The following is a 72089-nucleotide window of genomic DNA, read 5'->3' on the forward strand; positions in this document are numbered from 1 at the left end:
ATTGTGTTTGCTTTACTAGGTACCTGTCCTGGAGCTTTGAGATCTTACCTGATTGCTCCCACCTCAATTGCTCCAAATCCCCACCACCCCTGCCCCAGGGAATGTGGGGAAGATTCATTACCCGAATCCCCAAATGTGAGGACTGTAAATAGTTACCATCTTAGAAGGCACAGCACATTTCTCTGCCACATTTGGGCAACACAAATGTGACGAAGGAGGATTTTCCTTCTTGTATTGAAACCAAAAATATCATTTCAACTTGTGTGTGTTTGTGGGGGGGGGTAGGCAGTCCTTTAGTGGCATCTAGTGCACACTAAGTTGGTTTGGAAGGTTTGGACACTGCAATTGGCACCTGCAATTCATGACAAGGTCGAGCAGACCATTGTCAAAAGCCCAGCACATTCAAGCTCCCTGCAATGATTTGATAACATTGTGTTGGGTCCATGGAGGTTCCAGAATTTAAGATTATTTCTTCTGAAATTCCTAACCCCTGGAGACATTGTGCTGAGGATCTGTTATAAATCGGGGTATTTGAATGTGTGTGACTTTTGTTTTAAAGAGATGCCCTTTAAGGCTCCAGAGAACTCAATCCAACTGGATTTCGGGATGTGCTTATCTGACCTCACTGCTCAAACAATTGTGATGAAAATCTAAATCTCTGTTCATTTAAACAAAACAAAAATCCTTTTGTGCTATGCCCTTTCAGCCTTATGAATATGACAGAAACTTCAAAAGTGTTCAAGGAATAGTTGACCTGCTTAAAAGGGATGATTAAGGAATTTCTAGTACAAATGAAAACAACACACCTGCAGATCTTTGTAGTACTGAGAGAAACAAGGACCAGCAAAGGAAACCCCACCTAGGTTCCATCTGAATCTTTTCAGGTGGCTTATGCAGAGGTGCAGAGGTTGCTGTCAGGACACATCTGACCCGCCTGCCTGTTAGAGCACAGCTGATACCCTCCAGCTTCCATCACCTCCCATCTTGAGTCAGGTTTCCCCATGGTCCTTTTCTTCTCCAAGAGGCCCTCATTATGTACCCCTAAAAGTTGTAAGGTTTGCCAACAGGGAGCACAGGTGGAGAGTTACTCATTTCCTAAAATGCTGACAGGTGTCTGCAGTCCTCATCTTTGGAGATAGCTTACTGCTGAAGTTAAACTACAATATTGAGATTGATAAAGATTGAAAGATATGGGAGAGAGAGACTGAGCTGGTTCATGTAACAGCTGCAACCATTCCCAAATGTTTTTCTGCATAATCATGCAAGAAATTCATCATGCATTTCCTATTAAATATTCATGCAACTTGCTCCATAGGAGGGCTGTGGTATTTATTAATTCCCTGGTGTCAGTAGGTTTTGGTACATCTACTGCCAGCAATAAATGTGTCATGCCTAGCAAATTCAATTCTTGGCAGAAAATATTAGAATATAATACTTGCTTACAGGATATTGCGATCTTTAATTATGCCTAAATGATTTTCAAGAGTATCTTAAAATAAGCAACTGATTCCTTTTGCTCTGGGTTGAAAGGAAAGGTCAGAGGGGTGGGAGCTGATGGGTCCAGAGAAGCGCTTCACTAAATCGCTCCATCTTTGTGAGGGCTGAGCCATTTCTACCACATGCTAATGATTACCATAAAAAGTAGTCAGCCCTCAGGATTGTTATCCCGGAGAGTCCTCTGTTCTCCCATGCAATGGAAAGTTCCTTATCCTAAGATATTATGAACGTCAAGAATGAAAGAGAAAAGTAATTACTAAAAATTGTCCCCCGCATCTGTACATTGTAATTATGTTCCTAAGCTGCCAAAATGAATCTTGGTTTAGTCCATTTGGGCTGCTATAATAAAACATTATAAACCAGAGAACTTGTAAACAAGAAATTTCTCACTGCTCTGAAAGTGAGGCAGTCTGGTGAGGACCTGCTTTCTGATTCATAAATGAAGTTCGTTCATTTTGCACACAGCCCTATCATGGGGCTTCTGTTCTCATGACGCGTGTATCTACCAACTCCCTAAGACCCTACTTCCTGATAGCACCACCATGGGCATACACTCTCATTATATAGATTTTGGGAGACTATAAGCATCCAGACAGTAGCAGGGTTGACAACCTGCCTTTCTGAATGCTTTAACATGGATGAATGCAGGATAAATTGACATGTTTTCCAGCCATACTTTTATATGAATCATTCTTTACGATGTTCACAAAATATGAGATTAAAGGAAATACAGTGGAATTAGAAGAAATAGGCACCATTCTTAAAAATTCTGAAAGTTTAGTTGGCAAAGAAAGACATTTATTTATTTTTATATGCTTATATATTATTTATATATTCATATATAATTAATTTTATAGTTATACATCATATATAAATAATATGTTTATATTAAGTATTTTATTAATGTTTGTGTAAGATATTATAAATACATTTTGTAAAATATATAAATTTTGTATATTTTACATTTACATGTAATTTATAAATATAATATTTATATCTAATATATTGTTTATGTTGTTCATTTACTTGTATATAACATAAATTATTCATGATTTTATATATATAAATACATATTTATATAAGAAGAGAGCCCTCACGAGTGAGTGTGTGTGCCCTTATGAAAGACACATATGAGACCCCATATCAGGACAAAGTGAAAAGGCTTCATTTATGAAGCAGAAAGCAGGTCCACTTATTGTATCATCAGAGAAACCAAGACAAACTAGGTAATGTAGAACTGTCTATATTTATAATGAGACTCATATTTATCTTTATAAAATACTTGACTATTTTGTTTCTCATTACAACCCTTTCAGATAAAAGAAGGTAATATTAATTTTTTTCAAGTGGGGAAGGTTGGATGGTGGTCCGTCCTCCGCAGCATGCTAATGAACAGCTTGCTTATATCTAGATGTTCTGATTCTTGAATAACTGAGGCAGAAAATAACTCAAAGACGTCCCCATGAAAAGATGCATCCTCCTGCAGCTTCCTTTATGCTCCAGAGCAAGGGTCTCCCAACTCATTTTATGAAGCAATGTGGATGTTCACTTCTTTTTCTGTCACAGTAGTTTACAGCAGTCCACTTTCCAGCCAGAAATAGAAAAGCCAGACGACTCAAGCAAAACGAACAGTTTAAGACAAGGGAGAGGTGCAGAGCCATTAAGACCGAGAAGGGGGAAAATACTTGACAGGGAAGAAGATATTGGTCAAAGATAGATATTTCAACATGCGCAATATAATAACATGCATCTGGCTTGTTTCGCTTTTTAATTTTTTTCTTGGGATATTAATAACTCTGGGCATGAGAAAAAGAGACGAGTAAGCTGGAATTTGGCCCCTGAAGTAAGAGTTGCTGCTAGGGAACAGAAAATCCAGGCAAAGAGCTTTCTAGTGGTAGGGAAGATGGCAGGGTTGCAAGGTAAAGGTAGGTAGAAAAGAGTGTGTGATATACGGTCAGAAACACATAAAATCTCAGCTAGGCAGAAAGTCTTCATCATCCAGAGAGGATGCTGAGCAGTCTCATCCTGCTGAAACATGGCCACGGTCCTTGAGTCACTTCCATCTAATCTGACTAGGTTGATCAGTTACCCCTGTCTCTGTCTCAGATATGTATGTGCTTGTGTGCACGTGTGTGTATGTGTGTATGTGTGTGTGTGTATGTGTGTGTTTGTGTGTTGAACTCTTTCTGGGTGGAGTTAGTGTAACATGAAGCTAGTGCAGCATATGAGTATGCACATGTGAATTTACATGGGCATCTATACATATTCTAGTGTTCTATTTCAAAACCACTGGCTATGCTAAAATCTAGGATAATATGATCAAAGTTAAGAGGAAAAAGCAGGCAAAAGAAATGCATTTCCAGATGCTGATATTAGCGTAGAAGGACCTTTGGCAGGTGCCCATGATCCTAACTATTTAGGAAGCTGAAGGAGTGTCATTCTGATCCCAGGAGTTCCAGACCAGTCTGGGTGATATAGGAAGAGCTTGCCTCAAAAAAATAAAAGGGGAAAAATAAGGCAAGTTGAACTCTTTCATGAAAGATTTAGAACTCACTAATAGAAGAATTAGACTGAAAACCAGTTAAGAATTCAACAGATGGGTTTCAAAGCAAAATAGGTTATATGTCAGACAGAGAATAAAGTCCTGAAAATGTAAGCAATACACAGAAAACAGCAAAAAAGTAATTGTATTAAACAACAGAAAAAGGGGGGAAGGAGTCCAAGCAATGCCGAAGATGTACTGCATTAGTAAAATTGCCTTGAAGCTGACGAGCCTACAGATTCAAGTTAGATCTCAAACCCAAACAACCAAATAACAGGAAAAACAAGCAAAACAAAACATGTGTTAATCAGCTTTCTATGACTATTATAAAATCCCCAAGGAAAATGAAGGAGGAAGGGTCATTTGACACACAACTTCAGACGTCTCAGTGTGCAGTCATGTGTGCCCATTGCTCCTGGGCCTCGGATGAGGAGTAGCATGGAAAAACATTCTGCTCACCTTTTAGAGCTAGAAGCTGAGAGAGAACATGAAGAAGTGTGCAGGGCACCAGGGGATGTTTCAAGGACATGCCTCTAGTGGCCCAAGTCCTTCAATTAGGTCCTGACTCCTCCTGCCATGTTGCCCAGTAGTCCATTCAAGTGTGAACCTATCAATAGTCCAATTACTTCCCAAAGGCCTACTTCTGAACATCACTGCTTAGGGCACTGAGCCTTCACTAGGGAAGACTTGGGGCTGGGGGCATTCTGTATCCAAACCATGACTCTTTAATACATGAAAAACTGCTGTGGCCAAATGTGATTGTAATCCTACTTCCTGGGAAGCTGAGACAGGGGCATTACAAGTTCAAGTTCAGCCTAGCCTATATAATGAGTTCAGTTCCAGTCTTGGCTATGTAGAGAGGCTCTATCTTGAAAAACAAGCAACAACCAAATATCCAAACAACAACCGAAGAGAAGTTGTTGAGAAACAAAGAAAATGAAACAAAAATTTCAAAAGGTCCATTTTCTTGAAAGAAACCGCAGGGAAGGAATTATACTTGATTTTTCACCGAGCTGGAAGCTAGGAACGAAGAGAATGGCATCATTTTTTAAAGGGGTAGAGAAAAGGAAACACTAATGAACCTAGAATGTTATGCTTAGCAAAAACAGTCTCTAAGAATGATCTGAAACAGAGGGCTGGAGAGATGACTCAGCAGTTAAGAGCACTGGTTGCTTTTCAAAGCACTGGGGTTTGATTCCCAGCACCCATGTGGCAGCTCACAATGTTTGTAACTACAGTTTCAGGGAATCTGATGTCCTCTTCTGCCCTCCATGGGCACTGCACACATGTGATGCTCCAACATACATATTGGAAAAAATTAAGTCTTAAAAAGGAAAAAGAAGCTGATATATATAATACATAATATATTATATATATTATATGTTATATGCTTTCTATATATAACATATAATATAATATAATATAATATATATTATATAAAGTTTTATATATATATAAAATTCTTTATGGAAGAACCATATATATATATAAATATGGAACCATATATATGGAAGAACAAACAGCATTTTCAAAACCAAAAGAAAACCAAATAAAAATAATAAATATAGTACTTCATTCATAAGAAAAAATTAATTCAGGTAGAAAGAAACCCATGAGCAAATGCACCACAGCAGAGTGAGAAAGCATAAAATAGGGTGAAATAAGAAACAAACAGAAAGTATAAATAATGAATTCCAATTAAAAATAATAATCTTAAATGAAAACAATAAATTTTAGCATCAAAAATGGGAATTCAGACTGCGTTAGAAATAAAACTCTAATTAAAAGGTTGGCCTTAAACTAACGATGTGGAGAGATTAAGTTGAAAGGGTAGAAAAGATAATCAATGTGAACACTTGTCAACAGAAAGGTCTGTTTCAAACAAATGAGACTTGAAGTATTCAAATGAACAGGGAGATGTAGGAGAAGGATAAGTGTATCACAGGAAGATACCATAATTTTAGGTTTACAGCCACCCAATAATATAGTTTCAAAATATATAATGCAAAAAGTATTGGAAGTAAAAGATGAAAGAGAAAAATCCATAATCATAGTAGGCACTTTAACTCATCATTAGCAGGTGGTAGAGAGGATACAGCAGTCAGTAGGGTTATACAGACAGTCTGAACGATAGAATTGCCCACACGAGCCGATTTATATTTATAGTACAATGCTTAGCAATGTCAAAATTTTAATTTCTTTCAGGTACGAATGGAACATTTGCTGAGACTGTCCATATGCTGGGTCATAAAGCAAGCTTCAATCAGTTTCAAAGATGCAGTCAATTCAGAATCTGTTCTTTGACTATGTGGTGGAGCTGAGCTTTAAATGAATTAACTTTACAATTTCTGACTTTTACAATTAATGTACGTCTGAGGTAAGTCATGTGCAGAAGCGAGGAAGTGTGCACTGAATGATGACGAGGGTTCTTCATTAAAACTTGTACTATCCACCTAAAATACAACAACACAAGACACAACAGTAGGAAAGAATACAGAAAACAAATCATCTTGGCACTCATTTTAAGGGACCATGAAAAGAACAGCCATCAGGCAGGAGAAAGGAACTGTCAAAATGGCATAAGCTATAAAAGAAAACTACTCAAAGTAAACAGAAGCAACAAAGTGAAAAATTGTTCTTTGAAAGGCTAATACAATCAAGAAATGCTTAGCAGGGCTAGATATGGAAAAGAGGGTTTGTGTATGTGTGTGTGTGTGTGTGTGTGTGTGTTGTTAGGCATGAAGAGCAGATGCTACTGTAGGCCATGTTTCTATTTAAGATGGGAAGAACAATATCAACTAACCAGACCACACAGAGCTCCAAGGGACTAAACCCCCAACCAAAGAGTACACATGGAGGGACCCATGGCAGTGGATATATGTGTAGCAGAGGATGGCCTTATCTGATATCAATGGGAGGGGAAGCCCTTGGTCCTGTGGAGGCTTAATTCCCCAGCATAGGAAAATGCTAGAGCAATGTGGGAGTGGGTGAGTGGGTGAGTGGGTGGAGGGGCACCCTCATAGAGGCAAAGGGGAGAGGGGGCATGGGTTTGTGGAAGAGTAACGAGGAAGGGGGATATCATTTGAAATGTAAATGAATAAAATGAAACAAAAAGCAAACAAACAAAAAGATACAATTCTGGGATCTTATAGACCACTTTATTCATTGAATTTGACAATTTAAAACAAATATACTTTTTTAAATTTGACACAATTCACAGTCACCTGAGAAGAAGGGTCAATTGAGAAAGTCTCAATTGAGAAGAGTCAATTGAGAAAATGTCCCCAATCATATGACCCTGTAGGTGGGACATTTTCTTGAGTAACAATTGATGTGGAAGAGTCCATCTCACTGTGGGTGGTGCCACTCCTGGGCACATAATCCCGAGTTATGTAAGAATGCAGCTGAGCAAATCAGACAGGAGCAAGCCAGTGAGCTGTGTTCCTCCATGGCTTCTGCTTCAAGGTTTGCCTCCTTGGTTCCTGCCTTGAGTTCCTGCCCTGAATTTATTTCACAATGGACTGTAAGCCATAATGCTAAACAAGGCCTTTCTTCCCTAGGTTGCACTTTGGTCACTGTCTTAGACACTATTCTGTTGCTGTGAAGAGACACCATGACCAAGGCAACTCTTTTGAAAGAAAGCATTCAGTTGAGATTTGCTGACAGATTCTGAGTCTTCGTCCATTATCATTGCAGGGAGCACACATGGCATTGGAGCAGTGCCTGAGAGATACATCCCAGCTTGCAGGTAGAGCAAGCGAGAGAGATAAAGGAGAGAGGGGAGAAAGGAAAGGAGAGGAGAGGAGAGGAGAGGAGAGGAGAGGAGAGGAGAGGAGAGGAGAGGAGAGGAGAGGAGAGGAGAGGAGAGGAGAGGAGAGGAGAGGAGAGAGAGAGATGGCCTGACTTGGGCTTTTGAAACCTCAAAGCCCCCCTCCCTGGGATACACTTCCTCCAAAAAGGCCACACCTACTAATATTTCTAATCCTTTCAAATCGTGCCTCTTCCTGGTAACTAAGCGTCTTAGAAACCAAACTAAGCTGTGCTATTCCTGAAGTTATCATTTTGGTTAAGAAGAACCTTTTCATTTTATAATAAATTGAACCCACTGTTTGAAAGCTTTCCATGAAGATAACTTTAAGACTCCATTGCTAAGTTATTCCACACTTTTGAGGAGGAAGCAATACCAACATCAATCTCTATAAATTCTTCCAGCACACAAAGAAGGGGCACTGCTCCGCATGTTGCATGGAGCCTATGTAACCCTCCAAAAGAGTTGTAGGATCAGAAAACTAAAGCTAATTTTCTTCATGAATTTAGTAGCAAACCCCCTCAACTCCTCAGTAAATCACATTGAGCGACACACATAAAGAATAGTACCCTAGAAGCAAGTAGAGGTTCTTGCGAGAATATAGGTTCTAAAGAAAAGATTCAGAGAACCCAATAGAAAATAGATACATTTATGAAGGTACTGCATCTAATTTGCTGCAAATCTATGGAAAAACTCTTAATTTCATTGAACTATAGGGGATGCAGATTCAAGCCATAAAGACAGCTATGCACCCAGATGAGGCTGTGGGGAAACTGGGTATGAAGGTGAAGGTGGGTTATGACTGTCTTCCAGGATCACTTTAACATTTCTATTAAGGCTGATTGGGAAATCCTGGCTTCATTTGTTATAGAAATCTACTTATATGTTTGCCAAAAAAAAAAAAAAAAAAAGAATGATGTCCAAGATTGTGCTTCATAGCATACAATTTACAATGGCATCAGAGAAATACACTAAATGTCCATCAAAAGTAAGCTGGGTAAATTAATCTCTGCTGTGGCTTAAAATGGCACAACGTATTGCATAAATGAACGCGGATGAATCTCAGAAGCCTAATGTTGAGCTAGAGCTTTCAAGGGGAAGAGTGCTCTTCCCACAGCACACACATTCATTCATGTAAATTTCAAACAAGCAAAACTGCTAATTGTCATTAGGGGTAATGAAACGGACAATTAGCCACTGAGATGACCAGGCTGCGGTCAACTTTTGCTTCTTGGTCTGGTGCTGAATACATGGGTGCATTCATTTTGTACACTTGAGACTTGTCCTCCTCACTATACTTGGCACAAGGTTTACTTTAAAGGACTTTAAGGAGGATCTGAAGAGATGACTTCATTGGGAAAGAATGTGTGGAGAGAATGTGAAGACCCAAGGTTGCCTCCCATCAACCCCATAAAAGCTTCATTTAGTGATTGATGGGCATGCGCAACTGTATTGGAGACAAGGGAGAGGCAGAAGAATCCATGGAATCTCACTTGTCAGTCAGCCTCCTTGGTCAGGTAAGCTCCCCGTTCTGTGAGACACCATGTCCCAGAAATTAAGGAGAAGAGTAATAGCTGAAGATGCCGGACATGGACTTCTGGCTTCAACACTTACATGCACACAAGCGGCTTTTGGGAATGTGCTTGCTAAGCTGCTGTATAGGAGAATCTGCCAGTAAGAACTGGCAATGAACAGCAAAAGTTCTTCCTACAGCAAGACTTCCCATGCAGTTAGCAAATCAAAGGATGAGGGCACAGGAGGCTGAAAGAGAGGACTCCTGAAGATTGGAAGATTACTGTGATTTGGAAACCAGGGCTTGACCAAGTGTCTCTGGGTAAAATTTAAAACTCTGCCAAAAGCTGCAGTAAGCATTGTGTCCCATACACAATTATTGGAGCTGATTGACCATTAGAGAGAGATGCCCCTGGGGCGGCCTGAGGAGGTTAAACCCACTGATGGGTGGGAGAGAGGCAGATAATCTTAAATGAGATCTTGATATCAATTATTGTTTATCTCCATCCACCGTACAGCAGACAGGTCGCATTCTCCTGAGGTGACAGTAGGCCAATCTGTTTGCTTCCTTAGTTTGTCTTTCCAACTTCTCCTGGGTTTTGTTTGTTTGTTTGTTGTTGTTTTGTTCTATGCTATTCCAGGAAAGGCCAAAAAGGCTCCAAAGAAAAATATGAATTATTTTAAAAAATAAAATTTCATAATGTTTGAGAATTAAGTGGATGTTCACCATTAACATCTATCTATTCCCTTGATGAAAATTCCAATTACCTTTCCACATATGCGATTTAGGGATGTGTGTATTGATGTGTTTTCACATATGCTCTGCCAACAGGATATTTCTTCTCTAACCCTCCATTTGTTCTCAGTGGATCTAAGAGAGAAATTGGAGCTTGCTTGATTTCCTGGTCAATTTGAATTTTGCTTTCCTTAGCTAAATACCCTGAAAGTCATTATTAACTTCCCTGTGGCAACAAAGAATGACATTCATAAACTTGTTTTCTCATAGTAAATATAAATATAAGCTTATCTGAGTCCAGTACTGATGGTTGTGTGCTGTTAATATCTATTTATGTGACCCATGTTACATTAGAAGGATCAATTTAGAAATATAACCATCGATCAAAGGCAATCCCACTCAAGACAATTTATGGTTTTAGCTCTCAGACAATCGTGTATGTTCAGTTACATTAGCATTCTCAAAAATCTCTTTCGTTATATTGGCAAAGAAAACAGTGCAGTTCAACAACATGCATACCAGCTTATCACACAGAGATCTTATCTATATAAGACAATAAATTGTAGCTCAGAGCACAAAATCTAAAAACTTTCTTTGGTAAACAAACAGCATTACCAGAGCATGAAGTGCTAAACTAGTGTCTCGTTAAGCATTCCCATTGTCTCTGCAAGGATACAGGTGACCTCTCCATTTACACTTGGTACAAAGAGAACGAGCAGGTTGTTGGATCCAGGCCTCTGCTCTCCTTGTAGGGGATCTTAAGTGGTACTTGGGGAAGGCTGGAGGAGACAGGTTGGCCCCAGTTCTGTGTCTCTTACATTTCTATGCATCATCTCCCAGGGAGCGGGTTAGCTCTTCCTACACACCCTACCCATGAAAAGCTTGGGCTTGTGTGAGTGCAGGTCGGGTTTGCTTCAGAAGCTCCAGGTGTGTTTGAGAACCTGTAACGTTTGCCCCTCACTGCATTTCTGTCAGCAACACTAGTGCACACAGAAGCTTGAGATTGTTTCCTATGAGGACATCTAGTCAACCCTGACCTCAGATGAGGATGTTGAAGCTCAGAGATGAAAATGATGTTTGGAATGTCACCCAGATACTGAATTCCACGCAGTGACCAAGACCCAAATCTTATCCCTTCCAGGCCACCGTCTACTCCATCCCACACTGATGCTGCTGAGTGAACTTGTCCTTGTTCAGTAAGTGATATTCTCACTTAGAAGCACGTGGTCTCATAGATCCATGATTTCTCTAAACATTTTGACTTTTAAAAAACAATGGAAAAGAAACCTTCCAATGGATACAGAAGTATTCTGAAACCTAGCACCATTTACTCTAACTTTGATAATTCTAAGAATATAGTAAAGCTCAGAAAAACCAAGAAATTATTCTTTTGATCATGCTTAGAGGTGTGGTTGAGCTGTGAGTATTTTTCCACTCATCAAAAACAGATAAAAAGCAGTTTACCAGTCTATAGCCCAGTATCAGCTTTGTGTATAAGACAGCAATCCCGTCCTGCCTTCTGCTCTGGTTTCTTCCTGTTGCTGTGATAAGATGCTCTTATCAAAGATACCTTGTGGGAGGAAAGCGTTTAGTTGGCTTACACCTCCAGGTCACACTCCATTATTGAGGGAAATTGGAGCAGGATCTCAAGCAGGAACTTGAAGCAGAAACCATGTAAGAACACTGCTTGCAGACTTTCTCACTCACAGATTCTTGCTTAGCTACCTTTCTTCTGCAGCCTAGGACCACCTGGGCATGGGAAGCCATGGTGGGTTGGGCCCCCTGCATCAGTTAATAATTGGCCTTCATTCACAAGCCAGTCTGATTCAGCCAATCCCCCAACTGAGGCCTTCGCCTAAGATGACTGTGGTTTGTGTCAAGTTGATAACTAAAGCCAATTGGGCACCTTTATACAATTTTGTATTTGTACACAATGAACTTTTCTTTTTAAACCTAAAGCCTGGTTGGTCTAAGAGTTTAAATGTTAAGATAACTAAAATAATGGTGATCTCCTTAAGTTCAAAGACCACTCAGTTGACCAAGTAAATGGTGGCGGGGAGGCATGGTAGATGCTGGAGAAACACCCAAGACTGTGTATTACATAATTCATGGTTTCTTGATGTGTTCTCATTCAAGTCAATGTATGTAAACAGGGCCACTAAGGGCAAAGTAGGACATTTCTTTGCTTTTGAAAATCTTCTTCATAAAAGCTCTAGTAGCAGTATATGAACTCTACTCTTGCTGAACGCATATACATCGAATAACATACCAAGACAAACATTCCTCAGCCCCTCATAGCCCTTTGTGTCCTGCCTCCCCCGCTGCTTCTTGCACCTGGGGATCCCTCCCTCCATTTTATAAGGGAATGTCAGTGGGTCCAACCTTCTGGGGGGTCTCCTCAGCTGCTCCCATTTCAGCACAGCAACTGTCATGACCAGAGGGCAGCATTCCATAGCAGACACCTAGGCTTGATTGTCCCAAGCTCCTAGCCTCCCGCTCATGCTTAGCACAGGCTGCATCCGGCTGTCAGGGCTCTGGACGCCCACACTCTTGCCAGAGCTTGCACTTGGGGCACCACCTCTAACCCTAGGGTTGCACTTCTGAGATTTTTTTAACCTGTGGTGCAGAAATCCCCAGAAAGGAGGTTTGGGGTAAAGAACGGGGGTGTTAAATGCAGTAGGTCTGAAATGCAGCCTTACTGCTATGTAACCAAGGATGATCTTGAATTCTCCAGCCTCCTCTTCCTGCCTGCTGGGATGTGAACCATCATACCCAGTTTATGGAGTACTGAGGATCAAACTCATAGCTTTGCATATGCCAGGCAAGCACCCGTATCTGAGCTACATCCCTAGCCCCTGGACTCTGATGGTCTCACCAGCTCCCAAGCAGGAAGGAGTCAGAAAACCTCACAAGTCTGCCTGCTTTTTGCTTTCACCTTCCTTCCTGCCCTATTACTTTTTCCTCTTGTCCAATTCATTCGAAGGCTTGCTTTCTGTTACTGGAACAACTGAAAACCTCAAGGAATCAATGCTTTTCCCTGGTGAGAAACATGCATTCGACCCCTGGTTTCCTACCTTTCTAAGTTCACTTCTCTGTTGCTTCCATAAGCAGCTGTGGAAAGGGTAGCAGTCCTGAGAGGGGACGGATGAACAGTGAAGTGGGGATGGGAAGAAAGCTTTTGATGCTGAAAACTTACATCATGTTGCAATGATCATTTATGGCAATAGTTCTCAACCTGTGGGTCTTGACCCCCACAAAGGTCACATATCAGGTATCCTGCAGATCAGTTAGTTACATAATGATTCATAACAGTAACAAAATTACAATTGTGACATTGCAACAAAATAATTTTATGATTGGGGGTTCACCACAACCTATATTAAAGGGTCATAGCATTAGAAAGGTTAAGAACCATTGATTTATAGTATAGGTCTATGTACCAAGCACATATAATAATTTACTGCAACTTCAAATTCCTAAAACAGGCTAATGAATTCTTTTCTTTTATGAGCCTATCTTTCATCCTAAAAGTAGGTTATGAATGCCAGCACAGTATTTCCGGTAGAAAATGTTGATTAGCTTTGTGTATAATTGAGCTGTTAATAGGCAGTCCTGCAGCTTTGGGAAATAAAACAAATATTGACAAAGCCCAGTGAAATAGCCTGGTGATTATCATATTCTTTCTCCCACAGACCAACTGGGGCCCTCCCATGGCAACCCTCAGGCACTTTGCCCTTGGGGAGAGATCTAATAATACACATAATCAGTTCTTACTTTCCAAGTTTAGGAAAAAAGTTCTCAGAAAAAAAGATCCATTTTGTTAATCAAAAGTATAAATAACCTTCCGCCACAATATTACTCATGTGCTCCAATGTTGTTTGCTTGTGAAGATGCCTACATCATAAGGTTTAAGCACATGGATAACATCCTAAATACTTGTTACCTAAAGCATCAATCTTTCAGTAATTCCTAGTTATATGGATCATTTAGAAGAATATCTTGCAGCTGTTTTTAATCTTATTCACCAGCCACCATCAGACTATCCTCCCTATAAGTTGGATGTACTCCTTGGATTTATGACCTACATGGGTCTACGTAGCAGTGCATGATGGGAAGTGGTGTTGTATGTTAGTGCAAATGAGCCTCATTATTAAATGTTAGGCTTAAAAAGAGGTGACATTAGAAGCAGTTTGTTTCTGTCCGTGACAATGATGCTATTGAATTACACTCTGTAGCTGCTTCAGCTCTTCCACTTCCATTTGGTCAGAGTGTTATAAACAAGCACAAAAGACAAGAGCAGAAATCCAAGCAGCCACCATGGAGGAATGATGGTTTCTAGCTTGCTTCCTGTCTCATGGTCAGCTTGCTTTCTTACGTAGCCCAGTCCAAGGATGGTGCATAAGGATGGTGCCACCTCTGGTGGCCTGAGACTTGACCTTGTGGGAGCATAGCTGTGGTCAACTGTACTTGGAAGCAGGCTCCAGCTAGTGGAAGCCATGGGAATTTGCTCTGCCAGCCCTGACTAGACCGACTGACCTTTCTTTTTTCCAGTGCCAAATTCCTGGTGTCCATTTCTCAGGTTTGGACCCAATGGCAGTTTTAGTTTTATGGATAGACAGATGTTTGAGGAAGTTTGATTATGGCCTATAGATGATAATTTCATCAGTCATATGAAGGGACTAGAATTTAAGAGAAGACTATTAGCAGACTGAGTTGTTTATGCCATTGAAAATGAAACTATATATTAAGGTCTTCCATTCATAGGGTAAACGGTTTCTCTATTATATGCATTAACTGAAATTGAGCCCAGCCCTTCAGACTGGAGTGTGATGGGAGGAATACATGTATTTATGGATAAACTGTAAGCTATGAAGTGGTGTAATACTGCTTTTGGCAACTTACAAGAGTCACTAGTAAAAACAAATTAAAGTTTACTTTTGTCTTTCCTGACCTACTCAATTAAATATCACCACAAGTTGCTTTAAAAAACAGATTATAGAGTCTAGAGAGATGGCTCAGTTGCTAAGAGCACTTGACTGCTCTTCCAGAGGACCCATGTTTGATTTGCAGCACCCCACGGTGGCTCACAACTATTTGTAACTCCTGTCCCAGGGAATTCAATGTCATTTTTTTCTGTTCTTTATGGCATACACATGATACACAGACTTAGGTGCAGACAAAATACCCATAAAATTAAAAATACTCATAAAATTAAAAACAAACAAGTAGGTAATAGTTCAAAGGGACTAGTAATCATCACAGAGTAATCATTTGACTTCTGTGGTCATGTATCACTGTACTTCTGTTTGAATGTAGGACAGTCAGCAACTGGGGAGAAACTGTAGACAATGGAACTAGAAACTCCTTAACATTTCTAACCTAAAGTCATGTTAGTTCCAGGCTTTAAAACAATGGCTGCCTCCTTTGGCTGCCTTCCTTTTCCCAAGCTAGTTTCTCACAGGGTATTTTCATCTGTTTGCAAAATGTATAAGCAAAACACACTTCAAGTCTACCAATATAACAGCAACTAATTACATACATAAATGAACGAATAATGCATTTCCCATAGAAAAGTCATGCTAGTAATAAACCATTAAATTTAGTAAGCATAGACCTGTGCTCAAGAGTAAGTTAGTGCTGTAGAGGGCACCGTGTGACAGACACTGTAAAGATACCATCCACAGCAGTGCTGGCTCCTTGGGTTTGTGTTTAGACCAACAAAAAGGTTGGAAACATGCTATAGTTCAGAAAGCCAGAAGATAGGCAGGACTAGACATCCCGTGCCTTGGGCAACCCAATTGTATACCCCTCTACCTCTCATTTGTCGCCACTTAGGTCATTGTGACCTTTTTTGTGAATTTTTCATTGTTTTTATGCACCAGTACCTGAAATATAAAATACGCATGAGATGCTTGGCTTGGATCTGTTCACACTAGTAAAAGGACACTTCTCAGAAGGACGGCATGTTTAAAATTGTGCTTGCGGGAGACTAAAAAACTCAACAGATCGGAAGGAAGTAGAGGTTTCTAACTGGAGAAACTGGTTTGAAATCTAGTGCATCAATTTGGATAGTATGAATTACAACTGTACCCTGGATAATTGATAGGAAACAGGGGCTGAGCATTAAACCTCATGTATGTTAAATATATCTCATTGCCTGAATTTGATCTTCAAGTCCAGTCCTCATTGAACGTGTAGGGCCATGTCCAGCCAGAGACTGTGAATACTCAACCTTCTACACCAGACCTGCGATCAACATCTCAGCTCCCATGCTTACAGAGAAGCATGCAGGATCATTGTGAAGGTCTCAGGATAGGCTCACACTCACACCTAGCACCTTTGGCACACTTCTGACATGCCTCCTAGACATTCCTGAGCTGATTCACACTTCTAGAATCTGGCTGTTCAGTATCTCTTTAATGCAGCCTTGTGTCTCATGTACATAAGGTAGGGCTGACCATCCTCTCCTCTGGGCACTTCTCAATCTCATTCAAACTTGGAGTTAGTACTTACAGAGTAGCACACTTGCATTTAAACTCTTCCCAATCCCCACTGTGATGACTCTTAGAATGTAGCTGGCAAACACACATTGAGTGCTAAAGAATCAAGCTAAAAACCAGCGTAGGCCCAATTGTCCTGGTGCATACTACAGTTCTCACGACCAACTTCCTGTCTCCATCCCTGGTCCTGAGTTTCTTTTGTGCTAACTGTTCAGTGACCCAATCTTTTTGAGACTTAATGTTGTCTTACAGCTCTTCTCCCCAATCCTTAATGGGACGTTATCTCTACACCAGTCTCAGTTTTGTCACGTCAATAAATCAACCATGACTCATTCCAACTTTTACTTGCTTAGGAAGAAAAGAGGCATCTAATTAATCAGACACCTGAAGACTAAACTCTTAGCTCATCTCCTGCACATCCTTATTGATAGCTGAGTTGATAACCTGGATAGTTCTGTGCCTCAGACCTCATATTTGTCAACAGGCCAAACTTCAGTCACCAGCAAGTATATCTGCATTACATTTTACTTATATAACCACCTACTAGCAGACATGGGTGATACCTTCTCTCCTCATTTGCTTGCTTACTGTAGGACCAGAGGTTATCTTGTAGAATTTTGGTATATACCAGACAGAGTACTGATTTGGGAACTGCTTGGATGTGGAGGAAAGACAGACATATATGAGGCAGGATTTGGGTGCTGATTGGCTAACAGGAAGATTTGGTACACAGAGTAGTAATAGAAGAATGATAGCACAGGAATAGGAATGTATTTTGGAAGGAAAATAAGTTCAGCCATGGAGACCTGGTAGCAAGAGGCCAAAGATCTGGGTCAGTGGGTAAGAGCACTGGCGAAGCTTCCAGAGATCCAGGTTTGATTCTTAGCACCAAACATCAACCTATAACAACCTACAATTCCAGTTCCAGAAGAAGTAAGGATCTCTTCAGGCCTTCAAGGGCACTAGGCACATTCAATGTGGATAGACATACATGCAGGCAAAACACCCATACACATATTATAAAGTAAGAATAATTAAAAAAAAAGAATTGATAGCAAGTATAGTTAGTCTTTGATGTACCCATGGATGACGTTAAAATATTGAGCAAGGCATGACATGATATTAATAAAGGAGCAGAGAGACTAGTGGCAGGCTACGTGAGCATTTACCTATTAGTTCAGGATTTAGCACATGGAGTCCAGGAAGCTGGTCAAAGGAGTGAAGGGAAGTTCAGAGGGGTCTGTGGCTTGAGCCAGAATCAATAAACCAGCACAAACCCCAATAAACTATCATGTGAATTTCAGCCTCCTTTCTTCTTGCTCTCTCCTCTAAGATTTAGAAGCATCCTTCCATGTGCCATGGGTCACTTCACCTTCTTTCATTCCCTGTGAAACCTTAGTTTGCTTTACAGTTTCTTTTAGACGCTAGTTAAAGAACTCCATTTTCCCATTGTTGCATTATTTCTTATGGCTTTGTAAGAGTTAGAGCAGTTCTCATTCCTTCAGTCTGGAAAAACTTCTCTCTCTTTCTCTCTAAGGCTTCTTTTAGCCTTACAAATAAGAAAGGACAGACTGCTATGGATTTATGCAAATTCAGTTTTTAACCTGTCAACCAAAGAATAGGGCATAGAGATTAGTTCTTAAGTTTTTTTTTTTTTTCAGCTTTTGAATTTTGAGTTGCAGAGAGAATGGTTTTTATTTTTCTTTTTGGAAGATTCGATATGGACATAAAGATGGAAAATTAATTGTTTAGCCTTGGGCATTAAAGGGATGGGAGGGGGTTTTTACTCACCTTGGTTAGAAAGGACAAACTTACTGCCTAAGGGCTTAACTCCATATTAGGAATTTCTGATTCAAATTGAAAACACAATAAATGTCAAATAGCCAAATTGTTAGCATTGTGTGTGTGTGTGGGGGGGGGGGACGAGGTTCACTCATTAGATAGGCAGACCATTAGCACAGCTAATGAGAAAACTTCTAGCAGGGGAAACAGGAATGTGGGAATCTAGTCACACTTCTGCAAATATGCTGGGGACTCAGAATAGGAGGCTTTGATTTTCCAAGATGACATCAGTTCTAGCTTTGTCCAAGGAGAAGTGCAAATTTGCTTTGCCTTTTACCTGGCTGTCAGGTATGTAGGAGGTCCCTGTGGCTTAGAATGCCCTCTTGAGCATGTAGCAGCAGTTCAGGCAGACTTGGGGTATTGTCTTTTGTTCCAGCTGGTTTAATGGGCATACTCTGCATCAGTAGCAGGGCTGTTTATCATTTAAGATGGGATTGGAGGGGGTTTCTGGTCTGCTCCAGAAAGACAGACTGCCACCTCAGAATCACTAGGTCTTGACTCTGTTTAAGATCGGTCAACTGATGGTATGAGCACCCACTCTAAGTTCTGGGAAATGGCAGGCTTTCTACTATTCCTGATAATTGCCTTCTGGTCCAGCTCCCTGCCACAGACCTTGCTGCAATCCCAGGAGGAAATCTTCTGGCATTGAACCCACTCTGGAAGAACCACCTCATCACTCTGCACACTCAGGGGGAAGGAGTGGAGCTCCTCAGTTCTTAGTGGTCGTCTTAAGAATGAAGAAGACATTTTGTCTGGCTGAAAGCTGGATAAAAAGAAGTAATAGTATCTATCTAACTAGTTTATTTACAGAGATAAGGGTAATAGATTTCTCAGAGTTTTGATATAATACTCTTTCATATATATACAGTTAAGGTTAATGTCATGAAAACAGCTGTCTATTCTCTACCTTCAACTGTGTCTGTTTTTTTTTTAACCTCACTCAGGAATATAAATATTTGTTTCACTCCATTGCCTTCTCAAGCTGAGGCATACACAGGTATGTTTTGCTGTCAAAATTCTTTATCAGGTAAAATATACTGAAATGTGTTTCTCTCTGCCTCTCTGCCTTTCTGTCTCTGCTCCTCTCTCTCTCTCTCTCTCTCTCTCTCTCTCTCTCTCTCTCTCTCTCTCTCTCTCTCTCTCGTGTGTGTGTGTGTGTGTGTGTGTGTGTGTGTGTGTGTGTGTGTGTGTGTTATCAGCCCTGTGTCATTTTCTCAGTAGCTGATTATTTCTAGGGCTTTTAATGCAGTTGAGTATATTTTTTTCTTAAAGAAAGGCTGTGTATATAACACAGAACTCTCTTCAACTCTTCAGCATTGTTTTCTTTGATGATTGCATTATCATTCTGTAAGCTATTAACCTAAGGCTTTTTTCCTGTCTCACGTATCCATTCATTCTCCAACTAATGCTTATATCATAATGGTGGTAATTCTTTATGTAAGTGTTTCAATTCATGTGTATTATCCAGGGTTGTCTAAAGGAACAAACCTTTTAGAATGTATATATGCCCCCCTCTCTCTGTCTCTCTTGCCCTCTACACACACACACACACACACACACACACACACACACACACACACACATACAGGATTTACTATACTGGCTTATAGGCTATGGTTTTGGTAGTCCAACAATGCTGTCTCCAGTTAGAATGGACAAGAATCTGGTAGATGTTCAGTCCTCCAAACTCAGCAGTTCCGATCTGGTGGTGGAGTGCCAGAGGATTCCTAGAGAGCTGTTGACGTTCAGTCTATATTGAAATCCCAAAGAAGAAGGTTTGAATGTCTTAGTATTAAGACAGTTTAACTTGCTGGTGAGAATAAAGTCAAGCAGGCAAAAAGCTTCCTTTTTTCATGCTCTTTTATGTGGGCTGCCCCCAAAAGATGTGGTACAGATTTAGGATTGGTCTTTCAAATGATTCAGTCAAGGAAATCTCTCATAAGTGTGCCCACCTACTTGTATGTTAGCTGATTCTAGATGTTGTCAAGTTGGCAAGCAAGATGAGCCATCACATCACATAAAACCTATTCTGTATACATAGACCACTGTTCCTTTTGGATATCCAATCTCCCCATGGTTTTACATCCCATGGAACAGATCAGTTGGGTTTAAATCTTGGATCTAATCTTTGATTTGTTGTGAAAGTCTGGACAAGGTATTTTATAGTTCCTTAGCTTCCTCAACTAGGAAGGGGTTGTCTGGATTGATAATAAAGTCTACCTCAATGGATTTAATAAGTAAATAGAAAGGACTTAACACTTATATCTCGGCACCAAGATAAACATTGAAAAGATGCTACTATTACTAGTATTTTCCAGTCTCTTCAATTTTTTTGTAGTAATTCACCATGTTTTCATTCCTCTTTTTCTCATCTTTCTGTTGCTGTCTGTATTACATTTCTGCTATCATTGACTAAATGTCTGAAGGACTTGAGAGCTAGAAGGTCAGAGCCTCCTTGCTAGGGAGGCTCAGGGCACGCCATGGAAAAGAGGAAGAGAGGATTGGAAGAGCCAGAGGTTCAGGGTGGGATGATAGTGTCTTCTATTTATGACAAAGGCACTGCACCCAGGAATTCTCAACAATAGTCCTGCATATTGCTTATTAGCTCCTTCTCCATTCAGAAAGGTTTCCCATTAGCAGTGAATCAGACTCCAATTCTGCAGCTAGATCCAAAATTCTCTGTTAATTGTTCCTGTTGTGTGGCCCTACCACTGCCCAGTGTATGAACTTTAACTCAGGTTAAGTCAATTAACTCTTAGTCCCTGAAAATGTGATGTCATTTCTAGTACCAGAGAATGCATGCTAAGGAAGTAGACTTGCTAAAAAAGACATTTAGTTGGTGGATGGAACATCTGTAGTGTGACAGACATGACACAGAAATCGTTATGACATAGTAATGCTGTATACCTTTTGTTTCCTTCTGGTTGTGTTCCATACTTTTTTGAATTAAGACAAAGGACTACACAGCACACTGTGCCCTCTTTAGAAAGAGAAGAGTGTTCCAGATTATATTTGCTTCAAGATAATATCTTCTGTATGTGACAGGGAAGCTGTGCCCAGGAAGTCTGCATAATGATAGCACCAGTTGACAGGCCAACACGAGTGGGGAATTCTCATAAGACTTCACCCCTGGAAGAAGATCTGCAGATGATTAGTGGTTGCTGAGAGAAAAAGAATCAGTCTTCTCCAGGGAAGCACCCCTGGTAGGCTAGCTAGTCCCAAGAGGTCAGGCTTAAACACATATAAGCAACACTAAATGATCTCGGTATGTTGTGTTTATAAAGTTAGATATATGTCTATACCATATATGGATTATATATTGTTACATGTTTATATTTGTTATTTATAACAAAGTAGTACATGTTATTTATAACAGGGTAGTACACACACACACACACATATATATATATAGACATAGCTATATAAAACAATTATAATTAAAGAATAAGAGGTCATGAATTTAAGAAAGAGGGAGAGGGACATGGAGGGAGGAGTTGGAGGGAGAAGAGGAAGAGAAAATGATTTAAATACCACACTAATATATGAAATTCTCAAAAAATAACCATGATAATTATATCCTGTTTTTGAGTAAATACTCTTTGAGTTTATATTGCTACATTCATATGAATACTGTTCACCATTAATAATTTGTTGTATTAGAGTTATAACTCCTTTCTTATTCAACTGTTAGTTTAGTAGTTAATAATTATCTCCTTTTAAAAATTGTTAGTGATTCAGCTTTTAATTAAAAATAAAAGCCTCTAAGCATAGATGGCCACACTAAATAAAATTTGGTTTGATCCTGACCATGCCTCCACTCCCAGAAGCCCCATCACGTCTGTTCTTATCTTCCCATCTTGGCTGGCAGCTGAGTTTCCTGACCGGTTATCATCATGGGAAATCCGTTCTCTTCCCTGAAGCTGGGCCCCATGTTTTCCTCTTTTCTTGGCTACTCGTTTATTTTTGTTTTTCTGTTATTTTGAGGACATCCTCTGCTAGCTTCCTGGGAAGGGACTCATGAGAATACACTTTTGAGACATCTTTTTTTAGCTTCAAACTTCAGTGGAGTCTTGGATGGCTGTAGGGCTCTATTTTAGAAAGATTGTTCATCAATAATTTGAGCCCGTTTCCTTAGCTTCTGGCTGACTACTGTCACTAGTCAGTTCCGTGAGTTGTTGGCATCATCGTGCATGGCTTTTCTCTGTCTTTGTAACTAAGGTTTTGGAAACATTTAACTTTTGGGAGCGGTGGGAGATAATAGACTGGATTCAAACCTTCTAGTTTTACTTGGGAAATCTCACTGTCAGATTATTTCTGAGACATTGCATTACGTCATTTTGGAGAATTAGGGTTTGCACGAACCACAGCGAAGCATTCTGGGATCACCAGCTACTGGTTATCTAGTGTTTTAACCTCACGTGATTTACCTTGCCAGTGCACCCTGTTTCATTTTCTCAGCATGTTCAACACAGAATAAGCATGGCTTTAAATCTTTTTAAAATTATTTTATTTTACTATTCTGAGAACACGTTTATCATTACTAATTTTTAAGCATAATTTTGGGGATTGAATTTATATACCTACGTTTATCTGCTTGATTGTCCAATTCAGTATTTGAAAAACATTCGTCTCAGTTTGCAATCACTGTACTTCATTTTCTCGTCTTCAAGCAAAGCCAGGTTGTTAGCCGACCTCCATCATTCCTCTCTGCCTCTGTCATACGCCTTGGTACTCTGCTTTCCAGTTTACAAATCTGCATCTGTGGACGCTCCGTGTGCCTGCAATGATACAATATGCATAATTATACCATCATTACGCTCATGTCCTTGCCTTCAGGGTTCACGCATGCTGTAGTTACCTGTACCTAACTCTTTTTTATTAGCAAATTATGCTAAATTTCAAATGTTACAAATACATGTTTCTCTTTTCATCTAGGTATGTCCAACATTTAGAATATTGCCCAGTAGCTGCTTGTATATTACAGGTTAGTTTGTTAAATAATTGGACAGACCTAGGACAAGTTTAAAAAATCTATCTTCAAAATCATATTTAAAATTTGCTGTGTAGCATGTATATGTGTGGGTGTGGATGGAGATAAAGCAACTCAACAGAACCAGCTCGGTTTTCCCACCTTGAATGTAGATTCTGGGCCTGAACTCAGGTCATCAGGCTGGTGTTGCAGTTGCTTTTTTTCCACTAGACAATCCTAGCAGCCACGACAGACAATCTTACTTTCAACATGCTTATCTAGCTATGGCCAGAATTCTTGTTTTAGAAAAGTGTGATGGTGGTTTGGACAAAAAAAAAAAAAAAAAAAAAAAAAAAAAAGACAGGGTTGTTTGGTTTTCTGGAGTCTAACTTCTTGAGTTCTTTATATATATTGGATATTAGCCCTCTATCTGATGTAGGATTGGTGAAGATCTTTTCCCAATTTGTTGGTTGCCGATTTGTCCTCTTGATGGTGTTCTTTGCCTTACAGAAACTTTGTAATTTTATGAGGTCCCATTTGTCAATTCTTGCTCTTAGAGCATACGCTATTGGTGTTCTGTTCAGAAACTTTCTCCCTGTACCGATGTCCTCAAGGGTCTACCCCAGTTTCTCACTAATAAGTGGATATTAACCTAGAAAACTGGAATGCCCAAAACATAATCCGCACATCAAATGAGGTACAAGAAGAAAGGAAGAGTGGCCCCTTGTTCTGGAAAGACTCAGTGAAACAGTATTCAGCAAAACCAGAACGGGGAAGTGGGAAGGGGTGGGTGGGAGGACAGGGGGAGAGAAGGGGGCTTGCGGGACTTTCGGGGAGTGGGGGGCTAGAAAAGGGGAAATCATTTGAAATGTAAATAAAAATATATCGAATAAAAAAAAGACAGAAAAAGAAAAAAATTAAAAAATTCTAAGTATAGATTGTTCTTAATTCCTCCTCATGGTAACATAATATGTACCACCATCTTCCTTGTAACTTAGATATTCATTGGGATTTTATGGTTTGTGACTTGAGTGCTTTGTCAGGTTCACAAACACTACCAAAAGTGAGATTTGACCAAAGAAGACTTTTCAGCTTGGTTCTGAAATCTCTGTATTGATAGCCATGGTGAGAAACACTGATGCAATCATTTAGTTCTTGTGGAAAACGTTCTAAGTTTGCACAAAATCTTCTCTTCCCTCTGCAATCACCAGCTACCTCCCCTTTCAACTCTTCTCATGGTTTTCAGCCAAATGGGATTGAACCAAGATGGAGCCACAGGCATTGCTTCCCGTGCTTGCTAGAAGATCTAATGCTTGTGGAGTTTTTTTGACTCTAGTTCCTTGCCCTTGGTATTTTGGACGTGGGGATTTAGGTAAAGGTACCCAAACTGTACATTTTGAGACTGCCCCCCCCCCCTACTCAAACTTTGCACATTCAAGAGAAGCAGTTACATAATGGGCTAGGAAACCCTCTGATGTCAGTAGCTCGAGATGCTTTAAGAATTAAATTTTAAAAAGAAAGAATTGAATAAATGAGCACCTCACATTTATCATTCCATGATTCCAAAATATTTGAGGCGTAAATAATACCTCCAAGCTTATGAACCATAATAATGGGATGGTATGAATTAGGTATAAATGAAAATTTAAACTCATATACTAGTGAACCAGAATTTCCTCTTTTTTTTTGTTTGAAAGTTTTATGATAACACAAAACAACCAAGGTAGACTTTTAAAAGTAGATTAATAACCTTGAATTACCTTTCAGTAGCTGGATTTCTACATAATCATAAAAATGATGGGATTCCGTGTGGAAAGAGATCTGTAACTTTATGTGCCTTAGACTGGTGTTAACACACACACACACACACACACACACACACACACACACACACACACTCCTAAAATAAATCTCTTTTGTGAATTCAGGCTCTACAAAAAAGCTTTAAATGACCTCTGTGGGGGACTCACACTCAACAATGCAAACACACGACTTTATCTTTATGCTTTTTCCTCAAAAAGATGAGAAAGGCAGAGGGGAAAGTTTGCCTATTTTTAGCCATGAAACAAGGTCACTAAATATATTATGTCAGTTAATCCAAGCCCCATTAAAAATGGTTCTATATAATACACAAGGTCTTCCTTTTGCTATAGCTCCAAAGTGATAGGGGCTCTGTGACTACTATTTCCTTGGTTGGTTATGAGTGTCTGAATTTTTGGTTGACATTTCTGAAATAAATATAGCTACAGGAGCACTGGTATTCTGATTTAGAAATCTGACTACATTAGAAGAAAATTAACCTTTTCAAAAAGCCACTGTTCTAAGGAATGATTTTAATCAAATGAGTTCTAAATGTTGTACCTGCATATAGAATTTCTGGAGAGATTGCAGCTCCCCAGTGATCTGTTTTCCAAAGGAGGAAAATAACACCAAATAAATTATGTGCAAAGTAAGTCTCAAAGTTGTAAAAAAAAAATGAGGGAAACTGAACTGTCTCTTTACATAGCATCAGGTTCAGAAATCAAATCAACCATTTTGTCAGTATTTTGGAAACACATGAAAAATAATATTAGGGGCAGAGATTAGGGGCTTTATGTGCCTTAGACTGATGTTACACACACACACACACACACACACACACACACCACCTTTTAAAATAAATCTCTTTTTGTGAATTCAGGCTCTATTGAAAAGCTTCCAGTAAATTATATGTTTGCTGTTGGAATCATTCATGATACTCTTATTATTCATTTATTTTCAATTTGACAGCTACTTCTACTGTGCTAACACAAACAACAGAACGGGGCTAGGGAGCCTGTGCAGAGGAGTGCCAGACTATCACCCACAGCAGACTTCAATTGCCGAGCACCTTGCATACATATTAAACATCTGAATGAAAATACAATGTTCCTGACTTTCAGGCTGTGAACTCAAGTGTCCTCTTTACCGGTCTATTAGCTTAAGGACATTCCAGTCCCAACCTAACCAGTTTGCAGGTAAGTTTCTCACAGGAAATCTAGGGACTCCTTGTCATTTTAGAATTAGGTCAAGATGTTGGGGCCTATTATGGGTTGAATGGTTGGCTCCTAGAAGATGTGTTGAAATTCCCACATGCAATTGCACAAAATTTAACCTTACTTAGACATATATCGTTGAATATACACTCAGTTAAGGTGAAGGTATAGTAGAGGAGCCTGGGGTCCTAATTTCCTGTGACGTCTGTTCTAATAACAAGAGGGAGGGGCACAAAAAGAGAACATAGCCATATGCTGCTAGGGACAGACATCAATTGATATATCTGCAAATCAAGGAACATGGATGACTGCCAGTGTTACTAGCGGATGAAAGTGGTAAATAATTCTCTTGTCTGGTAAATAAGGTCCTGTGGACACTCACCTTGGCCTTCCACTTTTGACTCCAAAACAGAGAGACAAGAACAAGCAGCTGTTCTGAGTCAATCTGTTTGTGGTTCTTTAACTCAGGGCCTTAACCATACCAGGGACTGAGATGGCATGGTAAGCATCTGCCTTCTGTGTTTCTGCGCACAGAAATAATGGTGAGAAGGTCACACTATCTTGTTCAAGATACCTCTTGTGCTGGCAGTTCCTGTTATTTGAATACTGCACTTGGATCTTTGGTATGTACTCCTTTTGGAACAGAAACAGCCCACATCTGACCTCTGCATATAACCTCAAATGGTTGGCCACCTGTAAGGCGCTACACTCCCTGAGTTCTGTAGAAGAGGCTAATGCCTTACTTTCCCTGACTCCAGGGAGTATTTTTACTATCTGGGAGAAGCGGGTATCTTTTTCTTCTGCCTCATTTTCCAGATTGCTGTTTCTTCTGTCAACATTAACATCACCCCTTGCCTTCTCCCAATGAGGCAGGACTTTAGAAAAGAGCTAGAAAGGAAGTTTTCTGTTTCCGATAACTGATTAAATAGCTCATGAATCATGGAGGAAGACTTGAACAAGTGAACTGAGGCAGGAGGCAGAAAATACAACTGGAAGAAGCTTACGAAGTAATTGATGAAACTGTTAGCCCGACACTAGATGATTAACAGGGTTGCATTAAATTTTCCAATACATTTTTACATAATTTATTCACTCTCCTTATGTCCTGGGAATAAATTGAGCAGATTGAGACAGAAGAGAGAGAGGAGAAGGGCATATTTAATGAGTCAGTTCAGCGATAGGCGGCCATTAATGGGTGGCTCCAATATTCTATTTTAGGATTTTTTTGCATAAATAGTTGACATATATATGTGTTTATATAATATATATCTCATATGTATGTGCATGTGCATGTATGTGCATGCACACATACTTTACAAATCACCAAATGATGAACATATTGATTTTTTAGACAGGCAGAACAACCTTCCACAACAAATGAAAAGCGAATTTCAACAAGGGTTGCTATCCCAACATGGATGGGATCCTATCCATGTGGTGCACTGAACCCCACCCTAGGTGAAGAGCAATAAGCAATTAACAACTGCTGAGAGATGGACAATTTGGCCTTTCCAGGAATGAGCCTCTGATTAGTTATCCAATACCAAGTTGTCAGCCCATACATAGGAGGGGGAATGATGGAATTATATTTTAATTAAAAATTTAAAAGCCAATGAATTATCTTTGTCTTTCTAAGTTAGTGATTCCAAAACTAACTTTTAACAAAAATATATACACTCAGGAAAGTGTCCAAAGGTATGCCTGGATATTGCCATCTGGAGGAAAATCAGGTAAGCTTTTAGTTACCAAGCACTGTGGTTTCTATGTATAATCTACGCACCGGGTGGGGGGGGGCAGAGGAGGCAGGAGAAAGAGGGGTCCAGGGTCATCCTCAGCTATGTAATGGATATGAGGCCAGCTTGGACTAAATGAGACTGACTGTCTCCCTCCAAAAAAAAACCAAAAACGTTTCCAGGTGATGTTGGTCAATTGATGAACCAACCTGAGCATGAAACCTAAAAGATGAAATTAACCTTAGCAATGGTTGTTAATATATGTGTAGTCTAAATAAACATACATGCTTATCATTTTTGACCATTCATATAGTCTCTTCCCTGGCAGAATTAGCTTAGTGGGCTACAGTTGTTTACATTTACTTTTAAATCAATCACCAGAGTCTAAAAATGCACTTGTGGCCGTCTGAGATATAAATCCTTACTACTGTCCCATTAGTTTGATAGGAGGTATTTTTGCCATTTGGTGAAAGAAGAAACTGGGCCTACATCTAAGTGACAAGCCAACAAACCAAGCAATTACCAAGACAAGCCTTGTTATTTCTTTATTTCTCTCTTTATGCGTGCGTGTGTGTGTGTGTGTGTGTGTGTGTGTGTGTGTGTGTACATACACATGTATGATGCCACATGAGGCGGCTAGAAAAGGGTGCGGGCTCTCCTGAAGCTGCGGTGATAAGTGTTTGTGAGTAGGTTCTGAGAACAGAGTGGGTTCCAGGAGCACCAGGAACATAGGTCCTCTGTAAGAGCAGCACATGCTATTAATGGTGGAGTAGAGTTCTCTTTCCAGCCCCCAGTCATAGTTTTAGCAGAATAAGTTTAGGTACACCCTTCATATCTCCCCAGGTGAGTGCCTATATAGTCCTCAAGTGACACTATTTAGCTCTCTTATTTTGATGTTATTAGCATTTCTGAAACTAATAGTCTAAATTAACTATGCCATTCACAAATGAAGTAGACTCATTTACAATGGAGAACTGTTTAAAAGAGCCGTCCCTATTGCAACGGTCTCACCTACATACATACAACAAGTCTTACAGGCAGGCACACGGATGGGCATGTGAGGGAATTATACTCAGAATACTGCCTCTTCCCGTTCTTGGCTGAGACAGCAGGGCGGTTGGACATAGCGATGAGCCAACACCAGGATGAAACCTGTGTGAATGCATAACTGCTTGTGCCTTCTAATGCTTCCAGGAGGTCTAGGAAGACATGGCGAAATCTCTCTGGTTGAAATTCGTGGATAGTTGTATTTAGACAGCAATAGACACAATAAGAAGGACCGAACTGGAAGATGCTGTCAGGTTAATTACAAAGCAGGCGTGGACTGGAGAAAATGCAGAACACAAACCAGGGAGCCGAGGTGCTGGGGGAGGCGGTCAAGAAGCACAAGAAAGGAAGGGCAAGCCAGCTAACCAAATTGAAGCTCATCTCCTGCCGGAAGTTGTGGTATCAGTATTGTTTGTGTAAGAAAGAATAAGTAAGAAACCCTGGAAGGCTGGTGCCTGCCTAGCTGCCAACACATGATGCTCTTGCTCCCCGTTGGCTGGCTTTGTGTTCCTCCAGCTCCATGGGCCTCCTGCTGGCCAGAGGACACAGCATGATGGTGGCAGGAAATAAAGCAAAGTTTGCAAAGACATCAGCTTTGACCTCGATGCCACCTTCTTTTCTCAGTTCCTACCCCTCGGTGATCGGTTTTTGTAGGGCAGTACCTGCTGATGTTAGGAGATCTTTTGAAGGGTTTTAAACTGCTCTGTCTTCTTATATGATTTTTCTGGCTAAATAATTATTATTACTATTAATTATTATTATTATGCTTTCCAATTTTGCCCTAAATATGTGTTCATTGTTTTCAGTGATCCTTACATGCATATACACACAGCCAGCAACTCTGATATAATTGGCGTAAAATAAACCAATGGCCTCTAGAGCAACCTGTCTCCAGGCAGAACCTCTGAGTAGGTTACCTAAGATGGACTTGGCTACTTATCCCACTGTTCTCACTCCTCAGGGCACACTGGATTCTACCTTTGTCTAGAATCAAACTTTTGTTCATTTATGTTGTATGCGCATGTGATTATGTGGCGATGATCTCCTGCCGCAAAGTGCACATGAGGTCTGAGGGGAACCAGACCCAGAGTCACTTCTGTATCCATCATGTGGTCCTGGGGATCAATCCCAATTTCAGGCTTGGCAGTAGGCAGCATTAGCCACCAGGCCATCACGTCAGCCCTAGTTTTATTTTATTTTGTAATCAACATACACAGCAACAGATGTCCTTATGGTAATGTCATTTTTATGTACGTGGAATGGTTCCCTCCCTGTCAGCTCCTCTCCCATCCCACTGCCTTCCATCCCCACTGTGCCCGCCTGCCTGCAGTATTCTGCCTTCCAGGTCACGTGGGTTCTGTGAGCATCTCCACCCTTCTCCGGCAAAGCTGTCTTTCCTCCTCTTCATGGGACCCTTGGTAGTTTTTCAGCCTCTACAGGCATTCACTCCCACATGTATAAAGATTAAAAGACAGGAGGGCTTCTCACATGAGGGAACACATGTGCTGCTGGGTTTTTCTGAACTGAAGCTGGAGTTATCTCGTTAAATATGATAGTTTATGTTTTCATCCATTTTTTTCTGAAAATTTCATAATTTTAATTTTCTTTACTGTAGACCACAACTCCCATTGTGTGTGTATCGTAATTTCATTACTTATCCATGTTGATGGGCATTGCGACTAGTTCCATTTCCTTGCCAGTATGAATAGAGCAACAATAAGTATGTATGTATAAGTGTCTCTATTATAACTGATAAAGTTTTGAGTATACACCCAGGAGTGTTATAATTGGGTCATATAGCAGTTGCATTTTTAGTTTTACTGCGAAACTTTCACATTGATTTCCAAAGAGGTTGCACTAGTTTATACTCCGGCCTACCAGGAGAAAATAGAAGTTATCCCATCCCTGACATCTTAGATAGTGTTCATTGCCACTTGTGTTGTGTGTCTGTCTGTCTGTCTGAGACTATGTGTGTGTGTGTGGTGTGTATGTATGTGTGTGTGTCTGCCTGTCTGTCTGTGTGTCTATGTGTGTTAGTTGGGGAGGAAAGGGTTTGTTTGACTTAAACATCTCTATTCATTACCAAAGGAAGTCGGGACAGGAACTCAAACAGGGCAGGAACGTGGAGGCAGGAGCTGATGCAGAGGCCACGGAAGGGTGCTGCTTACTGGCTTGCTTCCCATGGCTGGCTCAGCCTGCTTTGTTATAGAACCCAGGCTGCCAGCCCCTGGATGGCACCACCCACGATGGCCTGGGTCTTCCCCCCTTGAATACTAATTAAGAAAATGTCTTACAGCTGGATCTTACGGAGGCCTTTTCTTAATTGAGGCTCCTTCCTCGATGATGACTCTAGCTTGTGTCAATTTGACATAAATTGACACATAAACCAGGCCAAGACAGTGTGTGCACTATGTGCATGTGCCTGAGCACGTGTAGGTGTGTTGGCATGATTTACAGTGTACATGTAGAAGGCACAAGACAGCTTGCAGCATTCAGTTCTCTCCTTCTATATCATGTGAATTCTAAGGACTGAGCTCAGGTGCTGAACCTTGTTGTCAAATACCTTTACCCACAAAGGTCTTTTTACCAGACTCAACATGTGCTTTTTCCACAATAGTCATTCTGACTTAGGTGAGATGGAATTGTAAAGCAATTTAATTTGTGGTTAGGAATGTTGGACACTAAGAAATATTTTGTGGTTATTTTTACTTTTTCTTCTGAGAACCATCTGTTCAATCCATTGCCCATTTATTGACTGGCAGGGTTTTTAAATTTTGTTTTTTTGTTTTTTGGACTTTGGTTCTTTACATATTGAAGACAGCTAATTTTCTGAGACCTAGCTGGCAAAGGCTTTCTCCCATTATGTAGGCTGTTTACTTCGTCAGTATGTCCTTTGCTGGGGAGAAGCTTTTCAGTCTCATGTAATCCCACTCACCAGGTCTTCTGTGCTACTTGTGTTCTATTAAAAAGTTCTTACCTGGAAGTCTTAGCTAGAGCAATATGGCAAGAGAAAGCTATTTAGTTGATAAAATTTGAAAGGAAGAGGTTCAAGTATCACTATTTACAGGTGGCATAATTCTGCACTTAAGAGAAACCCACAGAAACCACAGGAAAATTTTAGCGCCCATAAACACTTTTTGTAAAGTTGTAGGATACAGGATCAACATCTAATAACCAGTGTTTGTTGAGAGAGGAAGTAGGAAAACCTAGCCCATTCACAGTAGCCTTAAAAAGACTAAAATACCTAGGAATAAAGCTATCCAGTGAGCTGAAAGATCTCCGTAAGGGGAAGTTAAGATACTGAAAAAAGAAATTGAAGACATCAGATGATCGAAAGCTTCTATGCTTCCTGATTGGCAGATCTAATGCTATAAAAAGCAATCTGCAAAAGAGATATAATTCCCATCAATATTCTAGTGACATTGTTTTTAGAACTAAGAAAAAATATGCCAAAATTCATATGGAACCACAAAAACCCACAGTCTTCTTTCAGATATTATTTTCCGATTTCCTATTTTCCCCAGAAGATGAGCCCTGTTGGTAATTACCTTTACCTCAGTCCCACCCATGTTCCTAAGAGAACTGTCTCATGGTTCAATCTGGGTCAAAAGTCACTGCTATGTTGCTGGGAATGAGGTCTTTGGACACAGTTGAGTCATATAGCGCATCTGGTATTTTCTTCCCTGTTTAACATCTTGTTCCTTTTATTAACACTGGCCTGGTTTCTGTTGACTTTGCTATCTGTGCAGGGATCAGTGATTCAGTCCCAGTGCTTGTAGAAAGTATGGATTGCTGTCACTGACCCATGGTGGGTTCCTGTATAGCCGGATGACCCTCAGGCCTGCCACATACTCCAGGCTGGGGATCACTTTTCCCTGAATACTTTGAAGAAATGGCTTCATTGTTTCCTAGCTTCTAGTTTTAGTGCTGTGTGATGTGGTAGTCTGATTTTGGGATCTTTTGGTAGTTCTTTTCTTTCTGGTAGTTTGATTTGGGATATGTATGGTAGTTCTTTTCTTATTTTTCTCTTCTCTTCTCTTCTCTTCTCTTCTCTCCTCTCCTCTCCTCTCCTCTCCTCTCCTCTCCTCTCCTCTCCTCTCCTCTCCTCATTTCCTCTCCTCTCTTCTCCTCTCCTCTTCTTCCTTCCTTCCTTCCTTCCTTCCTTCCTTCCTTCCTTCCTTCCTTCCTTCCTTCCTTCCTTCCTTCCTTCCTTCCTTTCCTTCTTTCCTTTCTTTCTTTTTTAGGACCAGTGTGTACATTGGGCTGGGCTTCTTCCTGTCTCTGTATAACTTATGCTTTTTGTGAGAACATCTTTTAGCTATGGCTTCTTTGTTTTTCTGGCTTATTTATCAGCCTTTCTTCAAACACTGGTGATATCTGGGTTCCACTCACCTCTAGAAAAATCCTTGGGAACAGCAGATATGATAGACTTCACTTAGGAGAAGATATTGGTGACCAGGGACCCAGGGGCCACTTCTTTTTGGAATATGTCTTGAGGGAGTGTTTTAATATTAATCAATATGCATGAAATTCACAAAGGTAATATTCTGTGAATATTGACATGAAACTTGCCTCTATTTTTATTCCAGCTAACTTCTGATAGAGAAACAGGATGAATGACCCCCGCTTGCTGTGGTAACCATGACGAAAACTCCTTCATTCTCCTCTATGGTTTGCTTACTCACATCAGAATATTCCTGACCCCTCCCCAGCCCTGGTGACACCTGGGAAAGAGCCAAGGCACTTACACAACAGCTCCATCACCCCGCCTTTCCAGCCTGCTTAGTGTCTAGACTGTTGCCCAGCTACACTGAGATCTCTGAGATCTATATGTTCTTGAGCACAGATCTGTAGGACTAGGCAATTAGGTGATCCTGTGGAAGGCACCCAGGGCCAGAATTGTCACAGAGATTCCCAGGGAGGGGCTAAGAAAGGAGGGCCTCAGATACTGCTGCCCAAGTTGTTTACAATCTCTATGGAACCTTTTCTTAAAATGGCTTCACTCTTTTCCTAAGGATTGGAACCCAGGCTAACATAGGGTACTTAGCGATATTTCATGATTAGTAGTAAGAATTAGCATAGAATTGACAAGAGGTGTCTGATGAATAGACCAACTGTTAGGACTCCCCATCACCAAAAGTAAGCACATGCTCAAGGATTGGCCAGCCCTTTAGTTCTGTGATGGAACTGGAAGGGCTCCAAAGAGGCAGGGTGGGAGACAGAAGGTTATAGATATTCATAGAACATGGGTGTGCTCAATGGGGGAAATATACTTGTATCTTCAAAATGCATGGAATCCAAAATGCTCACTTGATCACAGAGAACAGCCTGTGATGTCTCATGCCTTTAGCTCAAGCTGAAGGTTTCTCTCTCTCTCCCTCTCTCTTTCTCTCTCTCTCTCTCTCTCTCTCTCTCTCTCTCTCTCTCTCTCTCTCTCTGTGTGTGTGTGTGTGTGTGTGTGTGTGTGTGTGTGTGTTAGCAGGCCCTCATCTCTAGTCAGGCCCATCTTTCTGAACTCCTTGCTGCTGTTTGCCTGCTGCACACTCAGCTCCACCCACCGGCCTCCATGCCTCCTCCTTGAGCAGGCCCCAGGAGGAAAGGCAAGTTTCCTTCTCAAGGTGTTGTGCTCATTCTTCCCTCTGACCTGGTTCCTTAGCTGTCCTGTGACTCAATTCTTCATTCCATTCAGGTGTCTGCTCGACCGACGTCTCCTTGCATATCTTTCCTAATCATTCTCTCTGAAAAGGTCCCCACCCATCGCCCATAAGATCAAGTGCAGAAAGAGCAATTATCAAATTCATCTGGAACAACAAAAAACCCAGGATAGCTAAAACTATTCTCAGCAACAAAAGAAAATCTGGGGGAATCAGTATCCCTGACCTCAAGCAATACTACAGAGCAATAGTGTTAAAAACTGCATGGTATTGGTACAGTGACAGGCAGGAGGATCAATGGAACAGGATTGAAGATCCAGAAATGAACCCACACACCTATGGCCACTTGATCCTCGACAAAGAGGCTGAAGACATCCAATGGAAAAAAGATAGCCTTTTCAACAAATGGTGCTGGTTCAACTGGAGGTCAGCATGCAGAAGAATGCGAATTGATCCATCCTTGTCTCCTTGTACTAAGCTCAAATTCAAATGGATCAAGGACCTCCACATAAAGCCAGACACTCTGAAGCTAATAGAAAAGAAACTGGGGAAGACCCTTGAGGACATCGGTACAGGGAGAAAGTTTCTGAACAGAACACCAATAGCATATGCTCTAAGAGCAAGAATTGACAAATGGGACCTCATAAAATTACAAAGTTTCTGTAAAGCAAAGGACACCATCAAGAGGACAAATCGGCAACCAACAAATTGGGAAAAGATCTTCGGCAATCCTACATCAGATAGAGGGCTAATATCCAATATATATAAAGAACTCAAGAAGTTAGACTCCAGAAAACCGAACAACCCTATTAAAAAATGGGGTACAGAGTTAAACAAAGAATTCTCACCTGAAGAACTTCGGATGGCGGAGAAGCATCTTAAAAAATGCTCAACTTCATTAGTCATTAGGGAAATGCAAATCAAAACAACCCTAAGATTTCATCTTACACCAGTCAGAATGGCTAAGATTAAAAATTCAGGAGACAACAGGTGTTGGAGAGGGTGTGGAGAAAGAGGAACACTCCTCCACTGCTGGTGGGGTTGAAAATTGGTACAACCACTCTGGAAATCAGTCTGGCGGTTCCTCCGAAAACTGGGCACCTCACTTCCAGAAGATCCTGCTATACCACTTCTGGGCATATACCCAGAGGATTCTCCACCATGTAATAAGGATACATGCTCTACTATGTTCATAGCAGCCCTATTTATAATTGCCAGATGCTGGAAAGAACCCAGGTATCCCTCAACAGAAGAGTGGATGCAAAAAATGTGGTATATCTACACAATGGAGTACTATTCAGCCATTAGAAACAAGGAATTCATGAAATTCTTAGGCAAATGGATGGAGCTAGAGAACATCATCCTAAGTGAGGTAACCCAGACTCAAAAGGTGAATCATGGTATGCACTCACTAATAAGTGGATATTAACCTAGAAAACTGGAATACCCGAAACATAATCCACACATCAAATGAGGTACAAGAAGAAAGGAGGAGTGGCCCCTGGCTCTGGAAAGACTCAGTGAAGCAGTATTTGGCAAAACCAGAACGGGGAAGTGGGAAGGGGTGGGTGGGAGGACAGGGGAAGAGAAGGGGGCTTATGGGACTTTCGGGGAGTGGGGGGCTAGAAAAGGGGAAATCATTTGAAATGTAAATAAATTATATCGAATAAAAAAATTAAAAAAAAAAGATCAAGTGCTGGACTGAACTGGATTTTGTCTGTCTCTTTTCAAACCCATCTTCCTCTGCTGTTCTCTGCACTGAAGGGACAGATTCATGCAAATTAATACTTACACGTTTTCTCTGCCGATTGGCTTCCAGTTTGGCCAGTGATAGATCTATTATCTTGGCTTCCAGTTTGGCCAGTGATAGATCTATTATCCCGAGGCACAGTTTGAAAGGGTAGATGGGGAGGGAAATAGAGGGAACCTGAACAAATTGTCCCCTTTTGGGTGGCATCCTATTCCACATTTTCTAACATCTTCAGAGTGACATTGGCTTCTGGGCTTCTACGATCCCATTTATTTCCTTTATTCTGAAACAGCATTGACTGTATATCCAGGAAGCCTCCTTACCTTACCACCTGGTTTCTCTACAAATAAATCTGTCTTTGCTGTAGCTAATTTCCCACCTTAGACTCTGGTTAGCTGCTTAGTAGACCACTGTTGCTGCTTAGTAGACCACTGTTTTCCTGGCTGGCTTCTGATTGGTCTATCCTGTTTCGTGTCTTCCATAACATTTATAACTTACTACTATAATTTGTTTTCATTTGAGGCAAATATATTAATGATATTGTCCGGGGATTGTTTGGAACAGACATTTGAACCTGAAATAGAGAGCCATCATTTCTGCATCCTCACTAATGCCCCGTTAGCTGGTAAGAAGGATCTTGTGCGATCCCCATAGAGGACGCTGTAGATAGATGCAGGCGTGTTCTGTAAGGCAGAACCAGGTCACACACTACATGGAGGTTCCAACTACTTTTCATTCTCCAGCGTCAGGAAGGGATGCCCAAGTCCAGGTTGCCAGAGCCTTTGAGAAAAGTGGGATATTGCTGTCTGTGGAGAGACGTCCACCAAGAGAACGAGCCCACAACCCACGTGGCAGGGAAATATTTTCTATTAAGCTGGGCACAGTAGGAAATCACAAATTAAAAACAATAATGTTGGGTGTGTGACAAGTGGCTGTGTCATGCTGTATCCAAAATGTCTCAAATAACTAACTCTAGTGTAAATGTATATGACTACCTTAATGCATAAAACAATATTAAACTCCATATTTTAAAAATTAAAATAACCTCATGATCTGATTTCTTTAAATTGGACAATTTAATTTATTGTTAAATTATTGGTTTGCTTTCTACAGAATGAATCAGTGAGTCAAATAAGTAGTCAAATGTCATCCGTGGGTTCACAGCAGCAATATGAGAGAAGTGTAACTTCTTTGCCTAACACGAATGATGGATAGAAGGGAAGGGTGTCTCCCCACAGAGCACTGTGTCCATATCACATGGGTCTCCACACTTAGTGGGCACTTCCATTTCCAAGGGTCACTTAGGAATGCAGGCCTTAGTTTCCATTTAGCTAGAATTTCTTGGCTGTGTTTATTATTTGTTAAATTTTATTGGATTAAAGTGGCTGGCAAAAATCTCTAATTTTGCTATTGCTTTTTGTTTGTTTTTCAGCCAGTGTATAATTGATTTCGTAAATGTTCCCTAGACCTGAAGGGAAGAAAGAGGTTGCTAGCTATTTGAAACATTTCTACTTACAGTGTTATAACTTTGTTTATTACACTATTTATTTTTTCTTGCTTCTACTTATTCTTAGTGGCTCATATTAGAAATATTTCATTGTGTGATTTATTAATTTGTGGTTCCAGGGATCAAATTCAAGGATTCATTCATGCTAGATAAGTACTCTGCAATTGAGCTATAACCCAAGCCAAAAAATAAACACTTTAAATTTCCCAACTATAATTATGTTGTTTTTGCATTTCTAAAGATTTATCTTGTTTCTATAGTATATAAATATGTAGTTATATACTATAGAAACAAGATCTATAAATGTCATTTTATTTGAAGGTATAGCTTTATGACTGTGACCTTTATCCTGTGTCCTACTTTGAGACAATTTAAATTTACTTTTACATTTTTGTACAAGTATATATTGTATATTGAAAAATTCCCCATGCCCCTCCCCTCCCTTTGTCATCTCTGCCCCTACTAGTTTCCTATGTCCCCCTAGATAATTTTACTTCCAATTTCATGTCATATAACCAGATGTGATTTTATGTGCCTCTATAAAATCCAGGGACCGCAAATGAAAGCATGCGAGCTTGGCTTAATTCACTTACTATGATTATGTCACGTTACCTCCATTTTCCTGTGAATGGTATAACTTTGTTCTTCTTTACGGATGAAAAGATTCCATTGTGTATACGTCCTATCTTCCTTATCTGTTAATCTGATCAGATCTCTTATGTGAGTGGATTCATCATTTAGCTACTATGAACAGTGTTGTAATAACTGTTGATGTGCGAATACTTCTGGGACATGTCATCTTGGAGTGTTTGGGGTAAATTCCCAGGAATGGTGTAACTGGGCCTTATGGAAGGTCTATTTTTAGTTTCTTGAGAAACCTCCTGATTTCCATAGTGGCTAAACTGGTTTCCATTCCCAGCAGTGGAGTATGAAGGGTCCTCTGTCCAGTGTTTGCTGTTATTTCTTTTCTTAGTGGCAGATATTCTACCAGAGTGAGATAGAATCTCAGTATAGTATTTATGTGTGTTTCTCTGACAGCTAGTGAGGTTCAACATTTTTTTTTTCATATACTTACTGGCAATTTGTATCCCATCCCTTGAGAACTGTCAATTCCTTACTGTTTATTTTTGCATGATCATCTATTGGTTGTCCTGCTTTGCCCTGAGCTTGTATTGTTTCTTTTCTACTTGCTGTGACGAAATACCCTGACAAAAGCGATTTAGAGGAGAAAGGGTTTATTGTGCCTTATGTATCAAGGCTCCAGTTTTGGAGAGGGGAAGTCACAGTGGTAGGAGCTTAAGAGTGCTGCCTGGTCACATCACATCCACAATCAGAACCCGAGAGCAAAGAATGAGTGCATGCAGCCCTCGGCTTGCCCTTGCCTTCTGTTCGATCAGGGCACAGGCCATGAAGTCTTGCCAGCTGTACCTAGTGTGGGTCTTCCTTCCTCGATTGTCCCAATTGAGATACACCCCCCCAGACACCCTCATAACCCAATCCAATCTAAACAATACCTCATCAAGATTCTCTTTCCAGGTGACTATAGCTTGTGTCAAGTTAATAATTAAACTAAACATCACACAGCTCCTTTTCAAATCCCCATTATTGAAAGTACTTGTTTTATAAATGACATTGTTAAGGTTGGAATGCAAAGTGCTGCATCTCCAAATGTTCTGGAACATCTGTCCTGGAACTGGTGGGCTGACTGGACAAGTTATAGAACCTATGGGAGGTGGAACCCAACTAACACAACTGGGTCACCAGGGCCAGGCCTTGAAGATTATGGCTGCTTGTGGTTCCAGCTGAATCTGCTCTTTGTCTGTAACTGTGATATAGGAGTCTTGGTTTCACACTGTTCTGTTTGTTGTCTACTCCACCATGCTGGCTTGACCATGGCCGGTTACATCCACTGAAGCCAAGTGAGTCTAAGTAAACCTTTCTACTCGTAAGGTCATTCTGACAGTGATGGAAAAGGTGACTGATTCAAACACAGAGTTCAGACTTTTGTTCAGTGCCCAAGTAAGAATACAGAAGAAAAATCTGGTCACATTGCAAAATAATTGAAATGCATGGTTTTATTCTATCTATTTAAATTAATTTTTACAATCCTGTTTATTGTATTCATTTCTTTAATAGCATTTTGCTATGTTGTCTAGGCTGGTCTCAAACTCCTAGACTCAATCTTCCTGCCTTGGGCTCCCAAAAGCTGAGGCCACAGGCATGGAACATCGCTGTCTTCTTATTTTCAAATGTGAAATGGGTTTTATCTCCATTTATTAATTATTCTTGACAATTTATAAGTTCTGCATATTTCTAATCTAGTATTGGTGACTGTTATTCGTTTCCCCCTTTTGATTAAAAGCATATTTATCTACTTGATTAACCCAACCCAAGGACTTCTGTTCAATTCACAGTTGAGTGATGAGCTATTAATAGGGAAAAGTAGGTTGCCTAAAAATGGAGTTGCTGTAGAGTTAAGACAGGAAGACACAAGCGAGTTGGAAGGCCCTCATTTGGTACAAACGTAAGGCTCGAAAGAGGAGCCAGAGTGGGCAGAAAATGTCATCATGAGGCTTCTGCTGTCTGTGCAGGGAAGGGTCAGCAAGTGTGATTTGATAGGACGCAAAGCTTCAGGTCTTCCAGGGTCTGCTTAGGAGAGGGCATTGGCTTTTCTATGGCCAGGAGGTCAGAGAAAGTGGAAGCTTGCTAAGCTCTCTGTGGGCGGGAACCAAAGCAAGCACTACAAGGAATAGGGTTTACACAATACTGGATAGCAGTTAAACCTGGAAATGAACCCTCATTCCCTTTCAGTTAAATCTTTGGGCTTCCTCGATTAAATATGACAGCAATGATCTTAAGACCACATCAGTATCCATGGAAATATTAATAAATAGCTAAACTAGGGGGTCTAATCCTTGCCTAATCACGAGGCACCCCTGGGCTTGCCTCAGGTCTTGGTGGCCAGATCCCCCAGGCTTCTTCGAATCTGGACTTCATTTCTCAGGATCCTCACTTCCTCCAAATGGATAGAATGTAGGTGGGACCTGTCTGCACATGGAGCCACAGTGCCCACCTCTGTGGCAAATTTCTTTCCCTTTCCACTTTGTTTTCAACTGACCTTGGAAAACTTAACCTTGCTTGCTTTCTCCCAACATGTTTAGATTTTTATGGTTTTGTTCAACACTTTGCTGAGATTCACTATTTTCTGGGAAGAATTTCAGGAATAATCTTAATTTGTATTATAATTTTGGTTTGGTCTCTCCTCACCAAGCTATGACTGTAAGCTCACAAGTATATAATTTTACACACACACACACACACACACACACACACACACACATGTTATATTTATATATATACATATCACAAGAAGAAGTTTAAGAACAAAAACTGTAGTCTGCTTGGTTTGTTCATTTTTCATTCTAGGGTAACTGTATGTGGGCTTTAGATATTTAAAACATATTTACCTATAAGGAAGCAGAGAAGCACACAAATATAAAAGTAAGAGAAAGAATCTTTAAGACAACAGAGGAATCGATATTTTAGGAAAATCTATTGAAATATCAATGAATAAGAAAAACTACTTTTTGAACTATAAAAAAGAATTAGCAAAGCAGAGTTCTAGTACTAAATGTTGTCAAAGAACGAGAAAAGAAGTAACAACAATAATCAATGCATGGAGGGCGTGAATACTTTCACAGAGGGGCAGAAACACAGAAGGCTTGCCTTGTACTTTGAAGAGAAGCATTCAGTCTTGTTCTTAGTAAGAGAGATGTGTCAGGACTGATAGAGACTTCTGATGCTCAAGACTGAGTATGGAGTACCACATTTTACTTTCTGTTAAAAACTTAAAAACAAAACAAAACAACAACAACAAAAAACTAGATAGACCATATGAAATAAAATGCATTGTCTTTGGAGAATAAACAACCAGGGTATCGAACCCCTAAAGAAAACAAAGACAGAGAAATGAGTAAGAAAGAGGAAGGGGGATGAAAGGGAGGGGGGAAGCCAAGAGGGAGCGAGGGAGGGAGGGAAGGAAGACAGCAAGCTTTAAACACACTGATGTTGTGAGCCTAGAGGCAGATTCCAGACTTCAGTGTGGAAGGGAAAACGGAGCCTTGGGTTGTCCCACTGAGAGGATTTTGCGTCTGGAACACGGGGCTGGGATTTGTGAGAGCAAGTCTGAGTGAGGAGACTAGCTCTGATGGATGGAGGCTGAGGGGATTCTCAGGGCACTCTTGAGTCTTTCACAGGTTATTAGTCTACACAGGCACAAGAGGAAAGTACCTGAGACTGGGTTCAAAAACCGCTGGAAATCAGTATGCAGACTAATTCCCGGACTTCACACATGACTGGGAATAGCTTATATTCATAGCAGCTTGAGTGGGATTGAATAGAATCCTAAGAAGCAGGGAAAAATTGGCCCCAACGACTGACTAGATTTATCCTAACAACGTTTAAAAACAGGCCTTGGAATGGTCCAACTGGCTTCAAATTCCTCAGCTGTACCCAACAATGCAGTCCAGTTGAGGAGTAAGAAAGTGAACAAGAAACACAAAACCACAATGTCCTCCTAAAAATATTTTTTAAAAGGTTAATGAATGCAAATAGGCAGAAATGATAGCACTGAAATATAAGAACCTAACCTAATTGTAATAAACATTCTTTATATGTCTGAGAAAGCTTTGAAATCTGGACACTGTCATGAGAGAAATTAAAGTCATATAAAAATAAGGAAATGTTACCTGTGGTGGCTGATTTTTGCCAACCTGACTGACTCTATCTAGGGATCACACATGTCTGTGAAGTAGTTTCCAGAGAGGTTAACTGAGGAGAGGAGACCCATCCCTACCCTGAATGGGTTGTGCCATGTTATGGGCTGGAGAGCAGGACTGAATAAAGCAGAGCATGGAAGCTGAATGCTCGCCTTCCCTCTCTGCTGTTTGACACAAGGCGAGCAGCTGCCTGAGGGTGACACCAGGACTTGGTACCCTGCCATGACAAACTCTAACCTTTCTTAACTCATGAGACCAATCAACCAACCCTTCCATTCTTGTAGTCAAGCATTATGTTAAGTCACAGAAAAATGGTTAAAACTCAACGGCTGAAATGTACTAAACTGGTGTGATAGCTAATTTTGATCGCCAACTTGATTAGATATGAAATCAACTAAAAGGCATACCTTTGGGTAGTCTATGGAAGAATTTCCAGGAAAGATTAAGGTGGGTGAATCAAGGGAAGACGCTTCCACAGAATGGGTAGAACTTTCTGGCAGCAGGCCAAAAATAAAGAGTTCTAAGAGAAAAGTATTGCTTGCCTACCTGTAAGCCTTTGGGTTGATGAGTGGTACTATCTGTTTTTGTTGATGTTTCTGGGGTTTTTTTTTCTCATAATAGAAGCCAGCTTCTCCCTCCTACAGAATGGACTGATGACCAGAGGCTCTTCGGTATTCTTTGAATCTTAAGCATTGAGCCTCATCGGCTGATCCGCCACTGGAATCTCAACCTTTCCATTATGCAGACAGCCATGGTTGGACTGCCAGGCGGGCATTGTGTAAGCCAATCTAATAAAGCCCTTAGTAATAAATATATTATTTATTATCAGTTCTGTTACTCCACAGAACCCCGACTGATATAGTAAGGTTACTAGTAAATTGGCCATCCAACAATAAGTACATTTGAAGACAGCAGTAGGAAATACCTAAAGCAGCAGTTCAGAAAACTATTCTGAAAAAGATAATTGATCACGGTTTATTATACACCATTAAATTGTCTACTATACATTTAATTAACAGAAAAGGGAGCAAGGGCAGAAATATTTGAAGAAATACTGATCAAAAACTTTCAAATTAGGTGAAAATCAGAAATCCATAGTTTCAAGAAATTCAATTAATCTAGGACATAAAATGTGAAATTAGGATGAAGCAAATGATTGAAAACCACAAATAAGAAAACCTTAAAATCAGAAAGATCATATGCACATATGTACAGAAGACCAGTTTTAGGAGTGACAATTCTTATCAAGTAGAGGGCAGATCAGAAAACAATAGAAATTTACCTTTAAAGCACTGAAAGAAACCTTTTGCCTAGAATTTTTTAACCAGTCAAAATGAGCAATAGAGGAAAGAGACAGATAAACTGTTTTTGTTGGAATATGAAATGTCCCCTATAAATTGACATATTTGAGCTGATGGTTCTGTTTGGGAAGGCTGCAGAACCTTCGAGAGGTAGATCTTGCGGAAGGAGGTGAGTCCCTGGGGATGTGTTAGTTATTTGCAGTCCAGACCCACTCCCTGCTCTCTCTTTGGAGATGCCATTATGATCAAGCACTTTCCTGCTCCTGCCAGCGTGCTCCCCTGCCTAGTGCCTGGTCTTCCCCACCACAATGGTCTCTATCCCCCTGAAACTGTAAATTCAAACAAGTTCTTTCTAAAGTTGCTGTGATCAAGGTATTTTTGTCACAGTAAAAGAAAAGAAATTAATACAGGACCCTGTGCTGAGAAGGGGAGCCTCTGCTGGGGTCAACCTGACTGTTTAAACCTGCTTTTAGGCCTTTGTTTTGAAGAAGGAACATGGAAGATTTTGAAACTTTGGACCAGAAAAGCCATTGGATGCTGTAAGTAGAGGTTAATGGGCCATCCTACTGAGAACTTGGGAGAAAGTAAAGCTGAGAGAACTGCAAACAATGGTACCTGAAATTTCCAAGGAAACAGGGACCCTATTGCACTAGGGGACATTCATGAGGTATTTTGTCAAACAATCCAACTTCCTTCTGCCAGCGTTCTGAGAGAATGTGAGTCTGGATGAATTACAAAGTAGTGGACTAATTTATTTGGTGGGGGAAATTTCAATAGTGTAATATCTAGTCTGTGGAATCATTGCTGATGATCACATACTATACTTAAACAGGTCTCCAAAATGAGCAACAGGAGGGGTAGAACGAAGGTCTTTAAAATGTACAGTTTAGAGAGAAACTGGGCACCAGGGTTACACAAAAGCATGTGCTCAAAAAGGAGGATCTAATTACCAAGGAGATTGATGCCATTAAGGAGAAGCCCCCACTCTGCAATGGAACAATAGGAAAAGTGTCCTGCGGGGAAGATCCCACCCACCAACAGTCTCTGTGAAAGGAAAGAGCCTAAGGGGTTTTCAGCCTACAGAAGATGCTGCAGCTGTGGTCCGAGGAGGCCAGGCTCCATCCCCAGCTGTGGTCCAAGGGGACCAGGCTCCATCCCCAGCTGTGGTCCGAGGAGGCCAGGCTCCATCTCCAGCTGTGGTCCGAGGAGGCCAGGCTCCATCTCCAGCAAGCAGCAAACTGTTTCCTACAGGATTTGGAGGAATGAAAGAGCCAAGACTGAAGAAGTTGGTGGATTCTTCTTTTGTGTTTTGGAGAGCCGCTGAGACAAGGCAACAAACACATGGTAGGGTTGGAGTACCTGCACGGATATTCTAAGAAATTATGATCCTCATGAAATTATGAAGGTGTAGACTGGGCTATAATGGAGCCTTTGGAATGTTGGAGATGTCAGAGTGAGAGAATGGCTCCTAAGGAAAGCTGTATACCGGGAGGGAGTTTGCAAATGGCTGCAATAACGAAAGAAAGATGACAGAAATCAACAAGTAGCAATGTTAATTTAAAGTCAACCATGCTATTAATACCTTAAATGTATGTAAATTAAATCCCCAATTAATATGTGAATATTGTTACACTGTGCAAAAGTTCAGGACTCAATAATACACTGCTTATAAGAAATCCATATGAAATCTAAGGACATAGATAAAAGTAAAAAAAAACAACAACAACAACAAAAGAAAAGCAGGGAGAAGTTATAACATTTTGTACCACATGCCATGGAACACTTTCTTTTGAGTATAACTATTGCCATTGTAAGCAGAGACCACCAAGATCTGGTTTGTTGATATTACCTCTTAGAGGGTGGGGACATGGAGAGTTGTCATTAGCTTCTCACATGAGATTTCAGCCTCCCCCTCCTAAGTTTCTTTGCTAACTATATATAAGTCTGTCCCAGTCACCCGTGGTGGTCTCAGGTAGGGATAGAGTATCCAGTATATAAGGTTAACCATTACCTTATATACTGGATATATAAGGCAGGTTTAGGTTACCATAAATCCTGTGCTGAGATGTGTGTGTGTGTGTGTGTGTGTGTCTGTGTGTGTGATGAGGCTGATTTGGGGTCACTCATATTCCTGTGACTAATCCCTTATCCATGCTTCTATAAACAATCAGCAAGTACTCGTTGGTTCAATAAGCTAGGCCTGGGTGGGATAATTATTTTGTTCTGTCATTGGTATTATATCTGGGGTGAATGGATGTTTGTTCAATATCCTCAGAAAAAATTCATATGACACTAGTCGTCTTAGTTTGTGTTTTACTGCTGTGAAGAGACACCATGACCAAGGACAAAATTTAATTGGAGCTGGTTTAAAGGTTCAGAGTTTCAGTCCATTATCATTATGGCAGAAAGACAGCAGTGTCCAGGCAGGCCCAGCACTGGAGCACAAAGGCAAACAAGAGAAGGCTGGCTTCCAGGCAGCGAGGAGGAAGGTCTCTCAAAGCCCACCCCCACAGCGACACATATCCTCCAACTATGCCACACCTCCTAATAGTGCTACTCCCTGGGCCAAGCATGTTCAAACCACCACACCAGGTAAACACTAAGTAAAAGGGCCACCAGTGCACAGTAGCACTTGGCTGTAACCTAGCACTCAGAAGACTGAAGCAGGAAGATTGCAGTCTTGAGGCTAGCCTGGACAACAAATTCAGATCTTGTGTCAGAAAAGCAAAAGAAAAATACAAATAACAAATAGACCTGATTGCACAGTACATTTTATAACAAAACGTAATAATAGTGAGCTGGCTCCTTTTTATTTCCACTCAACACAAGCTGAGAGGAGGCAACCTCAACTGAAAACACTTCCTTAAGATCAGGCTGTAGGCAAGCTTGTAGGCATTTCCTTAGGGCTTGAGGTGGAGGGCCCAGATCCTTGGGGCAGTGTCACCTAAGCTGGTGCTCCTGGGTTCTATCAGAAAGCTGGCTAAGCAAGTCATGCCCAGCAAGCCAGTAGCAGCATCCTTCTATGGTCTTGGTATCAGCTCCTACCTCCAGCTTCTGTCCTGCTTGAGTTCCTGCCTTGATTTCTTCAATGAACTATGATATGGAAGTGTAAGCAAAATAAGCATACATTATGCCTGATGGCAAAACTTGCAGCAAACTTCATCAATATGATAAAGAACAAATATCCCCCCAAACAAAACAAACAACAAACCCCAAATCTTACATCTTAAATCACAATCACTAATAAAAGACCAACGCGTTCCCCCTTTGAATCAAGAACAATGGAAGTGGGCTGGAAGATGTCTTATCATTTGAGAGCATTTTCTGGTCTTTAGAAGGTTCTGCTTCCCAGGGCATCCACCCTCCCACATACCCACATGTGGGGACACACACACCTACACAGAATTAAAGACATGCTTCTGGCTTGGAATAGTTTAGTCTTATGAAGTCAAGTTTTAAATGAAATTGATTTATCTGTAATTCCTTCATGATGTCAACTAAAATTTCAGTATATTTATAAAACTGACAAGTTAGTTCTAAAACATCTGTGGAAATAAGATCTTAGAATGACCAACATGACTTTGAAAAATAATATTGTAGGACTCACACACATCCTGCTTTAATACTTAGTATAAAACTATCTACTGCAGCCATTAGGTAGTGCAATATTGCTATATAGGGAGGCATGCAGGCTAATGAACCAGATGCACATATGACTGGGAGATGTTTGGCTGTGGTTTCAGAATGGCCTTTCCAATGAGTGATAGATACGTGAATGAGAAGTTCAACTCTTGCCTTACATTGTACACAAAAATGAAAATAGATTAATGATAGAAATAAAAAAAGTGAAATTATTTAACTATTAAAAATATAAGAAAGTTTAGTGACTGTTAGATAAGAAACCCAAAGCATCAGCTATAAGCTCATAAATTATTACATTGACTTTTTTTTATCTTTTTTTTATTCGATATAATTTATTTACATTTCAAATGATTTCCCCTTTTCTAGCCCCCCCACTCCCCGAAAGTCCCGTAAGCCCCCTTCTCTTCCCCTGTCCTCCCTCCCACCCCTTCCCACTTCCCCGTTCTGGTTTTGCCGAATACTGTTTCACTGAGTCTTTCCAGAACCAGGGGCCACTCCTCCTTTCTTCTTGTATCTCATTTGATGTGTGGATTATGTTTTGGGTATTCCAGTTTTCTAGGTTAATAACCACTTATTAGTGAGTGCATACCATGATTCACCTTTTGAGTCTGGGTTACCTCACTTAGTATGATGTTCTCTAGCTCCATCCATTTGCCTAAGAATTTCATGAATTCATTGTTTCTAATGGCTGAATAGTACTCCATTGTGTAGATATACCACATTTTTTGCATCCACTCATCTGTTGAGGGATACCTGGGTTCTTTCAAGCATCTGTCAATTATAAATAGGGCTGCTATGAACATAGTAGAGCATGTATCCTTATTACATGGTGGGGAATCTCCAGATATATGCCCAGGAGTGGTATAGCAGGATCTTCTGGAAGTGAGGTGCCCAGTTTTCAGAGGAACCGCCAGAGTGATTTCCAGAGTGATTGTACCAATTTGCAACCCCACCAGCAGTGGAGGAGTGTTCCTCTTTCTCCACATCCTCTCCAACACCTGCTGTCTCCTAAATTTTTAATCTTAGCCATTCTGACTGGTGTAAGATGAAATCTTAGGGTTGTTTTGATTTGCATTTCCCTAATGACTAATGAAGTTGAGCATTTTTTAAGATGCTTCTCTGCCATCCGAAGTTCTTCAGGTGAGAATTCTTTGTTTAACTCTGTACCCCATTTTTTAATAGGGTTGTTCGGTTTTCTGGAGTCTAACTTCTTGAGTTCTTTATATATATTGGATATTAGCCTCTATCTGATGTAGGATTGGTGAAGATCTTTTCCCAATTTGTTGGTTGCCGATCTGTCCTCTTGATGGTGTCCTTTGCCTTACAGAAACTCTGTAACCTTATGAGGTCCCATTTGTCAATTCTTGCTCTTAGAGCATACGCTATTGGTGTTCTGTTCAGAAACTTTCTCCCTGTACCGATGTCCTCAAGGGTCTTCCCCAGTTTCTTTTCTATTAGCTTCAGAGTGTCTGGCTTTATGTGGAGGTCCTTGATCCATTTGGATTTGAGCTTAGTACAAGGAGACAAGGATGGATCAATTCGCATTCTTCTGCATGCTGACCTCCAGTTGAACCAGCACCATTTGTTGAAGAGGCTATCTTTTTTCCATTGGATGTTTTCAGCCTCTTTGTCGAGGATCAAGTGGCCATAGGTGTGTGGGTTCATTTCTGGATCTTCAATCCTGTTCCATTGATCCTCCTGCCTGTCACTGTACCAATACCATGCAGTTTTTAACACTATTGCTCTGTGGTATTGCTTGAGGTCAGGGATACTGATTCCCCCAGATTTTCTTTTGTTGCTGAGAATCGTTTTAGCTATCCTGGGTTTTTTGTTGTTCCAGATGAATTTGATAATTGCTCTTTCTAACTCTGTGAAGAATTGAGTTGGGATTTTGATGGGTATTGCATTGAATCTGTATAGTGCTTTAGGCAAAATGGCCATTTTAACTATATTGATTCTACCGATCCATGAGCATGGGAGGTTTTCCCATTTTTTGAGGTCTTCTTCCATTTCCTTCTTCAGAGTCTTGAAGTTCTTGTCATACAGATCTTTCACATGTTTGGTAAGAGTCACCCCAAGATACTTTATACTGTTTGTGGCTATTGTGAAGGGGGTCATTTCCCTAATTTCTTTCTCAGCCTGCTTATCCTTTGAGTATAGGAAGGCCACTGATTTGCTGGAGTTGATTTTATAACCTGCCACTTTGCTGAAGTTGTTTATCAGCTGTAGGAGCTCTCTAGTGGAGTTCTTTGGGTCACTTAGGTAGACGATCATGTCGTCTGCAAATAATGATAGTTTGACTTCTTCCTTTCCAATTTGTATCCCTTTGACCTCCTTATGTTGTCGAATTGCCCGAGCTAGTACCTCAAGTACAATATTGAAAAGATAAGGAGAAAGGGGGCAGCCTTGTCTGGTCCCTGATTTCAGTGGGATTGCTTCAAGTTTCTCTCCATTTAGTTTGATGCTGGCTACCGGTTTGCTGTATATTGCTTTTACTATGTTTAGGTATGGGCCTTGAATTCCTGTTCTCTCCAAGACTATAAGCATGAAGGGATGCTGAATTTTGTCAAATGCTTTTTCAGCATCCAATGAAATGACCATGTGGTTTTTTTCTTTGAGTTTGTTTATGTAGTGGATTGTATTGATGGATTTCCGTATGTTGAACCAACCCTGCATTCCCAGGATAAAGCCTACTTGATCATGGTGGATGATCGTTTTGATGTGTTCTTGGATTCGGTTGGCAAGAATTTTATTGAGTATTTTTGCATCTATGTTCATAAGGGAAATTGGTCTGAAGTTCTCTTTCTTTGTTGGATCTTTTTGTGGCTTTGGTATCAGCGTAATTGTGGCTTCGTAGAAGGAATTGGGTAGTGTTCCTTCTGTTTCTATTTTGTGGAATAGTTTGAAGAGTATTGGTGTTAACTCTTCTTTGAAGGTCTGGTAGAATTCTGCACTGAAGCCATCTGGTCCTGTGCTTTTTTTGGTTGGAAGACTTTCTATGACTCCTTCTATTTCTTTAGACATTATGGGACTGTTTAGATGGTCTAGTTGGTCCTGATTTAATTTTGGTATTTGGTATCTGTCAAGGAAATTGTCCATTTCCTCCAGATTCTCCAGTTGTGTTGAGTACAGGCTCTTGTAGTAGGATCTGATGATTTTTTGGATTTCCTCAGTTTCCGTTGTTATATCTCCCTTTTCATTTCTAAGTTTGTTAATTTGGATACTTTCTCTGTGCCCTTTGGTCAGTCTGGCTAAGGGTTTATCTATCTTGTTGATTTTCTCAAAGAACCAGCTCCTGGTTTTGTTGATTTTTTGTATGGTTCTCTTTGTTTCTACTTGATTGATTTCGGCCCTGAGTTTGATGATTTCCTGCCTTCTCCTCCTCCTGGGCGAAATAGCTTCTTTTTGTTCTAGGGCTTTCAGGTGTGTCATTAAGCTGGTAATGTATGCTCTCTCCATTTTCTTTTTGGAGGCACTCAGGGCTATGAGTTTTCCTCTTAGCACTGCTTTCATTGTGTCCCATAGATTTGGGTATGTTGTGTTTACATTTTCATTATGTTCTAAAAAGTCTTTAATTTCTTTCTTTATTTCTTCCTTGACCAAGGTATCATTGAGTAGAGTATTGTTCAGTTTGCACGTGTATGTGGGTTTTCTGTTGTTTCTGTTGCTATTGAAGATCACTTTTACTCCATAGTGATCAGATAGGAGGCATGGGATTAGTTCTATCTTCTTATATTTGTTTAGGTCTGTCTTGTGACCAATTATATGGTCGATTTTGGAGAAGGTACCATGAGGTGCTGAGAAAAAGGTATATTCTTTTGTTTTAGGATAGAATGTTCTATATATATCTGTTAAATCTAATTGGTCCAAAGCTTCAATTAGTTTCATTGTGTCCCTGTTTAGTTTCTGTTTTCCTGATCGGTCCATTGAGGAAAGTGCAGTGTTGAAGTCACCCACAATTATTGTGTTAGGTGCAATGTGTGCTTTTAGTTTTAATAAAGTTTCTTTTATGAAAGAGGGTGCCCTTGCATTTGGGGCATAGATGTTCAGGATTGACAGTTCTTCTTTTTGTATTTTTCCTTTGACCAGCAAGAAGTGTCCCTCAGGGTCCCTTTTGATGACTTTGGGTTGAATCTGATATTAAAATGGATACTCCAGCTTGTTTCCTGAGACCATTTGCTTGTAGAATTGTCTTCCAGCCTTTTACTCTAAGGTAGTGTTTGTCTTTGACCCTGAGGTGTGTTTCCTGTAAGCAGCAAAATGTAGGGTCCTGTTTACGTATCCAGTCAGTTAGTCTGTGTCTTTTTATTGGGGCATTAAGTCCATTGATGTTAAGAGATATTAAGGAATAGTGATTGTTACTTCCTATCATTTTTGATGTTATTTTTTACATTTGAATGCTTATCTTCTTTTGGGTTTGATGAAAGGTTACTATCTTGCTTTTTCCAGGGTGAAGTTTCCCTCCTTGCATTGGTGTTGTCCTCCTATTATCCTTTTTAGGGCCGGGTTTGTGGATAGATATTGGGTAAACTTGGTTTTGTCATGAAATATCTTAGTTTCTCCATCTATGGTGATTGAGAGTTTTGCTGGATATAGTAGTTTTGGTTGGCATTTGTGTTCTCTTAGAGTCTGCATGAGATCTGCCCAGGACCTTCTAGCCTTCATAGTCTCAGGTGAAAAGTCTGCTGTGATTCTGATAGGTCTTCCTTTATATGTTACTTGGCCTTTTTCTCTTACTGCCTTTAGTATTCTTTCTTTGTTTAGAACATTTGGTGTTTTGATTATTATGTGACGGGAAGTATTTCTGTTCTGGTCCAGTCTGTTTGGAGTTCTGTAGGCTTCTTGTATATTCATGGGCATCTCTCTCTTTAGGTTAGGGAAGTTTTCTTCCATAATTTTATTGAAGATATTTGCTGGCCCTTTAAGTTGTAAATCTTCACTCTCATCTATGCCTATAATCCTTAGGTTTGGTCTTCTCATTGTGTCCTGGATTTCCTGGATATTTTGGGTTACAAGCTTTTTGCATTTTGCATTTTCTTTAACTGTTGAGTCCATGGTTTCTATGGAATCTTCAGCATCTGAGATTCTTTCTTCTATCTCTTGTATTCTGTTGTTGATGTTTGCATCTCTGTCCCCCGATTTCTTCCCAAGGCTTTCTATCTCCAAAGTTGTCTCCCTTTGAGTTTTCTTAGTTGTTTCTACTTCTGATTTTAGATCCTGGATGGTTTTGCTTAGCTCCTTCACTTGCATGTTTGTGTTTTCCTGTAATTCTTTAAGAGATTTTTGTGTTTCCTTTTTCATGACCTCAGCCTGTTGACCAAAGTTCTCCCGTATTTCTTTAAGAGATTTTTGTGTTTCGTCTTTCATGACCTCAGCCTGTTGACCAAAGTTCTCCTGTATTTCTTTAAGTGTTTTTTGCATTTCCTCCTTGTTGGCTTTTGTATTCTCCTGGATTTCTTTCAATGATTTTTGTGTTTCCCTTGCAAGGGCTTCTAACGTTTGATCCATTTTCTCCTGAATTTCTTTAAGTATGTCCTTCCTGTGTTCCTGTACCAGCATCATGACCAGTGATTTTAAATCCAAATCTTGTTTTACTGGTGTGATGGGGTATCCAGGACATGTTGGTAGAGGAGAATTGGGTTCAGATGTTGCCATATTGCCTTGATTTCTGTTAGTGACGTTCCTGCGTTTGCCTTTTGCCATCTAGTTCTCACTGGTGTTAGTTTGTCTTGTCAGTGCTGGACTCACCAGTGCAAGCTGCCCCTTCCCAGTTGGCCTCTGGTGCACAGCTTACCTCCTGCACTGCTTGTAGACAGGGTGCTGCTGCCCAGGCTGTTCAGATCCCAATGCAGGCACCCGAAGGCTCCCGCTGGGGCCCGCTGGATTCACTGGAGCACACTGACTTCTCCCAGCTGGCCTCCCGGAAGCCCAGCTAGCCACTTGCAGGACTTGGAGATGTGGTGCTGCCGCCCAGGCTGATCTGGATCCAGAAGCGGAGGGAGTAGAGCTGAGGGCTGTCGCCTGAGGCCTTGCCCCAGATTGTGTCTGTGGAGCAGATGGAGCCAGTGTGCACCCCCAGGGAGTGCTGATGGTGTATACTGCTGTGATCTCCCCTGTGTTCTGCTCACTCCGCTGGGCAGCCGATCCGCCAACCGGGCTGTCGCACACAAGGTTAGCCTTGCCGCCCAGTCCCTGAGTCCAGGCAAAAGCCTGGGAGGCCAAGGTCCGAGCAAAGTTCCCCTAGGGCTATGACTGTTAATTGGGTCTGCCAGGTGACTAGGCTGAAAGCGCCGGGAGAGTCTGCTGTGCTAACAATCCCCTGGGTGGGTTGACTCACAGATGGCCCACCAAGCTGCCCAGTCCTTGGGGTCAGTCCTGTGCCTTTTGGGACCTAGACCCTCGCTTTGTTAGCCTCAGGCTATGCTTGTTATAGGTCTGCCCGCCAGAGCTCTCTGTCATCCTGCAGGCAAAATGGCGGCAGCGCGCGCGCAGGCCTGGGCAAAAATCTCCCTGGCTGGGTTGGCACCCTGATGGCCCCCCGACCAGCCCAGGGCCTGGGTGCAGGCCAACGCCCGTCGGGCTCAGACCACCGCGGTGTTGGCCTCGGATTATGTTTGTGTACCTGTCTGTCCGATCCCCGGAGTCTGGAACCAAGGTGGATGCACCTCTCCTGACTGGTGTGAGGCCGAGTTCTGAAGTGGCCTCCGTGCAGGAAAGGCGCAGCACAACTGCAGCTGCTTGCTGCCCGGCTGGTCAGCGAAGGTCAGTGGTCGTGGGCGCAGGGCCTAACTGGTCCCTGTGTCGCCCTGGCTCCACTGCTGATGGCCCTTCAGCTGGACCAGCTACTGCTGCCTACATTGACTTTTATTAAAATTGGCAAGAAATACAACCTGAAGTTCAGCATGTTACTACACATATGTAATCTCAACATCCAGGATGCTGAGACAGTAGGATTGTGAACTTGAGGCCAGCCTGGCTTGACTAGTAAGACTCTGTAAACAGAGTAAAACACAAACCTAACCTTCCAGCTCCTTATCCCAATGTCCCAGTGGTCACACAGGACAGACACAGATGTTGGCCTCACAGCGTGGTAGTCTGGTACAGCATGTGTGTTAGATTCTAAGAGGCTGAATTCTTTTTGTAAAATGGGGTGATCTAAGAACTAAAGGGACAGGAATGTAATGCTCTGGACAGCTGCAGAGACAGCTATGCATAAGTACTCAGAGGAAAATTTTCTTGTCTTTTGGGGTTTTTTTTTTCACCTACATAAATTATTGAATGAATTAAAAAAACAGTAAATAACGAAATACTAGACTCATTTGTTCTTCACAAGACTGTTGAGAAGATAAAAAGAAAGCCATAAAATGGAAGGAAATATGTATAAAATCCCTATTTTATGTGTATTCTCTTTGACTCCCAGCCTCTCTGTATCTCTCTCTCTCTTTCCTTCTCTCTTTCTCTCCTACAGCTTCCTCCCCTTTCTCTCTCTCTCTCTCTCTCTCTCTCTCTCTCTCTCTCTCTCTCTCTCTCTCTCTCTATGTTATCTCTGGCTCCCTGCCTGCCTGTCTGTCCATCTGTGTATGTGTGTGTGTGTGTGTGTGTGTTCTGTCTGTCTCTGTCTTTGTGTCTTTTGTGTATGTATGCATGCACGCATGGGTGTGTGCATGCATTTGTGTGTGTGTGTGTGTATGTGTGTGTTTGATGCTGGGGATTGAATTAAAATCTGCTGTGGTGTATATGTGTGTGTTCTACCTGTGAACTACCCTTATTCCTGACACTGTACTTTAACTGGAATATATAAGACTATTTAAACTCCATTAACAACAAATTTCTAGATATATGCTGAACATCCCTAATCTGAAAACCTAAAATCTGAATTGCCCTTAAATCTGAAGCTTTTGAGCAAGAAGATGATGTCATAAATGGAAAATTCCTTACATGATTGATTGTAACAGGTGACAATCAAAACTTGGGTACTTTAAAAACCACACTATAAAATAGCTTTCCAGCTATGCATGGGAGATGTCTGTTAAACATACTCCTGAAATAGATCATTATGTGTAAACAAATATGCCTAAGTCTGAAACTGGCGATACTGCTTGTCTCAGGAATTAAGATAAGACTGCAAGTGTGTGAAAAAGGCACTCTGTCAAAAACGTAAAAGTGGCACAGGCAATGATGCTCGACACTGACTATGACAAGGAGAAAAGCAAGCTAAAGCTTCAGTTACCAGCCTGTAACCTCTAAAGCGCCTGCAGTTCAAAGCTGAGGATATTTTTTTACTGGTGATGATGTGGTGTAAATAGAGATGTGTGAGAGGTGCTCACACACTGTTAGAGGGGTTTAAGAAATGGCACAGTCACTTTGGAAAATAATGACAGCTTCTTACAGTGCTAAAAATAGATACCATACCACTCTCTAATCTCATAGTTCTTTTAATTGTTTATACAAAAGAATAAAAATATATCTTTATATAAACATTTACATTTAATCATTTGTAGTGGTTTCATTCATAATAGCCCTAAAAAGGATGGGATAATATATGCCCCTCAACCGTTAAGTAGGCAAAAGAAAAGTTTGGCTTATCATGCTGTGTTAATCAGATTCTCTAGAAGAACAGAAGTGATGGAATGAATCTACTAAGTATATTAAAAGGGGACTTATTAGAGGGGCTTACTGGCTGTGCCTGGCTAGTCCAAAAATGGCTGTCTCACAACACTGTCATATCTAGCAGCAGATTATTGCTCTCTAGGAAAAAATATTAAAGTTTGGTATACACATTGGCATGAAAGTTACGAGCTTTTGCTAAATAAAGCCATGTAGAAGAGTATATACTCTATGATCCCTTTAAACCAAGTTCTGAAAGTAGAGTGCTATAGTAACTGAACAGCAGTGGATGGTTGTCAGGGATTAAAAATGGAACCAGGGTTTAGATACAGAGGGAAAGGAGGGATCCTTGTGGTTCATGGAAATATTCTATGCTTGCTGTGGTAGTGACTGCACAGGTATATGCATTGGTCAAAATCAATCAGATTTTTATATTAATTAAACTTTAATAGAGGTCATTTAAAAGCTGCTACTGTTAGTAATTCTTCCAGTCATGAAACTGACAGAACCTCTTAAAAGTTTGACAATGCATTGCAAATGTAAAGCCTTGAAGACACAGGTGTTCATGGAGTCTGTGGGTATAAGACAGATCATATTCACACAGCTGACTATTTGTTTTTATCAGTCAAAGTCACAAATGCATATAGTCCTATTCTCAGCCATTTTATTGCTTGTAAATTACTCCATTCAACAGGAAAAAATAGAAGACTATGTTTATACATTGTATTTTTCTAGTGTAAACTATAGAAGCTAAATGGTGGCTTAAAAATAAAAGGATAAAATGAAGAATTAACAAAGTCTACAGAATACAAACGCAGATGTTGCAGGAAAAATATCTAGAGAAGAAAGAAATGTTTCTAAAAGGGGAAAAAAAGACCATGGTGCTAAATAAGGATTTGGAGGGAGCTAATTATGATGCAAATTGATTAGACATTTAATTAATGTTCTTAAATCTTTCAGACATGCATGAAAGATGAACAAATGATATCTATAGAGGAAGTTATGAACATCTTGAAAACACACTCATTAAAATGTATTAAAAACATTCAACTCAGCCTCACTAGCTACAGATGACATTATTAAGATAATTACCATCTTTATTCAAGAAATACTGTAGGCTGGGTATTCACTGAAACTATAGAATGTCACTGAGACTATAGAATCTACCAGTAAGACCTTTTTTTTTTAGAAAGTTAAGAATTCCTTATTCACTTAATTTATTTTTGAGATGGCGGTTTCAAGAGGCTGCCCAGGTGGATCTGCAATTCCTTAGCTCAATCAATCCTCCTGTCTCAACCTTCTGAGTAAAATGGTCTACAAGTATAGTTCAGTATACCTGTCTGGAAGGGTATGATTTTATTTTTGAACATCAAAATCCAAACTCAGTTTTAAATATTTAAAAATTTTAAATATATATGAGTTGGATTATGGCACAGAATACCTGGAGGCTTTGAGGAGGAGCTGGTTAGTGAGGTGAGACCAGGTAGTGGGGGGGGGGGGATTTTCCAGGGGGAGGAGCATCTTTGAGTGTGGTGGGTAGCAAAAAGAGGGAGTGATGCACCCAGAGAAAAGGACTTCAGATGAGAGGCATGGAAGAAGAAGCTGGGTAAATGAGGAGGCATTAATATGGAGACCGTGAGCACTAGCTTGCATACCTAAACGAGGATGTCACAGGTAGCTTTGAGTAGGAGTGAGCTCCCTGCCCCATCGCCCACACCACATGTTTAGTAGAATTTCACATCCACCCATTGGCGACTAGGATAGATGGCAGGAGTGAGTGATCACAGGTAGAGACCACTTAGAAAATGGCTGTGATAAATGAGCTGTGAAGTGTCAAGGACATGGAGGGGGGGGCAAGAAGACAAGAAGGCATGGCTACACAATGGAATACCACACAAAACCCCTCAAGTGTGGTGACTGATCAGACATATGATGGAGAGAGGGAGGGGGAGGGAAGGAGGAAGAAGGACGGAGGGAGTGAAGACAAGAAGGAAGGAATGGAGGGGAGAAGAGAAAAGGGAAAGGAAGGGGAGGGAAGGGAAGGGAAGGGGAGGGGAGGGAAGGGAAGGGAAGGGAAAAGGAGGGGAGGGAAGGGGAGAGGAGGTGAGGGGAGGAGAGGAGAGGGGAGGAAAGGGAAAACTCAGAGGTGGATTTGGAGTCTGAGATTGTCACACAGACAGAAAGATAGCAACATTGGCAGAAATGAGGACATGAAAAAGACTCACTGGTGTAGAGGAGGAGGAGAAATCTTTTCTGTGGATCTTAAATACTGTGTTGGAACCTGGCATTGAATATCAAGTAAAAATGTTGAGAGGGTACTTAGGCAAGGAGCTATATACTGACCACTTGAAGAAGTACAGCTTCTTCCCTCAAATTCTTAGTCAGCTTGAGTAACCATGGGTGGCTTTCAGCGCCTGCTTTTCCTAACATTTGAGTAAGGTCAGTACTACCTACTTTGTAGGTAAGGATCTCTTCTGCTGCCCCAGAAACCAAGCCTTTGCTGTCTGCCTTATGAGAATGGTTGACTTCCTAAGGATCCTATCTCTGTAGATCGCCCCCCCCCATCCTCTCTTCCTTTGGCTTCTGTACAGTTACCCACAACCAAGGCTATTGGTCAGCTTTCCTTCCTTCAATTGACCCTTCCTTTCCCTATTTATCCTTCCAGTCTGATGGCATTTTAAAATTATCCAAGTCTGGTCTCTCTCTCTCTCTCTCTCTCTCTCTCTCTCTCTCTCTCTCTCTCTCTCTCTCGCTTTCCTTTGTTACTGGGATGTTCTCTATATAGTTATATAGTAAGTTGGAGGGAAGGTTGATCTTTTTATCACACACACACACATATATATATTTATGTTAAACATACACACACACACACACACACACACACACACACGAATGACAGCCTTCATAGGAAAGTGAGAAACAATGTTCTAGCATCTCAGAAAAAGAAAGCCTCATCTAGAACCCCTCATGATAATCCCAACCACCAGATACAAGCCATCTATACCAAACACTGAGGGCTTTTCTGTTGAATGTACGGTCCTTGCTGCTTCCTGACGCCCCATAGATGGCTGCTTTCCCTTTCCTTGCCTGTATTCCAGTCTGTGTCTCATGGCCCTTGCAGCGCTCAGCTCATGCTTTCCAATGTAGACCGTCTGAAAGAAGGAAAAACATCACAGTACCCAGTGATTCTGGGCGAGAAGATGTTAACTTTGTCTCAGGGTGCTGTGTTGTTTCAGTGAAGGGGCTCAGCGGGTGACTTTTGGAGGTGTTTTCTTCTGGGGGACCTCCTGGTGCAGACTCAACTCTCTTTCCCTCTGGACAACTGATTGTGCCTTGAGCACTCTCGCTTCTCATTCTCTGTGTGCTTCTGCTTGCTGAGGTGTTCCTTTTATCCCGGTTGGTTTAATTGCCATGCAAAACCCTCTGTTGAGCTTTTAATTAGCAAGTTATCCCAGTCTGAAAGCTGGAAACCCCGGGCTCTTTCGGCATATATTAAACAAGCTAAAATATGAAATTAAAGAAAACAGAGTTTTAGCCAACAGAAACAAGTGACTCATTTCCTTGTGAAAACACACTGGGTTTATGTTACTCTGGCAACAGTATTCCAGAAGAGCGTCCCCCCGCCCCCATTTGGAGACTTTATGTTTCTGTTACAGTCTGTGTTCCACAGTGACCTAATGTTGAACCAAGTCTCTCAATGAGTCATGAGGCTCAAGCGCACTGGATTTTCTTTGAGATAGCTCATACCCTGTCCCTTTGACCAAAGGAAGGAAAGTTTACTTTGTAAAATTGTAAAAGGATACAAGGAACTCTTGGCCAGGACTACTCTGGGACAGAAGTGTGGTCTTGCTTTTACTCTCAAAGCACACTATCTATTCTAGTGTGTTTGAATTCCAAGTGCCTGTTTTTTTTCTAAAGACAGCTGATTAAATCATAATGCACAACCTGTGTGTGCACCACATGGGGAAATGAAGATTTAGAGATTCACTGTACAAGGCTCCAGATGTTTCTTGGGACTCACATCATGGGCGGAGACTTCACGGTGCTTGGGGTCAAATTTTCGACCTAAACCACTCCAAATCTCTACTGCAAAAATGTGCTGTGCAAGGCAGTTGCACTAGCTCTCCTCGGCGAGGTTTTCTGTGCTCTGAGACTCTTGAGAAGAAGTGAAGAGCGTCTTTAATTCATCGAGTGCTTGTGCTTGGGATTTTAAGTTTCCAGACATGTTGTGAAGAGCTTCAGGAATTGGCTGCTTAGGGAAGCATGTAACCGTTAGGATGAGCTGACTAAGGGTGCCTGGTATATGAAGAGTTTTAGTTTCTCCCCAGTTGCTACCAACTGTCTGCAAAGGAGAATTCCACCTTTGCTCAGTTATGATTCCCTCCCCATAAACTATCTTTCCAGTTCTTCTAGATTTGTAGAGAAAGAGCATAGTAAACAAACTAGGATTAGATTGGACAGTGGGAACCTGACGAGGGATGATTTAGTGACAATGTATACTGTCTTTATTCCTATATCATGTCAGCTTATGAAAAGAAATGCCAGGGAAGAAAAGTTGAAAATATTAGAGAAAGAATTCAAGTTGAGATAGAGAAGGTTGGTTATTTCGTTGTTTCGTTTTGTCTTTTCTTTGAAACTTAGGGAGAAAGCCCCAGTGGTACTTATATATGATAGAAACAGATGGTAGGGAGACAAAGAAGACTATTGGTTTTTTTATTTTTTTTCAAGACAGGGTTTCTCTGTGTAGCTCTGGCTGACTTGGAACCTGCTCTGTAGATGAGGCTGGCCTCAAACTCAAATACTGGCCTGCCTCTGTCTCCAGAGTACAGAGATTAAAGGTGTGAACCTTCACCACCTGGCAATGAAGAAGGTTTTAAGAACTGGCGGTTCACATCATCATGATTAGAATAGAAACATAAGCAAAGGACCTCACCTCCCAACTAAGCCTGTCTGCAAGGATCGCATAATCGTAACCATGATGGTGCCCTAACAATGAACTGATGCACAAGGCCATGACATTGTAAAACAACCCTAAATGTTATTAATGATAGCACATGCCTGCAGTTGCAGGTAGACACAAAAGAATTAGGAGTTCAAGGTGATTCACGGGTACAAAGAGAGTTCAAGGCCAGCCTGGGCGATATTAAACCATGTCTAAGTAAATAAATAAATGTCAATGACATGTGACTGTTCCTGGATTAATCCATCTATCCATTGATCCATTGATCCATCGATCCATCGATCCATTGATCCATCAATCCATCCATCCATCCTTCCATCCATCCATCCATCCATCCATCCACCCATCTATTCAAACAAATATAGAATGACAGAACTATGAAGTTATTCTTACTGAATTAGTAGCCTTAACTTTTGAGGAATGTTTGGCAGAAATTCTTTTCTCTCTTTTTCACATTTCTTTTGTATAGCCAAATACCAAGATGGAAAGCAGAAGATAATTTAGGTCAGTGCTGTTGTGTGAAGTGGCCCTGGTGAGCAGAGCCTGTCTCTCCAGTGCAAACAAATGAACTACACTGGGGAAAACATTCACTTCTAATCATTCCATTCCAACTTTTCACGTTTTGCTTCTTTTTAAATAAATAAATGTATTTGCATTTTTAAACTGCATGTTATGCTTTTCTCCAAATATCAACTCTGTGGGGGTTATTTTAAAAAGTAGTTCATCTGTTATGTGTTGGACTTGTGAGACTAAAATTACAAATTCCCCCATAGGAATACTAATACAGATTTTCTTGTTTGAAGTGAACAGTAACCTGAAGCGATTGCAAAATGGTTTCCATTTATTCAGTGAGAGATGGAGAAGGCCCAGCTCTCTGCACGGATTGTCATTCTGTTGTGGATTGTCATTCTTTAACTGTTAATGGACCACATCTGCAAACATGTGTGTGACAGTTTGCCTATATTTCAAACTTACTAGGTAAAACATTGAATATAATGGCCACAAGAAACATATCTTGATAGACATTGGCTGGGGCCATTATCACCGACCTTTATACAGCATTTCCTACCATGTATATCAGTGATGGGATGTGGCATTGTTATTAGAAATGAATAAAGGAAAACTGTCAGGTTCTCCAACTCTTTTCTGAATAAACACTAAGTTTCATTAAAAATAGTGCTTTTGCAAACTTAGAAGAAAATACTTGTAATTTTTATTCCATAAAAAATATTTGTAGGAGAATAAATTCTAGGGCAAGCTTCAAAATCACAGAGATCAAAAGAAGCCTTTATTATTTAAAATATTCAAATTGTATATGATAAATGCTTACAACATAAGATTTATTAATTTAGCCACATTAAGTGAGTATTTCAGGGCTGTGGGGGTATACACATAATTCTATGACTAATCTTCAGAACTCCTTTCATCTTGTAAAGTTGAAATTTTTTATCCATTAAGCATCTACATGCACCCTGCCACCTCCCACTTCTAGCTCCTGGTAAGAACCTCTCAACCTCCTGTCACAATAAACGGACTGTTCTAGACTCTTGACATATGAACAATTGTGAAATTGGTCCTTTTGTGACTTACTCTTTTACCTAGCATAACATCCTTAGAGTTTGTCCATGTTTACCAAGTACAAAATGTATTCCTTATACTGAATTGTATCCTTTTCCTTTTACATGGCTTTATCTATCTGTGGATGCCTAGATGACTTCCACCTTGTGGGTATAGTAAGTAATGTGCTATGGGGTTAGGGGTTACAAGTATGTGTTCAAGATTCTACCCTCAAATCTTTTGAGTGCACACTCATAAGTGCAACTACTAGCTCATACTATAATTCTATTATTGAACTTCAGAGTGTCCACCATATTATTTTCTACATTGCCTGTGGGAAAATTTGCCATCTCTACCAGGTGTAAAAGCTCCAATTTTCCTACATCCTTTTCATCACTTTTAGTTTCTGTTTCTATAATGCTAACCATCCTTGTTGTCATGAGGTGGTACTTGGTTAATTCAACTAAGTGCAAATACTGAAGGTTTTAATCTGAGCAAAATATAATAGATAATAGATATATAAAATTGCTATAATGAAGCCCTTTGTATGCTAACTCTAAAGTTAATTTAAAATAATTAGAAAGTTAGAATCTTGGCTGTTGCACACATAGAAAAACCTTCAACTCAGTTTTTTTTTGCTATCTTTCTTTGCTCAGTTTATGTTCTTTTTTTAAATTTAATTTTTGAATGATTTTGCTTTTTAAAATTATTTTTTATAATCTTCCCTCATATATTATAACCCAACTGCAATTTCCCCTCCCTCTCTTCTCTCATTCTCTGCCCTGCCTCTCCTCTCTCCCCTGGATTCACCCCCACTCTACACCCACTCAGAAAAGAGCAGACCTCCCAGGGACATCAACCCAACATGACATAACAAGCTACAATAGGACTAGGCACAAACTGTCCCGTCAAGGCTGGACGAGGCAGCTCAGTAGGAAGAAAAGAGTCTCACAAGTAGGCAAGAATCAGTCATAGCCCTACTCCCACCATGAGGATTCCTACAAGAGCAGCAAGCTACTCAGCCATAATATATATGCAGAGGACCTAGGTCAGACCTAGGTCTCCCTGATCTCTGCAAATACCCATGAGTCTCTGTCAGTTGATGCTATGGGCTGTGTTCTCATGGTATGTGCCTGACTCTTCAGGTTTCTCTACTCCTTCCTCCCCATTCCTTGTAGAACTCCCCACTCCTCCCCAGCTCTGCATAATAATTGACTGTGGTACTCTGTCTGCTTTTGCTCTCATCAGTTGCTGGATGAAGTCTCTCTGTTCTCTTTGATGCTGACCTGCTAGGACCTGGTCCCAGAACACTATGCAGGCAGGACAAACTTTAGGTCGAAGGGATTTAAGGCTAGGTTGGTGTTCCAATCCCTCATTTGAAGCCTTTTCTGGTTGTAGAATACAGCCAGTTCAGGCTCTATATCTCTGACCACTAGGAATCAGACAGTAGCTAGGGCTACTCTCATAGATCCCATGGCGTTTCTATTGCACCTTGCCCACAAAATGCTTCCTAATTTGAGTAATTTCTCCAAGTATCTCCACCCCACCACCTGATCTCTTGTGCTCCCAACCTGCCAGCCTCCAATTCACCCTTAAAATCTATTCTATTTCCCCTTCCACAGTGACACACTTCCTCCCCCAAGGCCACACCTACTCCACCAAGGCTACACCTCCTAATAGCACCACTCCCTGGGCCAAGCATATTCAAACCACCACACCCTCCTTGTTTCTTAGGCTCTATGTATCTGTGGACTGTAGCATGATTGTCTTTTACTTTACATGTAATAGCCACTTATACATGGATACATACCATGTTTTTCTTTCTGGGTTGGGATATTTTCACTCAGGATAATTTTTTTTCTAGTTCCATCCTAGACTATAAATTTCATGATGTCATTGTTTTTAACTGCTGAGTAATACTCCATTGTGTAAATGAATCACATTTTCTTTATCCTTTTTTCAGTTGAGGGAAATCTTGGTTGTTTCCAGTTTCTAGCTACTTTGAATAAAGCTATGAACTTAGCTGAGCAAGTGTCCTTCATATGGAAAAGTAAAAAACTCAGGATAGCTAAAACAATCCTGTATAATAAAATAACTTATGGAGGCATTATGATCCCTTATTTCAAACTCTAATAAAAAACTTCATAGTTGACATATGGAATTGAAGAGCCAGATGCAAATTCATGTACCTATGGAGACCTGACTTTTGATAAAACCAGAAATATATAATGTAAAAAAGAAAGTATCTTCAAAAAATGGTGCTGGTCTAACTGGATGTCTGAATGTAGAAAAATACAAAGAAATCCATATCTATTACCTGGCATAAAACTCAAATCCAAATGGATCAAAGACCTCAACATAAATACAACAAATCTGATAGAAAAGAAAGTGGAGAATAGTCCTGAATGCATTGGCACCAGAGACAACTTCTTGAATAGGCACTAAGATCAACAACTAATAAATGGGACCTCATTAAACTAAAAACCTTCTATAAGGCAAAGGACACTGTCAATAGGGCAAAGCAGTGGTGTATAGAATGCAAAAAGATTTGTACTGACTCCACATGTGATAGAAGACAATATCCAAAATCTATCAAGAACTCAAGAAACTAGACATCAATAAATCAAGTAATCCAATTGAAAAAATGGGGTACAGATCTAAACAGAATTCTCAACAGAGTGATCTCAAAGGTCTGAGACACACTTAAAGAAATGTGCAACACCTTAGCAATCAGGGGACTGCAAATCAAAACCACTCTGAGATTCCATCTTAGTCAGAATGGATCAGATCAAAAACAGAAGTGGGAGCTTATGCTGGTGAGGATGGGGAACCATCCTCTGTTGCTTATGGGAGTGCAGATATTATGGAAATCCATAGATCAAAGACTTCATAGGTGCAGCTTTTCTGTCACAGATAGAAAGCACAATCTAGCAGTGGATGTCTTGGCCCTCTGGTTCTTAATAGTCTTTCTACCACCTCTTCTGTGATTTCTCCCTGTGCTTCAGGTATAGGGGTTGCATTATAGATACACCAGTTAGCAATAGACATTTCATAGTTAGTTTTCTCTTCATTTTGACCAGTTGTAGATTCTGTAAGAGTTTCTGTCTCTTATACAAAGAAACTTTTTTAATGAGAGGTGACAGATAAGTCTATAGATACAAGGACACATATATTAGAATATTGTTAGAAGGTATATTGGTTGAGGAACATGCCAATAGCTGCTTCTCTTATAGGGCCTATGAGCTCTCCAGTCATGAGTAGACTTATAGTACCAGGCATTAATTTTCTCCTATAGAGTGAGTGTTATGTACAATTGAGTAGCTGTTGGTTACCCTCAAGATAAAAGTCCCACTATGGGACCATGGTCATATCTTGTGGATCATGGTAATAGTTACAGAAGCTTTATACTGAGTAGGACTATTGATTTCTTTTCTTACTTGGCAGTATGCACAGTACCATCTGATATAATGAGTGCTAGTCCTCATAGAGGAGGTTTCTAGGTAATTTCCAGGTAGATTCTTCCAATCCTGTGTCTGAAGTGTGTGGTATCTTTAGGCACAGGGTCTGCCTTAAAAAAGACCTGGATAATGGAGATACCAGTTGACATGAGCTTTCAAAAGTAGCCATAGCATCATAGGACGGCACCTTCAGCTAGAGAACATGGGTTCAAACACATGAGCCTCTGGGGTTTGAATGGTGGTTTAAATGGTGGACATTTAATCATTATAATCATGATAATTTGATATTTAAATCAAAATATCAGTCCTTACTTAATTCCAGCTATAACCCCACACTACAAGTAATTGTTCCTTGCCCCTCCTTGGGACTAGGAGTACAATCATTAGAGATGTAGAACAATTTTCTGAAGGTGACTCAGGACAGAAGCCTGTGAAGATCTCTGAGGTCTGCATGGCACTTGGGCAGCATTATCCAATGACCGCAGTGGTCTGAAGCACACCAAAGGGGATCTGGAAGTAGAGACGTGGGGTATCCAGAGACTGCTCCAACTGAGGATCCATCCCATATGCAGCCAGCAACCCTGGATGCTGAGAAGGGCTTGCTGATGGAAGCCGGATATGGCTGTCTCCTGAGAGGCTCAGCCAGAGCCTGAAAAATACAGAGGCTGGAGGAAGCTCACAGTCAACCAGTGGACTGAGTTCAGGGGTCCCTGATGGAGAAGTTGGAAAAGGGACTGAAGGAGCTGAGGGGGTTTGCAGCCCCATGGAGGGAGCAACAGTGTCAACTGGGCAGACCCCCTGGAGCTTCTGAGGATTGGACCACCAACCAAAGAGTACACACGGAGCGACCCGTGGCACTGGCCACATATGTGGCAGAGGATGGACTTGTTGGTCATCAGTGAGAGGAGAAGCACTTGGGCCTGAGTGTGTTCGATGCCCCAGTGTAGGGGAATGCTAGGGCAGGAGGATGGGAGTGGGTGGGTGGGGGGAGCACCCTCATAGAGGCAGGGGTAGGGAGGATGGGTTAGGGGTTTTCTGAAGGGGAGACCTGGAAAGGGGAAAAGACTTGAAATGTAAATAAAGAAAATATCCAATTTAAAAAAAAAATGAGGTCACATCTACTTGGCCTTGTTTTCTTGGCTCCTGGGGTAGAACATAGTTGGGAGAGGATCTAAGTCCTCAATAACTCAGAAACCAGAGAAGGCAGCTTCCTGCCTGCATGACAGGGTAGCACTAAGCATACAGGAGGCATGAACAGAGCTCCTCTCTACCTGTGTCCCATAGATAATGTTTTACAGCCTAGAACATCTTGCTTCTTCTTGTTTTGCTTTTAGAATTCTATCTCTTTTTCCTCTAGCCCTTCTTGTCTTGTCCTTTTCTCCTTTCGCTTCTTTCAAAAAGTTTGGATCACTTTTCTAGGTTATGCAACTTTTCTTATCTTACAATGCACAGCCTGTCTCCATCTGCCCACAGCTAATGGTGCTGAGATTGTTAAACGGCGTCCTTCATCATAGCTGCATCTGCAAGGAGTGACTGATATGGTTGGATAGAGTGATGTCATTGCCTTTTGTTATCTGCACTCCGACGGATGAGATCCACTTTCCTGTGGGTCAAAGCTGAAGCCGGAGCCTGCACACCGTGCTTTTCTTTACTGCGTTCATAGTTCCAGACTTTACGAACCACACTTTATAATATAAGAGGTGTTTTATTGCAAAGCAACAAAAGATGGCTTGCCCTGTTGACCACCGACTGTGCAGGAACTACATTTATTAGAACTGTTATTGCTTGGAAAGGGTTTGTGGAAAGGCTGAGTCAAAATCACCGCGTCTTGTGAAGGACCTTTGCCCATTTTGGTTTTGCTTCATTTTAATTTGAAGACCTTCTTAGATGCTTTATCAGTTGGTGTTTCAAAGAGTCCTAGTTAGCTTCTCTGTTGCTGTGACAAAGGAAAACTTGTCTGGAAGCAACCTGGGGGAGCTGGAAGGGTTCATTTCATCTTACAGATTACAGTGCATCATGGAAGGAAGACCAGGCAGAGATGATAGGAAAGAACTTGACACAGAAACTGTGGAGAAATTCTGTCTACTGGCCTGCTTTCAGGCTCTTATGTAGCTCTGGCCCACCTACCTAGGCCTGGGCCTTCCTATATCAGCTATCAGTCCAGAGAATGTCCCATTGATATGCCTACAGGCATTTCTTCAGTTGAGGTTACATCTTTTCAGGTGTGTCAAGTTGACAACTGATGCTAGTCACCACAGAAACCAATGTGGCAATATTAATTTACTCCCCATTCAATCTATTTACTCCATTCTGAGTCACCTTTTCCTTTCAGACTTCCTCTTTGGCTTAAAAATATCATGCTGTCTTCTATTGAATAGCACATTTCCTGTTCCTCAAGTAAAAGTTGCTATGGTTTCTACAGAACTTATACACCCTCCAGGTCCAGATGTGTTGTGCTGAGAAGTAGCTAAATTATGTGCCAATCAGCTGCCTTTCCTATCATAGCTCTGCTCACTTTCATCTCTAGGAAAGATTTAAGCTCCAACTACCCATATATTTCTTTACAGAAATGGACAACTAAGATGCAAGAAAGACACATCATGAGAAAGACTCCTGAATATTAATTGTGCAGAGAACAAAAGACTTCTTAACTTTAACTCTTTTGCATTTACAAAAGTGGAGGTTGAAACCTCCACTCTTTATATGCATATGTCAAGATGCTCCCACTATACCATAAATGTACAAGATTAATGATACCACAAAGTAAAACTAAAATGGATTTAAAAATAGATCTTTCAACGCCTAATCCCCGAAGGTATAATTTCAGTGTTGAGAAGTGAAGAACAGAAGGTTTAGACCATTACAAAATGTTTCACTTTTTCTGACACACTATCTCTATGAATTTTTACATGCTGAGGAGTTTGCAAAGATATGTTTTGTGAAGAATATATATTGTTGCTTTTAGTCTCTAGCACATAAAACTTTTGAAAGACCACAAAGAAAAAATATCAATAAATTTCTTCAGTTCAAGACCTCATTTACTGCTATGCATATAATTAAAGGAAAAATTATTTACTTTTTCCATAACAAAGTTGTCCTAAACAATGTTTTCCAACATGTCTTGCAATATATATGCTATATAAACAACACAAATATTTGGTATAAAATTTCAAGCTACATATGAGAGCTAAAATGAAAAATTAAGATTTCCTCTGGAAAATATGACATGTATTCTGATAGCACAAAATTACAGGAACAAATGAGAGAAAAGGAACTCTGATTCCCTTTCCCCCCTTCTTTCCTGTTAAAGCATGTTTTGTATTTCTTAGAAAGATAGTATAGGTATATCTTTTGCACAAAATTTGTTTTCCTTTTAAATATATTCTTTTGAAAACTGACTTCATGTTATGTTTTAACCATTATTTTATAGGATTTCAGATTGGAGTTGTCAACTAAATTTCATTTTATTGTATTTTAACTTGGCCATATTGTTCACTGAATTTTCTAAATTTTCCAACCACTTCTGTCTTTAAAGTTGATCTGTTTTGCATTTATATGTAATTGTTTTTGTTTAGGCAGATGCAATTAGGGATTCAAAATATTTTGAAGTTTTACAACAGTTTTATTGTCATTGTTTCACACATAACTGTTCTTTCTGGAATGTTGCAGGCTCTTACCCTTGTCATTTGAGTTCTGAATAGTAGGTCATTTCTGTAGTGGTCTGGTCTGTTGCTTTGTGACACAGTAGAGTATGGTGGGAGCACATGACTAAGCAAAATCACTTACCTCATGACTGTGTGGTTCATTAGACAAAGAAAGACTACAATCTCACAATTCCATTTACGGACACCTCCAGTGACCTAAAGACCTCCCTCCATGTTTCACTTCTCAAACTTTCCATCATTTCCAAGAAGTTCCATGTTGTTGACAAAACCTTCAAAACACAGTTCTTTGTGGGACATTGAATATCTAGTTAATGGCTCTGGGAAATTGTTCCCACAGGTGTACCAGTGGACCATTCACTGGGTTGTGTTCAGTTGACTGTGGAGATGGTCTGGAAGAACTGTGATGGTTCCTTTGTCATCTTTGTGGCTTTGGTGTCCTGTCACACATGTCTTTCTACTCATTCTTCATTTAACTGAGTTCTCCTGCAGTCCGGCTCATGGCATTTGCAGAGAAGGGGAGGAGGAGGTGTATAGCCTCGTTATGCCGACACCCAGAAGAAGCTATGTTCTTTTAGCCAAGGAAAGTTCTGAGATTTAGTCTAAGCTTGCTTTTGCTGTAAAGTATGACAAATTGTAATTGCAAAAATTGCAAGATAGAAGAAACCACCCTGTGATTTGGGAACCAATCCATTGTAAGCCTATAGTTGGGAGGTAATGGAAGATGATTTCAATTCTAGAAAACCTCTTTTCTTGAATTTATTCTTATTTCCTGTCCTACAATCTAAAAATTTCTCTTAAATATGTATTAAAACTACTGAGTGGGCCTTCTGTGTCTTTCCTTCCAAGTTGATTTATTTTTGATTAGATTTCTTTGACGTTACCCTTAAATCTACTATTGAACTTTTTACTTTTTGACATAGAAATTTCGGAGTTCTTCGGTGCTTTTCACTTGCATGTTTCTTTGTAGTGTGCATTTGTTTTCTTTAAACCTGAGAACCTCTTCCTGGTGCCCTACCCATCACTGCTTCTTTGTCCTTCATTGTTTTATGTCTTCATACAGTGATAACAAGGGGGCACCCAGTAAAGGTGTTTAGCCCACTTGACTGACCTGAATTTCCTCTGCAGCTCACTAAGCTTGCTAAACCAGTGAGTTCCTCCCCATCATGGAGGGCCTGAGTATGAATATGATCAGTGAGAAGCTCTCTTGAAGGAGTAAGGTCACATCAAGCAGGCCAGCTGACCTGGCTCACGCTGATCCTGTTTCACACTAAGAAGAGACATGCTTTCCCTGTAGAGTGCTTTCCTTCCTCAGTGACAAGCCCTGCTCTCTGCCAGGCACCTGGCTCTTTAGGTCTTTGTTCTCTGATTTTGATTCTGGTGGTAAGTATTAGTACTGTCTTAGAGGGGGCAGGATGGGATCAAAGAGGACTGTACTTAAAAATTGCAGTGTCTATAATCCTTGAGGATATCATCATGAATTTTGCTTTTCTTGCTATCTAGTTCCCCCAACTACAGAGACTTTTCATCTTATTTTGTTGTTGTTAAGAAAATGACTCCTGCCCCTCTCTTAGCCTTCTAAACGCCCTTTCTGCATGCTCTCTAACAGCCATTTATTTAAAGCCTAGTTTCCTGATGTGTGTTCTTCTTCATTGAAATGCTATCTCACACTCCTTTTGTGTGCTTTTATTTTAGAGTAATTTTTATTTATATATAGGTATGTGTTTGCCACATGTATTTGGGTGCCCATAGATGCCAGAAGAGGGCAAAAAATTCCCTAGATCTAGAGTTACAGGTAGTTAGAGTAACTGCCTGATATGCTGATAACTGAACATGGGTCCTCTGGAAAAGCAGTGTGTTCTTTAACCACTGAACCAACTCCTTCCTCCTCTTTTGGACCTTCTCACTGCCCTTTCTTTGAGTTGTGCTTTGTGTTTCACACTGGGATGGAGGAGTCCTACGTAGTGGTTACTTGATATTACACAATCTGCTTAAATTGCAATTTGTTTAAAT

This window comes from Apodemus sylvaticus, chromosome 5, assembly GCF_947179515.1.
Source record: "Apodemus sylvaticus chromosome 5, mApoSyl1.1, whole genome shotgun sequence".
NCBI lineage: Eukaryota > Metazoa > Chordata > Mammalia > Rodentia > Muridae > Apodemus > Apodemus sylvaticus.